Source organism: Pempheris klunzingeri, chromosome 6, assembly GCF_042242105.1.
Source record: "Pempheris klunzingeri isolate RE-2024b chromosome 6, fPemKlu1.hap1, whole genome shotgun sequence".
Lineage (NCBI taxonomy): Eukaryota > Metazoa > Chordata > Actinopteri > Acropomatiformes > Pempheridae > Pempheris > Pempheris klunzingeri.
In genome coordinates, this window is record NC_092017.1 from 12278277 (window position 1) to 12339224 (window position 60948).

The 60948-nt window shown below is 41.9% G+C and overlaps 5 protein-coding genes across 7 annotated transcripts; 2 read left to right on the forward strand and 3 right to left on the reverse strand.

Moving 5' to 3' along the window:
- The first annotated feature begins 17519 nt into the window (after window positions 1–17519).
- LOC139202383 (diencephalon/mesencephalon homeobox protein 1-B-like) lies at window positions 17520–19258 on the forward strand. Its single transcript, XM_070831842.1, has 4 exons — window positions 17520–17673; window positions 17874–18052; window positions 18262–18706; window positions 18840–19258. The coding sequence occupies exons 1-4, from the start codon at window positions 17520–17522 to the stop codon at window positions 19256–19258; spliced, it is 1197 nt and encodes a 398-aa protein (XP_070687943.1).
- Window positions 19259–27051: 7793 nt separating this feature from the next.
- faah (fatty acid amide hydrolase) lies at window positions 27052–32919 on the reverse strand. The gene is made up of 15 exons (XM_070831837.1): window positions 32633–32919; window positions 31775–31888; window positions 31505–31645; window positions 31251–31384; window positions 30842–31048; window positions 30712–30752; window positions 30485–30609; window positions 29629–29754; window positions 29415–29512; window positions 28994–29093; window positions 28840–28883; window positions 28693–28732; window positions 28502–28610; window positions 28152–28297; window positions 27052–27956 (listed from the first exon to the last, which is right to left on the reverse strand). Exons 1-15 carry the CDS (start codon window positions 32846–32848, stop codon window positions 27834–27836), a joined length of 1764 nt encoding a protein of 587 aa, XP_070687938.1. The 5' UTR covers window positions 32849–32919; the 3' UTR covers window positions 27052–27833.
- A 1147-nt stretch (window positions 32920–34066) lies between these two features.
- On the reverse strand, window positions 34067–37549 carry uqcrh (ubiquinol-cytochrome c reductase hinge protein). Of its 3 annotated transcripts, none has more exons than XM_070831857.1 (4): window positions 37408–37549; window positions 37068–37106; window positions 35003–35164; window positions 34067–34284 (listed from the first exon to the last, which is right to left on the reverse strand). In XM_070831857.1, the coding sequence occupies exons 1-4, from the start codon at window positions 37450–37452 to the stop codon at window positions 34252–34254; spliced, it is 279 nt and encodes a 92-aa protein (XP_070687958.1). In that variant the 5' UTR covers window positions 37453–37549; the 3' UTR covers window positions 34067–34251. The 3 variants fall into 3 exon arrangements, with proteins under 3 accessions (XP_070687958.1, XP_070687957.1, XP_070687956.1); XM_070831856.1 differs by having other exon boundaries at window positions 37068–37109; XM_070831855.1 differs by having other exon boundaries at window positions 37068–37112.
- Window positions 37550–39169: 1620 nt separating this feature from the next.
- Window positions 39170–43845, forward strand: LOC139202380 (cytochrome P450 2J2-like). The gene is made up of 9 exons (XM_070831840.1): window positions 39170–39431; window positions 39547–39709; window positions 40587–40736; window positions 40826–40986; window positions 41156–41332; window positions 41838–41979; window positions 42334–42521; window positions 42608–42749; window positions 43305–43845. The coding sequence occupies exons 1-9, from the start codon at window positions 39228–39230 to the stop codon at window positions 43478–43480; spliced, it is 1503 nt and encodes a 500-aa protein (XP_070687941.1). The 5' UTR covers window positions 39170–39227; the 3' UTR covers window positions 43481–43845.
- Window positions 43846–48781: 4936 nt separating this feature from the next.
- LOC139202642 (fibropellin-1) lies at window positions 48782–59641 on the reverse strand. Its single transcript, XM_070832184.1, has 21 exons — window positions 59540–59641; window positions 59360–59426; window positions 59109–59264; window positions 58493–58618; window positions 58198–58338; window positions 57675–57800; window positions 56575–56697; window positions 56262–56384; window positions 55984–56106; window positions 55181–55303; window positions 54738–54860; window positions 54005–54130; window positions 53416–53544; window positions 53186–53278; window positions 52791–52886; window positions 52273–52368; window positions 51960–52055; window positions 50972–51073; window positions 50456–50561; window positions 49757–49873; window positions 48782–49145 (listed from the first exon to the last, which is right to left on the reverse strand). The coding sequence occupies exons 1-21, from the start codon at window positions 59639–59641 to the stop codon at window positions 49067–49069; spliced, it is 2373 nt and encodes a 790-aa protein (XP_070688285.1). The 3' UTR covers window positions 48782–49066.
- Window positions 59642–60948: the final 1307 nt, after the last annotated feature.

The following is a 60948-nucleotide window of genomic DNA, read 5'->3' on the forward strand; positions in this document are numbered from 1 at the left end:
CATTATCACCTAGTTAATATGTTAATATGTTAATATGACCGACATTTTATGGGACATGTTGAATGTACATTCAGTTTTCACTCTCCTTTTCTGTTTTGGTCTCCACCAACTCCTGAATGTTACGGCTGGAATCTCACAAAAGAAAACGGACTCAAATGCTCGACACGAGGTGAACAGATGCTAGAAAGGTGCAGTTTATTGTTGAATATGGCAAATAGAGACAAGGTACCAAAAACTCCAATCCACAATCCAAACATCCACTGTTTAATATTTCAGTGTTTCTGTTAGATATCCACTCCTCCCGTTAGTGTGTCCACAACACCAAATACTTTACAACACTTTAACTTCTGGGCATTGATTGCTAATCTTGTCTGTTGGCTGTTTGGTGCTGGGCAGGTAAACAGTGGGTTTATCAGAACTTTTTTTTTCATAGCTGTTTGCTATAGATGGAAACAATGTTAATGAGTGCTGTGAGAGTGAACCAAAGCAGTACAGTTATGAACCATTAAACCAAAACTGTGGGCTGAAAGACGCTAAAACACTCATTTATCAATGTGACAACTACTTTCACATTACACACTGATACAAATAATGATCAGAAGTGCAACATCTGCGGAGAGAAACAGCTATTTCATTAGGTCTGCCTCAGCATTTGACCAGAAGAGGTACAATTCTTAGATGTATTGATTATGATATTCCTCTAAGGAGAAGTACTGTAATGAAACTCTGACTCCTGGCTTGTGCAGTCATGTCAGTCTTAAATATAACTCCCTCTCACTTGTGTAACACTTGGCCAAAGACCTGACAGAGCACACACGCGTGTGTGTGTGTGTGTGTGCGTGTGTGTGCGTGCGTGTGTGCGTGTGTGTGTGTGTGTGTGTGTGTGTGTGTGTGTGTGTGTAACCAACTACCTGAATACACGTCCCTCTGTTAGTCCTGTGTGAGCCTCGGTATGTGAACGCACAGAGGGACAAACCTCTATTACGTCTGGAGCAAAAAAAAATGGGTCAAATGGTTAAAACCAAGAATGAATTTACAGGTGGTGGTATCGAGTATTACAAAGGGTCACCAGGTTGTTCAGGCAGAGTGGCAAGGACGGGCGGTGTGGGTAAATGGAAACTGAGTTCTTAATTCAAAAAGGGGCCCTAATGAGTGGATTCCTTTGGGGGTAAGAGGGATCACAGTTTCTTCAATTGAAAAAGTGAGCCAAATGGATCATCCATTTATTCATCATCTGTGGAATCGTCTTAATTGGAATTCAATTTAGCTGTGTGCGTGTGTGTTTGTGTGTGTGTGTGTGTGTGTGTGTGTGTGTGTGAGAGATGATGTGTATGTGCACGCACAATCCCAGGGCCCGTTGGACCCTCTTTTAAATTTGCTGTGCCTGATGGGCTCTGAAATACATTTCTCTTGAGCCCCGAGCAGACTTAGATACACTTGTCACATAATCAAATGTGAAATACAAAGTACTGTATGGTGAAAGGGCCAGGACTTTATTCCAGGGGAAATAATTTACTTTTTTTTCTCCCCTCTCCAGCCGGTTGCTTTCATGTCATTTAGATGAGTGGTTAATAAGGCAGAGCGTTAAGAGGATTATGATCTGGTTGGGCCACGGTGGTGGTAGTGGACGGGGGGAGGGGGAGTCAGAGCATCTAAGGCAGCGAGATGTTGGGAGGTTGAGGGGGGATGCATATAGTTGGCTGGTACAATACTGGGCAGGAGGAGAGCATCCTCCTCACTGTCAAGATTCATTTAGTCAGAACTAAGCACTCCAGTAGGCCTGAGCTCTCCAATAGGCCATATCTTCTTCCTGTTCTTTCAGGCTGGGGGGGATTTTCTTTAAAGACTCTCTATCTCTTTCTGCGTTAATGAAGACCCTCAAAGTGGTCCAATGGGAGGGGTTGCAGGTATTGGTAAGCCGAGGAGGAGGTGAGAGCCTGACTCTTGAATGGGGTTTGGGGTTCAGATTGGCCTGTGAAGATTTTAGGGTCCTGTGTGCAGTGAATCCAGTGATAGAGCTTAAGGAAAAAGGCTTTTGAAAAACTTACACTTTTTGGCAGTCCAGAGTAGTTTCTCTGGAGTGGAAAGGAAGATATCTGGGTAAAGTCTCTTACAGGTAGAGCGGACTTCACCTGGGAATCATCCTCTTGATGTGATCTCAGGGGAACTCTGGGGATGGACAGGACTTGACGCAGTTCCTCTGAGGTGGTAAACGTAACAAGAGCCACCTCTTTACTGAGGAGTCTTACAGACACAGACACAGCTTCCCACCGCTGCCATTGGTTAGTGTCCTCTGGTGCCTTCTCCAAGTGAGGCACTTTGCGAGAGCCCATTTAAAGAAATCTCCATGGATCAGCCCCGCTCGCTCCACCGAGAAGACACAAGCCCCCCGCCCCTCACCACCACCACCACCCCCCCTCCCAACGCAACCTCCCACCCCACCCTACGACTCACAGCGCCCGGCACCAGGCTTCTTAAATGCATCTTTAATTCAGCAACTTTGAAGTGGCACTCCGGCAAATGCACTCAATCAATTATAAATGAAATAATCTCCTTATAATATTAGAGATTTTTAAAGTCTAAGAAATACTGGGAGATTAGGGAGCCCAAATCAGTTTTAGCGGTATCTAAAGTGACAGCAGGAGAATCATTGGAAGGAGCGGGTAGAAACTTAAAATGATTATGTAGATCTGTGTCACTGCCGAATGTTTCTGCAAATCCCTGCTGGATCTACCGCAACGAAGGAAACAGATTATTCTTGGCCTTATTTAAAGGGTTGGAGTTCTTAAGTGGCTTTTTAAAAGGAAACATTTATATATATTTACACATATATTTACAGCTACTCTCTCTCTCCCTCTCCAGAGCTACTTTGAAGCTTCTCGCCACCATCTTTTACCCTCTGGGTCAGCCTGTGTTGTCACATGTACATGAGCTTCCCTATTGTACAATGGATAAAGCTTTTGTTAAAATTTTAGCTTATAGCAACACTCATAACTGATTCATCAAAGCTAAGGATGAATGTAGATATACAGCCATTACAAACATTTTTAGCTAATGGTGTTTTTGCATTTTGTGATTTAATAAGTTTGGCTTTTCATAGTATGTCTCAGGTGAATTAAATGCTTTTCATGTTGACTTTAGTTTAAAGTGAGGTCTGTTAAAGTACCGCTTACATTCAAAACATTTTGTGGAGATCCAAAAGTAGAGTTTGTGTTCAAGTCTGCATATCTTATTTTATGCTTTTAACATAAACTTCTTATTCACCTCTCATGCTTTTATTTTGTATCATATTGCGCAAATGTAATAATAAAAAAAAGTTTATATCCACATCATGTTGGTGTCACACATGCACACCTCTGCTGGGCTGCACAAATCTTGTGTTTAGTTCTACTTATTTTCCACAGCGACGTGTTTATCCCGTCCTACCATTACTCACAGTGGTAGAAATTATGACCCAGTGCACATTTCTATCACGCTGGGGTTCATTCATCTTTGATTACACCTTTCAGATGATATAAATTAGGCCTATCCCACACTATTAGCTTGATGGATTACAGGGACCAATATGAAACACACTGATCAATATCATGGATTAGTTTCTGTGTTTCAAGGCTATGCGACTCTGTGAGAGCACGCCTGCTTTTACAAGCATACTCAGCGCTAATAAAAGACTCTGCCACATTTTAACTCTGCAGCTGCTTTCCACTGAGCTGCACTCGGATGTAACATCATAAGATTCTCATCTATGCAATGTGAATGTAAAGAGAAATTAAAGTCTACGCTCCTCAACCCTCTCAGTGGATCACTTACACTATCAGACCAGGGACATTTGGTTTAGTGTAGCTGGCACTTAAGCTGAGGAGGAAGCTGAAATCGATGGAGGGCTAACTGTTCCAGAGGGCAGAGGTCATGGAGGTCATACAAACAAGTTGCCAGCGGGCTTCACATCTCATTAGCTCCTGTAGAGCCTGAAAACAGTGTCAGCAACCTCCCTATTATTGTTCACTAAGGGCTTGGTGAATTGTTAAAAGACAACACTTATTTCACTACTCCCACATATCAATGTGATGCTCCTGACTCTGCAGCTCCCCTCAGCTCTGTGGTGTGTTTTAGTGTCTTTCAGCTCACTGTTTCGGTGTTGCAATCCACCACTCATTCTCATTCTCATGGCTCTTGTCAGCATCTTTCCTGGCCACAGGCATCTGTTTTCAGCAAAAAATCCAAAAATCTTCTGTGTTTACCCACTCAAAACCAAACTGCAGACAGAAAAAGTTACAGACTACCAACACAGTGAAGTATTTAGTATTTAGCAACTAAAAAGCCAGATATCTCCCTCAGGGGTTTGTTGAAGCCAAACCAGTGCTTCAACAGAGACTGAATATTAGACTTATATTTACAAGGCGTCCAGCAACACGACTCCAAATGAACACTTATAAGATGATGATGTGTTTACAGCTTGTTCTGCTGCCACAAAGCAGCAAAAAATCAGTAAATGGTGCTTTAAAGTGTCGTTCAGATATAGAGGTACAGTGGGTGTCCATTAAATGTTTCACAACGCCTTTTTTTCCAGAGATGGTAGGACTCTTACTGAAAGAGCTACTATGTGAGCACAAGGCCCCCCCTTTCTCTCATAGATCACATAATAAATGCTTTCATCAATTTAATCACTAAACAGAACATAAATTCTGTTGCCTGTTTTGTAATGACCAATGCATGTGTACATGATGAAACATTAGGTTGAGACTCTCATTTAATTCCCATTTGCTCACATTATGCGCAAATCATTGAGATTCACATCGAAAACATGCGTGTGTTTAATATATGGAAAGACGCGTGCAGGTGTAGGCAACACAGGCAGTGTTGAGCCATTTGGCTTCTTCAAGCAGACCTGCTGACAGTTTGACAGGAGGTGTGTTTGACCACCCCTTTTAGCAGACAGGGGTGAACGAAAAAGCCAACTGTGGGAATTTAGATTTATTTTTACAAAGAGGAAGGAGAGCATCTTACGAGAGCATCCAGAAACTTACTGAGGCATTTATCAAGCTTAATGAAAATGCTCCATATGGACAAGGTGCAGGTCAAATGAATAAGCTTTTAAAAATCAATTTCGCCAATTACTGTCTGAGTGAGTCACGCTTGGCTCGGCACACAATCAAAAGGGGCAGATGCAGGGAGAAGCTGAGGAGGGAGAGGAGTGACAACTTCATGTTTAGGTAATTATCACCACTTCTGGCATGAACTGAGGGGCCTCTTAACTGCCTCATTGTTGTTGTTAAACAGTTTGCTCTGCTGATTGATGATGAAAAGGGAACATGCACCCACACCTCTCCTGGGACTGTGACATAATGTGTTGTGCATCCCCTGTGACCCTGCCAGCTGGACAGGCTAAACACAACACACACAGGCGAGATTGTATGGACTACCACAGGGGGCTGACTATCAATACATTATTCATATCCATCTGACGGGACACACTCTGAGGCGAGGCGCACACACACACACACACACACACGTATATTCAAATTCAGCCACTTTATCATATCAGTGGCAGGGCTGAGAAGTCATACATCCCCATAGATGCTCTGGTCCTTTCCTGCACTGTCATCAGATTCCCCGGCTCTCCCCAGTGTGTTACCTCCTCATTCATATTCATGTAGAGTCAGATCTCTGCCAAAGGGCTCTTCTGCATGGTGGTGGGTGTGCGGCAGGACCCCGAGGCAAGGAAAACACACTAAAAACACACACACATAAACCGACGTAGTCAATCTCAGCATGAAGTATACTGTAATCTTTTCAGGGAAAACATGACAAAATTGTGTGATTTTGAGGAGCCGTGTTTTAAAACTTTAAAACTCATGTTTGCATGAAAAGAGGGACACACAATATTACAAATGAACTCTTTCATATCCTGCAGAATGAGGCTCATACATTAAGTATTTTTCTCCAGAATTTAGTTCCTCTCGTAGCCACGTTCCACCTCGGCGGGCAGCTAATCAGCGCTCATTAGGCACAGATAAATACATACAGATATCCATCAGCACTGGCTCTCTTTAACAGGCTCTCGCTGGCCCCCCTGCTGCTGCTGTGTGCTGGAGGGATTATCTGACGAGAAGACAGCAGCTCTCACTCCCAGGTCCCTCCAGCCAGCCGCCATCTGACAGGCAGGACGGCCCAACTCTTTACATGGCCAGTTGGGCCCAGCAAGACTCCTTTTTTTTTTTCTGAAGGCCCCTCTCTCTCACACACACAGTTTCCACCACCTCTCCCATTCTCCTTCCCGGTCTGTGATGATGAGGGAGGTGCTCATTTGTGGGTGTGAAAGTGATGTTTTTCATTTCAGTATTAAGAATGATACAAATTTTACATTAGCAAGCCAGACTGCTCACCTGAACTACGTCTTTTAGCCGAACATGGCAGTAAGTGCTCTTCATTCGTCCCTGATTGGTGGGATCTATGTGAGCAGGTATCCAGGTTAAGTGGCCAACCGCAGCGTCCCTGAAGAGAGCTCGATGCCTTCAGGCCATCTCACACAGTCATTTCTTAAGCACTTATTTCCACACTAGCTTGCATTCTCTGCAGAGGCTTCCACCACACTGTAATTAGAGCCAAATGGCCGGGAGCAGGCCTGCTGATCTGCAGGTATAACCCAGTAAAATATGATATTGTCTTTACTTCCTATAGTCTCACACTATAATTAAGAGAAGCATCATTTTTGAGTCACGCAAAGTGTTACACAGACTCAGACATCGGAAAATTCAGCATAAGAATAAGAGGAATGTATAGAGTTTCCAACGTTCCACCATAAATAATTAACAAAAATGAGTTTTGTTAGTATTAAACAACATTAAATTTTCTATACATTTTCTGTTTAAGCTAGAGCTAGGAGGGCTTTAGCTTGTCTTAACATAAAGACTGAAAGCAGGATGAAAGAGCTAGCCTAACAGCTAGCATTTAGCACCTCTAAAGCTCACTAAGGAACACATTATATAATTTAATCTGGGGGGGGGGGGTTATGTGCACCCCTATTTCTTGGTCAGATATTTCCCAATATGTGAAGATTTTGATGCAAAAATGCAGTTCTTGCTCTATTTATGGTTGTTTTATTATTTTAAATGTTCGTCAGTTGAATTACTTCTCATCAACAAGTCACGCTAATAGTTTTTGGCTCTTGTTTAAATGTTCATGTTGGGGCGATGTCAGTCAGTGGGTTAATGCTGGATGTGACTCTGCCCTGACCACCAGCCAAAGCCTTTTTAAAAAGGCTTTTTGAAGAACTAGACATAAATCCAGATTAGGAAACAACAATAAATCAACCCCTCATGCTCATTTCATAAAACACAGTATAATAGAGCTTACAGGGCAAGAGCTTGACTTAAAATGTCCTGTGAGCTGTGCTCTCGGTCAGATGTAGGCTTATGAGAGAAGAGATGATAGTGGATAGATGTAAGTTTTAGGAAGAATCTGTGTTTTTGTGCAGCTGTATGGTATATGTGCACACACTCAGGCTCAGACACTTAGATATTTGACAAAAAAGCAGCAGTTTCAGACGTGTTTGAAACAGAGGTTCAGTTCAGCAGCCTTTATTCTGATGAGAGACTTAAGAGGAGTGCAACTCAACAGTGACTTAAGCTCAACAGATGAGCCTCAATTCTCTAAGTGTTTGAATCCAGATGACCCACAGATGCTTTAAAGCAGATTTAGCAACAATAACCAGATGTTGGATGTTGAGAGGTAGTGAGCGGTTATCACACCGGAGTTTTTTCACCGTCTTTTTAATCGAGAAAAGACTTATAACTGTTTCTAAGTGCTTCCAAATCAGATAAAACAGACAGAGAAAACCAACTTCTCCGTGTAAGTGTGCGCTGCTTTGTGGGGCTGATATGGACCAGAGAGGATTACTCCTGGATGGGAGGCAGGCTTTGGAAGGACTATGAAGATGGGAATATAGACTTTCCTACTTTATAGGATCATGACAATCAAAAAGTGGATGGAAGCCATTCGTCTGTGCCATGCAAGATTCTTAAAGGGGAAAGGGGGAATACTGCTGAATTTCACACTTTAATACTTCTAATACTTCTTAACACTACATTTCTTAGACTATCGTTAGTTTCATGTGTTTTAGTAAATATTTCACACTGTTTTGTTTTTCTTTTCTTTTTTTTTGCTACTGTTTACCTCTTTCTCTATATACAACGTTGCCCATAAAGTTGGAATAAAATGTTTTTTACCTCTTCTCATGAAATGATTGTGACAATGTGATTTATTCTAGATAAATAAAGTGTATATCTCCTCAACTTTATTGATCAAACTCTTTCAAACATATCACAGTGAAACTTAAACCACAATTAACCTTTGCAAACGGTGTATTCAGGCTTTAACTAAATTGGGGGTATTGAACAATTATTCCAACTTTATGGGCAACAGTGTATATAGCCCAAATAATCAATTCCGAAATACCAAATGGCAATTGCATCAGTTTACAATTCTAATTCAGAAGTGAAGTTCAGAGCTTACTTGGTTTTTAAAGCTCAAATTTACATTGTATGAGTTTGTGTTGTAAGTGTAAGCTCCCATTCAGTAAATAAGAAATGCCTATGTAAAATATCTGGCCTCTGCTAAGTAAGGCTGACCTAAAATTTTATTTCTCATTAGCATTTAACACCACTTAGGAGTAAAAACATGCAAAATAAATTATTTGTGTATTGTTTTTTTTCAGAGTCAGGCCTTCTGTGTGACTCTGCTGTAGGTTACTGATAGTCCCAGTCCCAACCCTCTCCCTGGATGATAGTTAATTACCCCGGATAAATCCATTGGCAATTTGTCAGGCTGTTCTAGCATGCCCCCCCACCCCCACTGAAACCCAACCACTTCCCTCCTCTCTTATTCCTCATTCTAAGCTCATGTAATGAATCACTAATCACTCGGTCCCTGACGAGCATCCCCAGCCTATTATCTCTTAATTACCCCTTTCAGGGGGCATCCACAGGGGCCAGCAGGGGGCGTGCTGTCAAACATATATTCCAAAATATCATACTAATAAAATCTGTATATGCTACATGATGTATATTAAATTTCAAAAGCCTGAACTTTGTTGTGTGTGGAAGAGGACAGTGTATTTACTGTCAGGTAGTGAATTATGTATGTCACCGTGTTTCCGTTCATATACCTGAGAGGGCGAGCGAGACACTGAAAGCCCCCCGGCTGTGGTGGTTTATGTACATAGCCAGAACGAACTGGCTTGCTCTCAATCTCTGTTCGGCTCTCTGACTGCCCAGCTCCAAATGGTCCTCTTGTGGAGCATTTAGGCTGTGGCAGAAAATGGAGCCTCTAACTCACAGAGTCATTTGCAGATGCAACACTTGGGATTCGAAGCGAGTTGCCACAGAGCAAAGATAGAAATTGGAATTGGCGACAGACATGAAATGGGGTCAGGGGATTTTGTCCCTGACATACACACACACACACACACACACAGACACACAAACACAGAACATGTGAGTTACAGGGTCCTCCAATTTATAAGGGAGGTCTGTTCAAACAATGGTGCCAGACGAACTGTAGTTTAAAGAATCTCAGAAACAGATTTAGAATAAAAAGCCTCATTTGTCACTGTCATTCAGTGTCTTTTGAAAAATTCCCACAGATGAAATTGAACAGATTCTTGCTGACTTGGGTCTTCTTGAAAAGTAAATGTGATGTGGACACAGGTCGGGGTCACCCAGACGGTGTGATGGAGCAGATTGTCCACGCGGTGTGTGAGGCGAAAGGGAGAAATTCCCATAGTCCCTTTTCCCAGTCTGAGAAAAGAGCAAAGAATAGGTTCAAGATCACACAGTTGTCGCTTGTTTACATAAACCGAGTAAACCAAGAACATTTTTTTATAGCATCCAAAACTGACAGGTGCCCCCTGCCAAGTCCTCTTAATAGTTAAGGTTTTTGAATTTAATCTCACTAATTTCGACATATCCCTCTAAGGATCTTAAAGCTTAACTTTAGAAAAGAAAAAAGACCCTGTACGGCCCTTTTTGGAATCCTGGTGTCCGTTTTTTGTCAACCCTTTAGTGAAAGCCTGTCAAAAATGGTTAGCTTCTCCAGTGAAACTACGTCTTTGCATCTTAGCTCCCGGTCTTGCCCTGTGTCTGCACAATTTCTTTCTATCCTCTTGTTTCTCTCCTTTTGTTTAGATAAAGCGAGGGATTAGGAAAGATTTGCCCCCATAAAGTAGTGGTTTGATGGGCTTTTATCCCACCATGTTGCTAAAGCTGTGTAGCCCCTGGATTAGGCACTGACAATAGGAACCCTTGTGCTGGGCCGCAGCCTGAGGGGCACAACCAAAGACCGGCTCTGAGAAAGAGGGAGGAAACAAACCTGCCAACCTCGATATGTCAAGTCTGCCAGAGAAACCGTTCAGAGGAGCAGCCCTGGCTGCAGCATGGTCCTCTGTGTCTACAGGAGCACACAAGGATAAACAATAGTGAAAGTGAACAACTTGTGGCCAGCCTCACATATAGCAAATGACTGTGTCTGTTTCCTGATTATTATATTCTTTGAACACCTACTTTTACCAAAGTGCTAAATTTGAAAAGTTTTAAAGAGGAATGACACCGACCGTATACATCAAAGTCTGTTTGGACATCTTGGGGAGTACTCCTGCATAAGTAGAAAAAAGTTGCATAAAACATTTTGTGTCTCCAGAAGCAGCTGCGTGAAGTCTGATAAATATCCTCAAGTGATGTCACTTGAGTCGATGTCGGTTGAGGCTGAAGACAACAAGTTTGCAAATGAAAACAAGTTAGAAAGAAGTGAGCTTACCAGACTTCTGCAGCGCACTCCTCATCTCTGATCGAGGTCTCCAGGCTTCATCAGCCATTGTGGGTAAAGTAATTACCAGGTTTTGACAAGGAGGAAGAATGTTTGGAATAAAAACAAATGTTATTTCTGGTTCTGCTGCATCAAGCTCAATGCTGAATCTGTGGGGTACTCTTTTAAAGCTGCAATAATCAATATATTCATACCAATAAATTTGATTACTATGCGTATAATTGGAAAAGGGCTGACTGTAATGACAAGAGAATTTTCACCTGACTTTGAAGTTCCCCCAACTACGCAGACTGTTAGAGCATCTTTCAGCTCGTCGTTTTGGTTTTCCTTCCTGCAGCTTATCTGATCTGGTTCACTCTCACTGGAACATAATGGAGCATTTAGAGCCATGTGTTTACCGTAGATGTTGGTGGAGACCAAACCAGAGCAAAAAGGAGAGCAAATATTGGACTTGTGTTTGCAAGGTGGCCAGACTCAAAATAAATGCTAATGTTGTTTCAAGTCTGCTGGATGTGTAAATTGGCAAGTGTTTGCTATCATGTTCAACGTTAACAACTTCATAATGTCAGTTTTGTGTTTACAGTTAGTTCTGTTATACTGTAGTTATATTGTTGCTCCCATTAGACCAAAAAATAGTTAATGCCTCTTTAATAATGCTACTCATTTGTTATAATGTTTTATTGATTGAATTTTGTCTGAATTTTAGCGGTTTTAATGACTTAAAGGTGTAACTTTACATTGGTTTCTTGACTTATTGGATCTCCATAACTTAAAAGTCTGTTGTGTATCCATTAAAGGTCCGTCGTGATAGTAAATCGACTTCCTTTGGTTACAGAGAATACTTGTAACTTTGGTGATAATGGATTAAAAAAGATGTCGACCATAAGAATGTGAGATTGAGAGAGGGGTGCACAATTAGTGCATAAGAGACTGTGTGATCTTGTCCTTTGACACGATGGTTACTCATATCTGAGTACAGGAAGTAGAGGCCGTGGAGATGTGTCCATTTAAATCAGGTTTCCAACACATATGGGGAAAGTCTTAAAGGTGAATGTGCTGCTAATACACAGCCGGAGGACTGCTAATGGCAAGTTGCTTTGTTACTCCAGTCACACAAGTCCCAAGGAAGCAGTCAATTCTACACCATACATCAAAATGATTAATTTCACCCAAATGAGCACAAGCTAACCTTGAATAAGAGCATGTGCAGGCCACAGCAGCTGGATTGCAACCTAATATATTCATGAAGTTAAAGAAACCCTAATGATAAAAGTTAATGGGCTCTGAAGGCTGAAGGCATCAACTTTCTCCTCGATTTGATGTACAATGCCACTTGGAAATACAGGGAGCCATTCGAGGGGTAAAATTACAAACGTTCATGCGTTATAAACCTGATTAAAAACCGAACATGATTTATAAATCGCTGCAGCTTCGTCGGCTGAGCTTTGATTCAAGCTGCCAAAGTCCTGATGCAGGGATAAAGTTTTGATACTCAGAAAGCAGGCGGAAGGATGATTGAGAGCAAAGACGATAACTCAGATCTGAGGAGAGGCTTTAACATGATAAAGCTTGAATGCAGCCAAAGTGCAGAGAACAATGAGTGCGCCGATGAAATCCATGGAAATCTGAGATGAATTAGGGGTTTAGAAAGTTAGCCTGGAGCGAACGGTGCCGAGATCCTTAAGGTGATCAGTTTTAGAGGAGTGTGAAAACGATAAATAAAGAGATGGGTAAACTATTAGGCCTCAAAACCACCAACCCTGCTCTGCAAACTACAACATCAGGAACTGCTGTTTAAGTCTTTTAAAGTCAAAAGAACTGCAACAATTAGTTGATTAATTGATTGACAGAAAATTCACAAGATACTATATTGATAATATGCAAAAATATGATCATTGCAGCTGCATAAATGTGATGATTTGCTGCCTTTCTCTGTTTTACATCATTTCAAATTGATTATCTTTGGGGTTTGGACTGTTGGTCTGACATAAAAAGACATTTGTTCACATCACCTTGAGCTTCAGGAAATTTTGGTGGATAATTTCCTACAGACCAAATCATTAATAGAGAAGATATTAGGCAGCTTACATACTTATGGAAGTGTTAGCTGCTGCCTAATCAAAATTTAGATGTAATACTCCAACACAATGCAGAATCCAATCATAGTTCAAACTTTTGTCCAGATAAATGAAACACGTGATTTTTCCTTCTTTACTGTTTTGGTCTTCAGAAAAATATGTCATTATTTTTCCTAATATTAATTTGTAGTGTCTCATACAGCAGAGGTGTAGATTTAGAAGGTGACTTTGCAGAACATGACTTTATCAACATGTGAGATGATAAAATGGGCAGTCTCAACCAATAATTCAGAATACTTTTAGAAAACTGCAGACTTTTCATTATAACTCTAAGGATCCTCCTGATGCATGTGAGTTCAGTAAGTCGTAGTTCTGAAAATCTATATGTAAATACGCCCACTGTTATAAATGAATAAAGCTGTGTAAAATGATTCAGTGTGAGTTTACTGTCCTCTCCATCCCTGCATGCTCAGGAGGGGCTGCTGCTCCACCGGCCTAATGTCACTCTAATAGCGGGCCCTCTTGACACTTGCATTAAAGCCCTCAGCCATGCTGGACATTAGCCCACATTAAGGCCCGTAAAAAAGCTGATTTGAGGAAGAGCAGCTGAGAGGAATTCCTTCTCGCTTTAATTGCTTTAGAAACGGTTCCCACAAAGAGACACTGGCCAGATTTACCTCCAGTTTAAGTTCTTATTTCCATCGGTTCACAAGTTAATCCGATTTTTTTCTCTCCTCTAGGCCCAAATGCTCTTCAGCTACACTGACAAAAAAAAAAAAGAAAACATAAGGTCGTCATTAAAATCAAATATTTTAAAAAATATTATCATCATCATCACCGTTAATATAGATGGTTATAATTCGCTAAAACCATCTATTTTACGCACTGATAGCCACTTGTTGCATGAACACGTCCACGAAACTCATTCGTTTAATTTTGTTCTATTGTTTGTATTTTCTCAATTGTAAAAGAAAATGAAAAAACAATTTAAAAAGAAGAGTGAGTGCAATACTTGGACGCTGTAAAGTGAAGGTTGTGTGATGAACCTGCAGGAGTGTCACATTTTCTTCTCACGCGGGCTGTTGTCAGGAGGCTAAAGTTCTGCAAATGAATGTGGCCAAAGATCAAATTGAGTTTAGGATTTTAAACCCACCCCTCCTCCCCTCACCCACCCACCCACCCAGCCAGCACCCCAACTTCCTCTTTCTCTCTCACTCTCTCGGAGAAAATTCAACAAAATATGCAAGCTTTACATTAAAAGGCTACTTTTCGCTGCCCTTAATTCCAGCCTAAACGGTTTTTCTTCGGGAGAAGAAATCTTTTCTAAAAACCTTGAAGAAGAGAGGGGCATTATTGTTTTAATCCTCTTACCAGCAGTCATTTTAAGACATTTTTTTGGAGGGTGAAATGGCGTCTTGTCTACCCAATCCTAACCTAAATCCCTCGGGGCCGGGGAGCTGCTGGAGGCAGCAGTGGAGCCCAGCCTGCATCTCTCCATCTCAGCTGCATTCCCACCAAACATGCAGTCACACCGAGGCAGGAGGAAAATAAATTTAAAGCACGGTATTAACCTGTAAGTCACCGTGCACAAGTCACTGCAAAAGAGCCGCACAGGCCACTGCTCATTATTTGCATATCATTTAATTAAGACCTGTGTTATAGACCCTTTTTTTTTTTTTTTTGCTGAATTTAAGCATTTAATGAGCTGGAGTCTCCTTTTAAAAAGCTCATAATTATTGAAGACACTATGATTTCTTCAGGCACATACTCACTTTGAGGAGAACTCTTCAGATTTATGTTTGACATGGTTGTTTGGGCCGAAAAGCAAACCAAAAAGACAATACAAGCCTTAACCTAACCTACAGCCATTTAATAATACTGTGAATGAGGGAAAAGAGCAATGTTCAATTCTACGTATAGATATGTACTAATATAATAAGTATAAATCAATCTCTCTCTCTCTCTGATGCATTAAAGTATCAATATAAATATCAAATATCAACTATAATTGAAACTAGTACTTAATTAGAATACGTTAAAATGCATGGCAGTCATGTTTTAAAGTATTAGGAGAATTTGCTTTGTAGGTGCTTTGAACGCACACACACACACACACATATATATATATATATATATATTCTTCTTTTTTTCCCCTTGCAAAACAACAACTGTGGCAGCAGACAGAAAAGTGGGCATCTCGGCTGCATAAAAGTCATGCATGAAGCGAGGGAGGGGGGGGGCTGAGGAGGAGAGCGACGTGATTGGCGCAGAGAAGGAGCGTGTGAGCGGCCCGGTGCCCCCTCCCGGAGCGCTTTAAAGGCCGATAGATGGCAGCTCAGCATCCTCCCACATCCACAGAGGGGCGAGCCGGAGGACGGAGCGGAGTCGCTGGGATATTCTCAGGATATCAACGTGAATGAGTTAAAAAAAAAAAAAAAAAAAGAAAGAAAAGAAAAGTACGTGAGAAAATGAGCAGCCGCCTGCGGATTTTAGAGGAGATTTAAAAGGAAAATATTCGGCTGATCGTGGAGATATTTCGCCTCAGACACACAGAAGAGAAGAGAGGTAAGTTGGAGACGAAGCTGGACTGTTTGTGATGATCGCAGTCCGAAGTTGTGTTATTTCATAGCTGTAAATCTCCTTCATGAGAGTTTTACTTGCATTTTTTGTTTGTTTGTTATCGCGGAGTTTTGTTGTCGTCAAACCACCCGGAGGTCCCCAACAAACCAGAGATACAGCAGCTGGTCTGTTTGTCGAAGTTAATCGATTAAAAGTGATGTGTATTTTCCATCAGTTTCAATAACAGTGACAGTTATAAGGCTGTAAATTACATAGTTTGGTGATAAACCCTTATTCTTATTTGGGAACACTTGAACGCCGTTTAATAAGATTTTAAGGAGGTTGTTGATGTTAAACATTACAGGTTGTTAATTGACTGTAGATTAATTATCCCCGTGTGTCACTGAATAGACGCCATGCGCGCAGAGCTCCGGCCCCGAGGCAACCTTTAGTAAAAGCTGTATAACTCACAAATCCACGGCAATTAGCATAATTAGGCTTAAATCAGAGCCCGAGGCTACGTGACATTGTCCTGAAAGAAGAGCGTTATGTTGAATTTTTAAGCTGTAGATTAAAAAAAATCGAACAGATTACATGAATCCAGCCAGAGGCTGATTTAGTAAAATAATGCCATGAAATAGTCACATTAAAAATGTTATTGCATTAGTCACACGTTGTGATCACACACACACACTGGCCCCTGTTCCATGTGTCAGGCCTGATGATAAATTAATAGCTTTGTATAGTTGGAACCTATTTGCACCCACATTAGACAGGAGCCCAACTGGGGATCCTGTGCTGGAGGCCTGTCACACATCCCGTCAGCCTCCGGGCGTCTGAAACTGACCTGGGACCCGCCACAGATTGAAATAAACGGCCCCCCCACTGGAGCCAAACTCTCAGGGAGCAAAGTAAATATTTTTCTGGCACCTGCTGTCAGTCCGTTTCTCAAAAGAAACGTTTCCAATTAAAAACTCTGAACTGACAGAAAAATGGGGTTTTATTGGAGAAGGTGAACTGAGACAGAAAAAAGTCTGAATATATTTCACTGGTTTGTTTCGCTTTGTGTGGACGGGATGAATATCAGCACCTTTTTTTTAAAACCTTCATTATTATTATTATTATTATTATTATTAACAATAATAATAATAGTAGTAGTGTATTTAGTATTATACAGGTAGAAACTTTTTGTTCTTCACAGTAGTGGACCACTATGACCAAAGAGTTTTATTAGCACAGGTTTCATGTTTTTAATATGGGAATGTTAAAAAAAAAAAAAAAGGGAAAAAAACGGTCTACAATAAATTGCCATAATACAAAAAAGTAGGTATAATAGAAAAATATGAGATGAATTATTATAAAATATTCTTTATTCTATCTGTTGTGGTAGACCTATGCTACATTTTATTTGAGTGCATAAAGTGCAAAATATATAGATGTTTTTCTTGGAACTGACAAATTATTTGAATCAGCTGCATTTTCTGTTCGCCTCTGGTCTTAATCATTAAACAAAATCTGCTGAAAAACTATTCAGGGTTCCGCCGCAGATTCATAAAACATATAATTTGTAACTATAAAGTTAAATGGCAACTACAACGCGTGCTGTAGCTCACATTAAACATGTCAGACAATGATCTTTTTTTTTTTTTTCAAAAACAATTTTATTTTCTAAGCGGTTTGAATGCCGATGCTATGGGTAAGGTCTCCGAGGGAAGAAACAATGTCCTTAAGAAAATCAGTTTCGTTTTTCTTAAATATTATCTTACTGGATCCAACAACACACACACACCCTGTCCGCTAAATTTATTTGAAATAATTATGTCTCTCTTTATTATCTACTTAGTTATTCTCAGATAAAAATGAAGGACTCGTTTCTCCTGAGCAGCGCAGTCTTACAAGCTTGCATTTCACCTGTTGCCATTTCAATTAGTAAGGCTACATAAAGGCTATAATAAAAAGCAGTGAAGTTTTTAATGGAGTGAAAACAGACTGATGTGTTTAGTGAGGAGGCCCGACGCTCACAGCAGCCTGTCCTCCTCTCTGCAGATAAACTCGTCAGCCATGCAGCACTACGGGGTGAACGGCTACTCTCTGCACGCCATGAATTCACTGAGCGCCATGTACAACCTCCACCAGCAGGCGGCGCAACAGGCCCAGCACGCACCTGACTACAGGCCCTCAGTGCATGCCCTCACTCTGGCAGAGAGACTGGCTGGTAAGAAGCAGTTGCTCATTTTTCACCTTCATCCAGCGTCATTCCAGATCTCCATCATTTACCAACTAGAATTTATCATTTCAGCTGCACATCAGCACAAACTCAATGTGTATTGATCTCTGGGTGCTTCAAGGCCCTTTGACTCATCTTTCAATTAAACTGGTCCTGTTCATTGTTTCTCAACGGCTGCACATTTCAAGACATTATCCTTGAGGCCCGGTATGGCTCCCAGCACCGAAAGCAGCGCCGCAGCAGGACAGCGTTCACCGCCCAGCAGCTGGAGGCCCTGGAGAAAACTTTCCAGAAGACCCACTACCCCGATGTGGTAATGCGTGAACGTCTGGCCATGTGCACCAACCTGCCTGAGGCACGCGTCCAGGTAAAAAAAAAACCCAGAATGCACTCGTTCTCCAGCTGCAATTAAGAGATGCTCGTCTTAAGGGCTCAACAGTGATGTTACAGTCAGTCTTGTGCCCTTAAAAGTGATGATGGGCAGGCAGCCATGTGCTGTGGCTTAGATTTGTCAACTGTTAAGTTACATTTAGTCCCTGACCCAATCACTGATTTGTGTATCCATCCACCTTCCAGGTCTGGTTCAAGAACCGTCGGGCCAAGTTTCGTAAGAAGCAGCGCAGCCTACAGAAGGAGCAGCTCCAGAAACAGAAGGAGGCGTCCGGAGCTGCGGAGGGCTCCTCAGAGGACTCCAAGACTGAGCTCAGCACCACCAGCACCGCTACCACCCTGCTTCCTGAGGCCCGCACTCCTCCCCCTCCCTCCTCCTCTTCCTCCTGTCACTCAGAGACAGAGAGGCTGGCAGCCGCACAGCCCCAGCCTGGAGAGATGAGCGTGGAAGTCAACGTCACCTCCCCTGAGCCATCGGACAGCGAGTCAGCAGCAGAAGATAATGCTGACAGAGAGGACGAAGAAATGAGAGGGGAGACGAGGGTGAAGATCAGGGAGGAGACGCAAGGGGAGGGGGGAGCGCCGCTGGGGAGCAGCTCCCCATCCTGCAAACAGCTGAGCCCCACATCAGGTAAAAATATCACTGTCTGATGAGTGCAGCTCCTTCTTTTATATTCCTCTTACTGTATGTTACATTTAAGAATAGAAAAGATCGGTCAGTGTGTGGAAACATGCTTAAGTCCTTCTCTCCTCCTGTCTCTCAGACTCTCCCCTCAGCTCCCCCGCCTTGCCGTCCTCCAGCAGTGCGACCAGCGGTTTGGCACAAAGCAACTCCTACGCTTCGTCTCCTCTCAGCCTCTTCCGGCTGCAGGAGCAGTTCCGGCAGCACATGGCCGCCACCAACAACATGGTGCACTACCCATCCTTTGACATGAGCTCACCGTCCTCTCTGCCCTACTTGGGCATGAACGTCAACATGCCGTCCCCGCTGAGCTCGCTGCCCTGCCAGTCCTACTACCAGACCCTGTCGCAGGCCCAGCAGGTGTGGAACAGCCCGCTGCTGCAAGCAGCGCCAGGCAGCCTCCCCGGAAGCCTCAACAGCAAGACCACCAGCATTGAGAACCTCCGTCTGAGGGCCAAGCAGCATGCAGCCTCTCTGGGATTGGACACGCTCCCCAACTGAAGCTCGGGCTGCTCAAGTTGCGCGTTCGACCTCTAGTCACGGCTGTACCGATGAATTATGGACCCTGTATACAGGAGGTGACTCTGGGCCCCCCCCTGCACTTTCCTCTTGACCTCTCATCACTGTCAGCTACTACGTACATCAAACTCGTTAGAAATATCTCAGATTTAAATATAAGCTTTTTTGGCTCCCACCCAGTTCCAAAAGTGCGCTCATTTCCTGAAATTTAACTGAACAACTGGTGAGAATGTTTTGTTTGCAGTTTTCTAGATTACAAATGACTTCAAAACCAGAGCCAACAGTAGAAAATACTCAATTTTAAGGCACACATGAAGCGGACAAAATGTGTTTTAAAGCGGGGCACTTCAGACGCCCTCTCTCCCCTCTTTGGTGCCCTGGGTTGCCAACACATCTGCTCCCCTTCGCCTCATCGCCATCTCATGGGCATGCGGCTCACCACGGGGAGCACACCAGAACATGAAGAGCATCTCTGCTGGACAGACTTAACAGAAAATAAGATTATAACAAGAATTCAGTGGACTTAATGAAAAAGAATCCCACCTGGACTGCAGTTGTGACCGAGCAGTGCTTTTTGCCTGTGGATCTTTGCGTGTATTCATCTCTTCCTGGTCAACAGCATAAGCCAACTCTACTAAAGCCCGCTGCTCACTCTGATTTCAGCCTCCTCTGTGAAGTCAGGGCAGAAAGCCTCATTCCAGGACAGATATAAGATATTGAATAATTCCATAATTCAACCCCCTGAATGTGAACTATGCATGCATGCACCCCCGTGAAGCATGGCTTACAGCCGCAAAACACAGAATGAAGTCACATCAGATCCGATATCAGAAATAAAGCTCAGATCACTCAATATTATCCACCATTCAACTGTATTTTTTTTATTTTTTGTAGATGAAACATGACTGTCCTTGATTAAAGCTACAGCACTCAGCTCAGTCTGCAAGAATCCAGTGAGCGTTGTAAATATCCCTCAGTGTTCGCCTGGCTGCAGAGTGACTCCGTGTCTCCTTTTTTGTGAAGGATTTGAGAGGAAACGTTCAATTTATTTTTTTCAATTTAAGCAAAGGACCTACAGCAGAGATGAAATAAGGGGAGGATCTGCGGAGGAGGCACAGTGAAAAACAAATACAAACCCAGCCAACATTTTTGTTCACGCGGGTGCCCGACTTAACTCAATCGAGTCACAGGCTTCAGCAGAAAGATGCACAGGCCCATTCTCTATGTATTATATCACTGTAGATTCAAGACATGTATTTCTCAATTGTTTAAAATGTGAGTAATTTATCTGTTTATTGCAAGGGAATAAATCACACATAAGAATGACTCATGTTGTCAGTGTCGTCGGTTGGAAATATATTGACTCACATTGTCTCATTTACTCAAAGCAAAGAGGGAGCTAAGATAAGACCGAGCACGAGGCAGCCTTTCTTGTATAAAATTCCTAAATTTAGCTATTTGTGGTTCAATTGAGGAAATAGAGACATTCATAGAAATAAAAAAAATCTTAATGGCAAGTTTTTGTATTTTCAGCTTTTTTTTTTTTGTGGGTTTCTGAATGTGTGCCTCTGGGTCTTGAACCAGGAATTATCACATAGGAGGACATCATGCAACATACACACAAACACACATTTTTTCGAAGTTTCTCAAGTGAGAGGAAGTTGGCAACAGGAGGGATTAGTTTAGGGTGTGCCGAATCCAGCTCCTCTCCCGACAGGCTGACAGAAAACTGAATCTTAGTTTTGATTTCAGCGCACATTACCTTCAACCCTTTCTAGTAAAAAATTAAGTTTGTTTAATATGCTCCCCTGGAGACACCTTGATGAACCGTAAATAATTTAGACACAGGGGGTCTACTATCCACCATGGTGGGGTTTACACACCACACACAGGAGAACCTGCCACTTGTTCACCCAGTGCAGGATAACTAATCCTAAATGAAATGACTGAAGCACAGTGTCAGGCTCTAAAGAGTCTCCAATCCACCACCCACCCACCTACCCTTCACTCTCTTTCCCTCTCTCTCAGCTCCCCTCTTCCCCCACCCTGTCAGCCGGGGTTTGGCTGCACCGAAACAGAATGCTTTGCCATAAGAAGATTACCTTTGGTTGGGATATCGATGGATTAAGTAAGAATAGAATGAGATAAAATAGGACTGAAAGGGTTCCTGGAGTCAGCAAAGTTCAGACACCTGTTTTTGCCTGGTCTTTTCCCGCTTCCTCGCTCAATGACTGTAAAGATTATATCACTGTCTAAGTGGAGAAAGGGAGGTGAGAGGGCTGGGTGGTTTAGGATGGGGCAGGTTACACTGCATAGATATAATGTGCGATCTGCAAAGACAATTCTTACAAACGACCATGGGCTTCTTTTGAGGGATACTCTTTGAATATGTGGTCAATTTGTCATGAATGTCTCGGTTTTGTGTGTTTGTGAAGATCATATGGGCGTAAGTTAATGGGAATATTGTGTTTGTGTGTGTGTGTGTGTGTGTGTGTGTGTGTGTGTGAGTGTGTCTATGGCAGCTAAGCCGCTGAAGGTTTCCAGGAGCTCTTTGATGTGTATCTGGGCAATGCGCTATTAGAGGGATTTTCCTAGTTGACAGCTCAGAGAATGTGTGGAGGAATTGCGATGCCAGCGGGCTAAAAGAATGCTGGAAACAGGATTAGGATCATATTCTGGCAGCTCCTGTCACTTCATCAATGGGCTAAGGTTTCCTCAGTGACAGCCCTCCTTCTCTGCCCGGCTAAAACCTTTAGTGGGACCATAAAAGGGGTGAGAGAGGGGAAAAAACAATGATTGAATGGTGTGCTATGATTTCTGTGCCGGGTTTGCTGCGAGGGCTTTGTGTTGGGAGGTCTGAGGGGGACGGCATTGATTTGGAGGGAGGGGTAGGTTGTGGGGATGAGAAAAAAGGGGGCTTTTGGGGGGTAGGAGGGGAGGGGTTGACTGTGGTCTTTCTTAGAAGTTTTACACCCAAATCCCCATAGCAGTGCATGTGGAGTGGTTTTACACTGATGGTAGTGGACAGGGACAGCAGCTTGGTGTCCCCTGGGGGACGACAGCAGCAGGAGCAGCAGGTAGGGAGGGAAAACAATGTTTCCTGAATGTTCAGGATCCAGGTGTTGACTGGGCACGCCCGGCCTGTCTTTCACCTTGAGATGGTAGATGCTTGTAGGTTAATGTGAGGATTTAATGGTGGCTATCCATTGTGATGAGTTCCTTTTAGTTCAATAGAAGGATTTTGGGGATATTTTATATTTTTTCATTGTCAACAAATCCCATTAAAAGACCAAAACAATAATGAATTGATACTGATGACAAGAATTGTGTGTGTAGCCAAAGCCTGCTGTAGCTTATTCCAGTACATTGTTGTCCAAAAACCATTCAAACAAAACACATCAATTATCCAAACCACTGCAGTGGATGGCACGGTCTTTGATTATGATGAACATGAGCACTGTAGTTTATTTTGAGTCAATCGCATAATACAGTACAGCACCCTGCAGCTGTGAATACTCACTAAAGCACCAAATGTGTATTCACCTGGGGCTGAAAATAGTTCAAACAAATGCAACATTTCCTCCTGTTAGAGCAGCATTTACTAAAAATGTAGTGCCCAGCTGTTTTAGGAAATTGCTATGCCTTTTTTGTTTATAAATCAAACGATATATTTCTGATCTGTTTTAAAGTTTTATGTCTTCAATGGAACAAATGGTCTTGGGAGCCAGTGTTACAGATGGACTAATACAGACTAATATATTGCTGGTTTTTGTATTTTCACAGGGTTTGTTGACAATATCAAATGTCTATAATGTTCCCAGCCTTGTACTTTAAACAAAATTCATCATCTCAAGCAAAAAAGATGCTTTGTACCACATTTAGCAGCAAGCTATTTTCCACGGCTCTAAGCAGTAAATACAACAACTACCTCACAAAAATACAGCATTTCACAACGTCACATGAGCGCGTGTGCACTTCAGAAATGACAAATGTTGAATGAAAGACAAACAAGCCACAAGACATACAAGCACACGTGGTTGTCAGACACAGTGCATATGAAATATGATATTCAATACGTTAAAACATTTGTGTTTTCGAACATGCGATAAGTACTAAATGCAATTAGTAATGCAATCAAGATGCGACTTTAATCACCATCTGTATGGTAAAGCAGACGTGATCTTTCTCTCCACAGCTGCAGCCTCTTTCTACATATCACTCGCATGTTCAGGTGAGTCATTTATGCTCTAAGCTGAATATTTTGAGAAGATTTGCACCTTCTCTTGTTGGGCCTGAGGTTGTGTTGCAGAATAGTTCTTGACTGGGCTTATAGGGTGGTCTCTCCCATGCATCTGGGACCAGCTGCCTCTGTGCTGCCACCAAAACCCCTTCCCCCAAGAGTGAAACTCCACACTTTGCTCACACATGTGAAACAATACTTTCACAATACCACAGGAGTTTGATTGTTGGCGACAAGTTATATAATGCCAGGAATTACAGACTAGCATGCAAATGCTAAATCCTCCTCTCTTTCTCCTGAGAAGTGGATGAGACGGACTATATCTGCAGGCTTCACTCTGGCTCCCCAGCTTTGTGCTGCAGAGACGCTCTCCTTTCTCCCCCTGACTTGGGTGATAATCCTGACACGCACTGTCTGCATTTTTTACTGTACGTGTTTAAGCGCATTTGCAGAGCATTTATCTCTCCAATGTAAACCAATTTGGCTATAAGGGCCTTGGGCCAAGCAAGGCGCTGGAGGGAAGAAAGGAAAACTCAAACCTAGCAGATGTGCAGAGAGGGGAGGATGGAGGAGCTGGCGAGGACGCGGGGGTTGATGAACAACTGAATGCAGCAAAAAAAGGGAAAGCGGAACCGTATGGGAGAAAGAGTGTTCCTTGTCCGAAGGGTAAGCTTTTGAAACTTGGGATAGGGGCCTTTAAAGCCGATAGAACGTGGATCACTGAATTGTTGAGTCACAGAATCTGAGAAAATCATACGGAGCTCCCAGTTAATCCTGTCATAGTGAAATCGGTGGGCATACTTGGGATCCCAGCCCCTTCTGAAGAAATTTGGAGCCTGCTGTATTGACAGAGCTGCTGTTTGATACCGCCTATACACCTGTATCAGCTGTCTGTTAATCTGCCTTCCCCTCCTCCCACTAGTCCTCCACAGCACGTCGCCTCTGCTGGTAGTAATGGCTGATGAAATGGACCAAAGACCTAAAAGCTGCCAATCTTGCAGCCTCTTGATGTCTCCTGTAAGTGGCTGTGGTTGCAGGCTGAACTTGTCACTTTGATCATCTGAAAGGCAGGAGCCCTGCTGTGTCAGACATTACTACCTGCAATTCTGTGGAGCCATAAAGACTATGGGCTCCTTGGTCCCTGAAATGGGACATTAAGACAGAATCATCCTAGTTTAGTTGGGGCGATATCAAGGTGTTTTATTTGCTGGCACACAGGCAGGGTCTGAATGTGTTTGGATGGCTTTTAAAGTACCCGATCTTATAGCCTAAGGTTCCTGTAAATGAGGTGTTTGCTGCTCTTATCAATGAGACGTTACATGAGAAGTGTGCCTTGGCCTGCCAGGGATGTTCGCTGGTTCTGCTCTATGATTACAACAGGCTGAGCCCTCCACATCTAACTTCTTGAACTCTTTCATCATACTGTCTCACTTTTCTGCACTTTTTTAATGTTCCACCCTGGAGCAACAATTATTGATAGCATCGTGACAACACGTTTTCTTGTAGACACTGATTAAACTGATAAGGTTTTATATCACTCAATAGTCAACAAACTTATTCTTAAATTATGCAGCGTGGCACTTGTTGCCAGCTGATTTGGGGTTCAGTGAGAACCATTAGAGTCAAGCATATCGGCTTCCATTTGGATCGACGGCATTAGTGACATTTTTACGTTTCATGGACATTTTTTACGTTACATGGACATGGATTTGATGTTGAAATGGAATTATAAACACTTAAGTTTACTTCAGCACTGTCATGAATTAAGAAGAGTTTGATGCGACTATAACAAGTATGGAGAGCTTTTTCCTGTAGTTTAAATGTTGTAACTTGCTAAATGTACAGTCTACAAATATGTACAAATCCAACACTTTCTGTTTCGTCTTTATTACCTCTGAATGAGCCTTTATTAATATGTAAACATGGCTTACTGTCCTCTTGTCGTGAATGTGTTCATCGTGTTGTTTGTTTAATAGAGATACTAAAAACATCAGCGATGGCTGCGTTCTATTCAAGTGCCTCCCAGCAACTCAGAACAGTGTGACAGTGAGCCAGCATGCACATAACCAGGACCCTAAAACAGTAGCAGCTAAATGGAATTCAGCCCTTATTAATTTTAGTATTTACACTTTACCTTCTGTGATTCATCCAAATCTATGCTGCAAAAAGGCCTATATGAACACTGTGTTTAATAATGAAGAGAGATCTCATTTCTTTAGATCATGAGCTGCCTTGCTTATTAGTTATCTTCTTTATTAGAGACTTTACATAAATTAACACTTATTTACATGTAAATTCTTTTTGTTGAAACTAATGTTCACCTGTAGTCCCTTGCCAGACAATTGTCCATAACAGTAAAATTAAGAGTCTCACATTTTCATTACAGTCTGACACATCACATCTTTGTGTAAATAAAATAAATAATGTGAGGATTAAATTAAGTTTAGATAGACGCCATTTTTATTTTACATATAGGTATTTTGTTTGTTCTGCAAAATGATAAATATTCTTTTGCACTATATCTCTGTGGCTTTGATCAACTGTGATGTTTTTTTAGAGCTACAGTATATAAATAATGTTAAAATTAATTTTAATATGTATAATAAAATATGCATAATTGCCAAATTGTAACAGGTAATGGGCCAATCTGAAGATTGACTTGCATGCATGTGTGTGTGTATTTGTCATTGCCTCTGTCTCAGATCCTGAGGGATTTATGAACAATGTCAAGTTCCCTCTGAAGACCTGAGTCTCTTCACTGCCTCTTAAGGCTTAATGCTCCCTGACTGAGTGGCACAGCGAGAGCCACACACTCTCTCTCTATGTGCCACAGATAATGCTAAGAACAACCTCTCAATTCCAGCTCTCCTCCTCGCCTCCTTCCTCTGCAGCACGCACACGGCCATTTCCATTCAATGAGACAGCAGTGCAAACGATGGTGATTGTAATGGAAAAGACTAACATTGTCCCTAATGGTTTCCCATCCCAGGAGAGTTTTAAAACATATGTAAATTTATGTAAACCCAACAGAAACACATATTTACAATAGCACGGGGTAATCACAATATGACGACATGGTGCGCTGGCCTTGTAGACGCGGGCGCCATGTATCATTAGTCTCCTTTATCTCTTTTCTGTTTCCTGCTATGGCTTCGGTGCGACACTCACTCACAGTAAGAATGAAAATGATCTGCGCTCATCTGTGGTATAGTGATGGAGAGGTGGAGGATGAAGACCAAGAAAACGAAAGAGGTTTTGTGCCCTCACAGCTGCCTTGAAGGTGCACCGCACTTTATAAACTGAATGTGTTCATGTGATAAGTTTGTTAAATATTGAACAACAGACACATTTTTGCTGTACAGGTTTTAAAAGTTGCCAAGTCAAAAACGGTACATTAGAAAATATGTAACAACTGGTGACACAGATGAGCAGAGGAAGGAACAAAGGATCGCGGTGAGTTATGGCTGACTTGAACCTTTCCAACATCTGAAAAACAAATTTCTATTGTAAAAAAAAATAATAATAACAGCAGCAGTTGTGAGAAATCAGTTACTTTATTTTTTCTTAGTCTTGATATCACAGAAAGCTGTCCGTTCATACAAAGATAGCATTTTCCATTATTCATTAAAAATCCTAGTTATTAAGTGCACCTCTTGGTGATGTAAATTCACTTTCTTCTAAAGCATGTAACCCCTCTTCGAGTTATTTTGCATTAAATATTATAAAAATGCCAGAAATGGAAAAAACAGAACAAAAACTCATTTCACACCTACTGGTGTCCAAACAGGATGCTGAATTTGGCAAAAAGAAAATGAAAAAAATCCCAACATAAATATAATTTTAACATGCCTGTCAGTGTTTTGAATTTAATTGTTTAATACAAGCAACAAATGTTTATTTGTTAGGAGTGCTATACAATAAAATCTTGAAGATTGCAGGAGTGCAAAAGTACTTAAGGATGTGAATCTTTTCAAGTAGAAATAACAACAACCTATTCAGCTTAACTGTTAACATTTATTACATCTTTATGATTAAGCCTAAGAGCAAATCATATCCGAGTGCCTGAATACCTGAGAAAAATTCAAACTACTCAAACTCCCTTTTGTAAAGCACAATTAATTATGCTACCTCATATTTCATTTTGTTTTAATGTGGTTAACAAGTGTTTTTTATCATTCACGATAAAGGGGCTCAGTCTCTGTGTTTAGTCTATAATCTATATAGTCTACAATGTTATCACATTATTACTGGCTGTATTCAAGCCAAATTTAACCTGAAGCTTCTGAAGTGCGCAGGCCCACCTGTGGCCTCCAGGCTTTACTCTCTGCTCTGTTTGACCAGTTGTTCTACTTCCTTCATGAAGCGCAGGCAGAGCTCATCCTGCCACGGCAGAGCGATACACTGCACCGCCACGGGCAGACCCTCGCCTCCAGACACAGCCTGAACACACACACACACACAAACACACACACACACACACAGGATCCAGTCAGTCAGATCCACCACAGTCCTCTGCCTCCATCTACTGAGCAGCTGTGGAACTACTACTGTCGCACCACAATCTAATCAAAATCACAACCACAATCAAAAAAATAACCTAAAATCAGTCATCTCTCACTGGCATGTGTTTTTCACCTCTTTGAACATCCTGTCCCAGCGGTCCTGATAAATGCCTTTATAGTGCCTGAGCTCCTCTTCATCCTCTGTCGTCACCGTGGAAACAGGAACAACACCAGCAGGAAAGTTGAGGAGATTGTAGGTCATCGTGTAGCTGAGAACCTCTGGAAGGACAGTAAACAGAAACAGGTTTTTCACTGTGTTACACTGGGTTTTATAGTAGTATTATTGATGTTCAGTACACCATCATGAGTATGATGATGTGCGTTGCTGTGATAGTGCTCAATGCTATCATATCTCATACCTCTCTCTACTCATTCACAATGCCATTAGGTATTATATGCAAATAAGTGTTCAGGGTAGCGTACGGGTAACCTTGCCGCAGTAAAAAAAGTTGTAGGCCGGTCCGATAATAGGGCAAAGCAGCACGTCTATGTTGCATCTTCTCCATTCTGCTACTGTTTCACTGATGTAGTCCTGATGAAAACACAAGAAAATGTACTTGCACCTGTATGCATTCATACATGCTCAAGCATCATTAGCTGACAGCTAACAGTACCTCAACAGCAGCATGCTGCTTCCACAGATTTGAAATGGATCTAAAAACAGAAAGAATCGGTATGTTTTGGTATTTTGCCCATTACATGCAATGTGTGAGTAACAAAACGCCAAGCACCAAATGTCAGCTTCAAAATAAGTTTCTCACCCAATTCCAGCGGTAGCATCGAATATGGCAGAGCCTCGAGGAGACTAAACGGGACAAGCACAATAGAAAACTCACTTTAAGCACTAAGTGTTCAAACCAGTGTCACACTCATTTCCTTCAGATTGCATGTCTGTCACAGAAGGAGAAAACTCACCAGGGGCTTGAGCAGGAATGAGAGGACTTTCTTGAACCAGTTAGGAATATAGTAAGGGTAGACCTGTGCAGTCAGGCAGGGGTCCACAGGCCCCCCCTCCCTTTGCCAGAAACAAGAATAATGATAATAATGACTTTATTTATATAGCACTTTTCTTAACAATGTTACAAAGTGCTTTACAAAACAAAGTAATATCAAAAATGAGGATATAGTTTTGTAGGGGGGCGCAATCGAGCCCCTTTGCCACACCTAAGCCTAAGACCCATAACAGATAACAATTGTTGCCTCGTCTGACACTTATGCCAAATTTCCTGTGTTTTCGAGCATCCCCAGCCCCTAACAAAATGTGTGCGAGTGAAAAAAAATTAGGTTATCAACAATGACTACACTGATAACTAAGGGAACTTCACTTCAAACTCACAGTTTTTGCAGCAGGTTGGTAGCTCCATCTGCTAAGACACCCTTTACCAACAGTTCAGTGACAATTTCATTGATCCTCAGAGGAGTATAGGGCACCAACTACCAGTGCACATGACAGAGAGGGAAAAAAGTGACTGCATTAAGAGCATATAGCTCCTATCACATATCACAGAGTGGCCGTAGATCGTATTATGTGCAAGTGGTGTGGGTCTTACAGTGTGCCCTGCTTGCTCCAGCAGAGCTTTGACCTCTCTCACGCCTCGGGCCATGCTCGGAGACGGTTGGGTGTAGCCATCGTTTTCTAGGTAGCCAATCCTCAGAGGTTTGGAGCTCTGGTATATCTGAGGACGAGACATTGTCATCCTGTCAGTATAATAAGGAGAGAGGTGACTGGAAAAGCACATAAATAGTACATAAATAATAAATATTTGTGGATAGGAGGCGGAAGCTGTGTTGTTTCTTAAGGCTTTAATTTGGTTTACTTTAAATTAAGGCAGAGTAAAGGAGTGAGCGGACTCTACGGAGAAATGAAGTGTAAGTTTAATTTGTAGGTTTAAACATGCCTGAGCTGATGTGGTCACAGTCCTATTAAATCCTCCTTGACAGAAACTTTTGACAAATTCAGTGTATCAGATGGCCACAGGATTTTGATCAGAATCATCATGATAAATCAATAAAAACATTGATAATAATGTGCCTTTGTGGTTCTGCCACACCTTATACAGGTAAACTCAACTCATTATTGTCACAGCAGAGCACATTCCCCCAGAGTGAATATTTATGGAGCAAACAACCGGCAGCAAACCTCAGGGGGGGTTTCATCATCATCATCATCATCATCATTCCCCATTTACAAAAGGAGGCAATATTCTTAACTGCACTTAAACAAACATCTCTGGTAGCTATAGAGGAAACTGTAATTTGAAACCTCTGACGATAACTTTTTGTTTCTGACAGAAAACTGGCACAAGATTATTCCAGATTTCACAACCAGAACCTGCTGCCAGGCCACCAGCGGGATGTTACTGGTCCCAGCCCAGAAAAAATATGGCACATGTTTTTTTGACGTACCTCAGTATCAAAAGGCATGGGTGGAACAGTGGGGTCCAGGGAAAACATGTGGTTGCAGAGCAGAGCCTTCATACACAGAGCCAGACTGTCCACATCCCTCGCCATTGGTCCGGAGGATGACAGCACTAATGTAATAAGAAACATATGAAGAGGTAACCTTTTTTTTTTTTTTCAGACAACACATGCAGCATGTTGGCAATGATGAGATGAGATGAGCTGTAACTTACCAGACTTTTGCCCTCGATAAATGGGCTTTATATCCTGTGAACTGACGAAGACACAAAAGCAATAAAAACCATCTAAACAAAAAGAGGCAAAGTGTACAATGATTATCAACTCCACTCCAGAGACACTCACCTTGTTCGACCTGATGTTGGCTTAAAGCCACAGATTCCACAGAATGAAGCAGGAATACGGATGCTACCACCTATATCACTGCCTATGCCAAGCACGGAGCCTCCTCCCCCGATGAGAGCACCCTCCCCACCGGACGAACCTCCAGAGGTCTTCTGGTGGTTGTGAGGGTTCAGGGTCTGCCCATAGATGGGGTTACTGCAGTCATAACTGGAGATGAGGCGATGAAGAAAGAATGAACAGCATGTAAAAATATATAAAGGTTTGTGCTACAATTTTCTCAAAATACGTTTCCCACTAAAGAACTCAATATTATCGTGGTACTACATTAAAACAAAACAAAAAGAAGTTGGACAGGTATAATTACACGAGTGCATACTGTATTATCAGTGAGCCGTGAGCAATCATTTACTTTAACAGGCCTTGGGGCAGATTGGTTTTCACAAAGGGAATAGCTCCTTGTCTCTTCAGAACTTCAACAACGACGCTGTCCTTCTGGGCGGGCTTGTCCAAATTAATGACCACACCACAAGAAGAGTCATGATTCTTTTGTTGTAAAAAAAAAAAAAAAGGAGGCAAAAAGAGCAGTAGATCAATATAGTGGTACAATAAAGTGCAGTTTTACAGTCTGTTAACCATCCTGTAATATTGCAGGTGATACATTACCTTGTAGTGAATGTTTTCTTTGATGCTGACTGGAACACCATACAACAGACCTTCCTTGTTGGAGGCAACAGTTTTGAGCTGTTCGAAACTCTCCAGTAAGATCTCTGTGCAGCAGTTGAGCTGTTTGTTTACATCCAGAGTCTGTTGGCAAAAAGGGGGGTGGGGGGAACAGCACAGACAAGCATGAAATCGACTTGAAGTACATTAGTACAAGACAACAGTACAACCAGTTAGTCGTGAGGAACGTGTTGGTGCATAAGATTGTTGAACCTTTTCCATGTAAGAGTAGAACACTTCCTCGGGGCTCAGCGATCCCTCCTGCAGCTGCTGTGTCAACTCGGACAGGGACAGCGTCAAGATGAGAGCAGAGTTGGTCACTGGATGCTAGAGGACACACACACACACACACACACACACACACACACACAAAAGTTCAACTGCTCTGGTTAGACCTTAATTGGTGCCTAGTGTGCTTTGACATCAACATCAAACATCAAACTTTTAGTCCAGGATTTATGATTAATCAAAGCTCAGGAGTAAATATTAACATTTAAATGTACCGGTGAGTCATGTCCAGGGATTTAAAACAAGAAAACATTTTGAATCGTAAAAGTTGTCAAGGACAAGTTGTCCTGATTCTTGCTTATCTTTGAGTCTCTATAAATAAAAAAGACCTGAATTGGAATGCAGCCACCATTCATTGTAATAATTACACCTGTGCAAGTAGTTAAAGAGTCTATAACATGTCCACGAGTAAACGTGTACAATACATTGAATTAAATATCATATGAATTTAAAACTGCTCTGGTCTATCACATAGAGCTTTCTCTCTTGGATTTTATCACTTGTCAAATACAATGTTACTGGTCCAGTATCATTAATAGACCCTGGCCCTGTATGGTGGAGTAGAGAGCTCGGTGACATAAATTGAACAGGGCATTATCTGTCTATCATGTCTGCAATGAGGCCGTTAAAGATAACATATGGTAGGATGGATGCTAACTTTTTCCAAAGCTCCAATAAACGTGCTGACACCAACTTCTGCCATTTACTTATTTGTCATCCATGTTGAAAAAAACTTGGTCGTGAAAGCGGGTGAGCACTAAAACTTTCTCCACCGACACTCACCGACTGCTTGTACCGGAGCACAGCCTGTTCCGCCCGCTGCAGGCTCTCAGCCCTCCGGTCTCTGGCTCTCTGGATCTTCGCCGTCGCCTCTCGGCTGCTGCGGAGCCTCCTCAGCAGCACCAGCAGAGCTCCCACCCCGCAGGCCGCCGCCGTGAGCAGCGCAGCGCTCCAGTTTTGGAGCTCCTCCGCCTGGAGAAGCTGCTTCAGGTTCTCCATGTTTCGACCCGTTTGTCCTCTCGTTCCGAGCACAAGGTGGGTCGTCTGCTAAGCGAAGCTAACGGGGAGGGACACGCTAATGTTTATACGGTGACAACTTGTTGGACGAGTGGGCGTGATCGACGCGTCAGGTTACACATTTGATGTGGAGCTCCTCCATCAACTGCACCCCAGGTAACTTCAACACCTGCAGAGGAAAAAGACCTCAAAGTAGCTTATAGGCCGCCGTATCCGGATATCATGCTTCTGAGGATGAAGACAATTTAATAGATAGGGGGCGCCAGAGCTGGGTCACTGTATTTGAATGGCCCATTCAAATCCTAGTAAATATCCACCACACCGGCTACTATTGTGTTTTATTTCACAGCGTCACTGAATGCTCGATTCTGATTGGTCAATAACGGCATTCTATGTTCCGCTATTTCCGCATTGTAGGCCGTTGCCATGGACGCCATTCTGATAGCGGAAGCAATTAAATAATTTTCAAATCAACAATATAGTTTTAAAATTAATATTTGCTGTCAAATCGTTGATTTCTTTTGTACAAATGGGTGTAATTAGCGGGTTCGTTTTGCAATAATGACCGGTTTACTATATATTATCCCCTACGTATATTTTGTAATTCTTTTTTTTTTTATTCGATTAGTATTGAATTCAGTTTAGTTTCTTCAATGGGTTTGCTAGTTTCACCATAGTTGTTTTATTTATAATTAAATTATTTATTTATTTAATTTCTCAATTTATTTTTTTATCATCCAAGTTAGTACTAGTATTAGTACTAGACAAGAGTACATCCACAGTTATTCATGAGGAACGTGTTGGTGCATTAAAGTTGTTCAACCTTTTCCATGTAAGAGTCGAACATGTCCTCCTTTCTGTGGCTGCTTAGTCAGTTCAGACAGGGCCAGCATCAAGATGAGAGCAGAGGTGCTCACTGATTGAGGAAATGTGTATATAGGCTACATTCAGTGTGTACATACGGTACATCAAAGTTAAGTTTCAGATGTTGCTGGAGGTTATTCAAGTCAGGCTACAAAGTTCGTTTTGCCAACCGATAGCGGCTCTTTGATCGGTTTTGTTCATTTTTTATAGTCTTATTGTTTCTTCCTATAACAGCAGCTAACGAGTTTTAACTACTTGCAAGAAAACTACAGAGCAAGCATTTTTATTTTACTGGCAACTTACAGGATTATAGTTATGAAATAACCCTGTGACACAAGGTTTTCAAGCCATCCACTTTAATGAAATGTTGAATTTGTCACGTGAGCAGATACAGTTTAGTATACACTTTAAGTTACAACATACAGCACATCCACATATGGATGTATTTAAAACCATGTTCTCCTCATAAAACAATATTTGAAGAATGTCATCAGCCAGTGGTGCAATAAGCGGGGTAGACTTCATTTGACGGAGTGGAACAGTTTGTGTGACACCTGTGGGGGACAAGAGAGGAAATTCATTGATGCAAACATACTACATACAGTGCAAGGCCAGGAAAACGAAAGAGCCTCGAAACCTCAGTCGCAAGGTAATTTTAATTTCACAGAAGTTCATGCATGTAACATACAGGTTCATATATATTTGGTCATTTTAAGCTTAAGTGCCCTTAATGTTACTGAACTGCTGGATTGTTCATATGTGAATCCCATGCAAAACCAAAGTTATATTCATGAAACTGCCGATTGCACAGTATAGATCTTTTCTAGATTTACTAACAAATAAAAGGGATAGTGGAAATGGATGAAGTAGTCCAATGGAATACAACCTTGTATGTATAAAATGCACGTCCACCTTTGGAAGGAGGTGCAGAGCACAGCTGTGGAAACAACCCCAACTGTAGCTGGAATACATGCAACTTTGTGTGCAACATTTGCATTTAGTTACTTTTATGAACAGTCCTCATGTTGAAATGTGAATCACATTCTGTTTGAAAATGACACATTAAAGTAGCATCATGTTCAGGTGGCTGGCACAGAGCTCCCCTCTCAAATTACAGCATGTACTTGTGCCACTGATAATGCAGTTTGCTGTCCGCCGTTTGGCAAAATCAGTGTTGACCAACCTGTTACATGACTAACAAAAAGACTACTGTTGAACCTTTGGTGATTTGTCTTTTTTAATCTTTCTGCTTGGTACAAATGTCAGACTCACACAGTGGTCCCGGGCATGCAGGAAGTCAAACAGCTCCTCGGTACAATCCTCGGCCGTCAAAGACCGAGAGCCAACTCTGGTCTCACACTGCTCCAGGCGTTCCCGAGTGTGAACGCAGTGCTCTGCCTCTTCACACTTCTGTCGCATCGTTTCAAGAGGATCCTGAAACAGAACACGCAGCGTTCAGAATATGTACCTTGACAAGTACCCACAAGAGACTAACATTCAGTAGATGACCCATCGGTACCACGCAGGATAAACTAAATACTGGAAATATCTACACAACACCACAAACTACAGCCTCCAAAGTGGCCTTTAAAATGAGTGCGCAGGGGGATTCGGAGAGCAAAACCTCCTGTAGAGGTAAAAAGAGGTTAAAAACACACTCACAGAAATGTCCAACCTTCCTTTCTGCAAGGTTTAATATACAGTTGCACCTACAATTATTCAACCCTGATAGCAAATTAGGTGTATTTTCAAAATTTACAAACTTTCAGCTGTGTTCTATGAACAACTCAACAAGAACAGTTGAAATAGCTCAACACAACTAATTTTACAGGTGGTTTCTCCAAATTCAACACAAAAGGCCACTTTTAATGACTACTGCAATCTCAAAATTATTCAATCCCCAAATAGACTCACTCATGTCTCAAGCACATCTGATGCAACTAATCAAGGGCCTCATCATGTGTGCTTGAGATTAAACACATCAAATACCCAGACTGGCTCAGGGTTTGTCCACAGTGATGTTTGGTTACATGTTAGAAATATGGGTAAGTCAAGAGAATTGTTCAAAAAGTTAAGAGAGGAGATCATTGCTTTGTAGAAACAAGGACATGGACACAAAAAGATAGCAAAGGCACTGAATGTTCCTAGAGATGCTGTTAGGCAAAACAAGGCAATTTCATTTATATAGCACTATTCAGATGCACGGTAATTCAAAGTGCTTTACAGGGACATAAAAACAAACAAGACAAAACATTAAAATTGCAAATTGAAATTGCAGGTAAAAGATGTGCTTTTATCATCTTTTACATGCAAATGCCATGTTTCCGTGTCTTGTTTTTATCGTTTTATGTCCCTGTAAAGCACTTTGAGTTACCTTGTGTCTGAATGGTGCTATATAAATGAAATTGCTTTGTTTTGCCTAACAGCATCTCTAGGAACATTCAGTGCCTTTGCTATCATTTTGTAGCCTTTTCTTTGTACAAGGCAATGATCTCCACATAACTTTTTGAACAGTTCTCTTGACTTGCTTATATTTCTAACATGTAACCAAACATCACTGTGAACAAACCCCGAGCCAGTCTGGGTATTTGATGTGTTTTAGCTCAAGCACATATGATGTAACTAATGATGCCTTTGATTAGTTGCATCAGATTTGCTTGAGACAAGACCTGATCTGCAAATGAGTGCTCTTATGAGGGAGTCCATTTAGGGGTTGAATAATTTTGAGACTGCAGTAGTCATTAAAAGTGGCCTTTTGTGTTGAATTTGGAGAAACCACCTGTAATATTAGTTGTGTTGAGCTACATCAATTGTTCTTGTTTAAGTTGTTCACTGAACACAGCAGAAAGTTTATAAAAAGTTTGCCAAAACACTGAATTTACAGTGGGGGATGAGTAATTTTAAGTGCAACTGTATCAAAACAGTGTGGGATTTGGAGTCGATCATTGAAAAGGGGTTTACAATGGCAGGTTTAGGGGATTCTCATACACTGAGAGTGAAAATGCCTCGTGTATTTATAGATCAACATTCACAGGGGGGGGGGGGCCTGGAGAGGACCTGAAGTGACCCCCATGCCTGGTTATTAGTGGTTAAGTAGAGGGGGAAATAGGTGGTCAAAGTAAAGTCCACAGCATTTCTTAACACACCCTCATGTCCCTCATGCTTGTCAGTTCAACACTGATATTTCTTAAAACTTCTTCAACATAAAACCTCGTTTCCTCACTTCACACTTTAATATGGAAAATAAAAGTGAAATCAGACTAATGCGTAATCTCTCAATAATGTGGTGGGAGAGTAAAAATAATTAGATTCTGATCTGTGTCTCCAATAAACCTACCACCATGTCTTCTTCTTCCTCCTCCTCCTCCTCTTCTTCCTCCTCCTGAAAAAGACATAAAGGACAATAATATCAACCACATCACTCACTTCCAGTTGTCATACAGTTGGTAATCTTCGTGACTGTGTAAATTCACGCACACTCATTGTGTGTCATTTAAGATTTGCAACATTAACGAGCTTCAACATGTTTCTTAGGGACGACCGGAGTGTTAGCGTCGGCTAATGCTAAGCTAGGTGATGGTGTAGCTAAGTTAGCCGCGCTGTGTTAGCTTCCTAGCTAAAATACCCGGCCGTAATCGACATCGCGGAGCTGTCTTAAATCAGTAAAAGCTACTAACATCATCGGGCTCTCCGTTCATGATCATTTTCTCCTCGAAAACCATGATGTGATTGAGGTGCTCCTGTCCCCAGATGACCGTCTGTCAGATCTCAAATGCTGTAGGACACAGCAGGTCACAGGAGAAGCTAATGACACACAAAACAGACCGCACAGTTTCCGGTTATCAGACTTTCATAATAAACCTCCCGATCACCAACTCTGTCCTCAGGCGACTCTGTTGGGTTAAAATAAAGACATAAACATTGAAAAGGTTGATGAGGATAGTGTATATTTCCAGATTATTTTTGAGCCAGGCCTTTCCTCTAATGGCAGTTCTCCCTCAATTGTAAGGTGTTTATAATTAACCCCACCACCCCATATTATAATAAAAGATAAAACTAATACTGAAACTAATAGAAACTGAACTAACTAAAAAAAATTAAACGTTAATAACCAAGCTAAAATGAATAAACACACTCTGAAAACGAAGTAAAACAAAAAACGAATTAAATTTCTATACTACAATAATTTAGTATCAGTTTTTCACATCAAAGGTTGTTTTCTATGGTGTTTTACTTTGAAGTCAGAATTGTAGATCATGTACTTCCACTTCACTTAACACACTCTGTGCTGTCATCATGTGTTGAAAAGTTGTACTACATCAAGTCGGATTAAAAAAACTATATGGCCAAACACCAGTGCCTATACAGGCCTGCTTTTAGTCACATTTGATCTGGCGCTGTTTGGACTAGTCCCCTAAGGGAAATCTTATTAATATTTATATTCCTTAACTTTGTGGCAGCAGTTGGGGTTTCCTCATTGTGCTCTGCTTGTATTTTAACATGGACCTACACAGAACCCTGATTTCAACCCAAGTAATTGATTTAGGGTAACTGATTAACAGTATTTGACATCCACTTTCCATTTATAATGAGATCAGAGTCCGATACCACCAGTTGACCTTTGCTGTGTTGCCAAGAACGAGAAACGTCAAGCTTCTCCCTCACAGGAGAGAGAAGAGTGATAAAGCCGGCAACACAACACTATCAATTAGATTAGATTAAACTTTATTGTCATTACACTTGTACAGTACAAGGCAATGAAATGCAGTTTGGCATCTAACCAGAAGTGCAATTAGTAGCAAGTGCAAAAATATATAAAGAGTATGTACAGAATATACAGAGTAAGGATGATTACAGATGCTATATACAGATTAGTGCTATGAACATGTGTGCTAGTAGACATAATATATGGTAATATGGATGAATGAATGAATATACATTGTATACACCAGGGGTGCCCACACTTCTTCGGCTCACAAGCTACTTTTAAAATGACCAGGTCAAAATGATCTACCTACATTAAAAATGCTAAACATATATTCATTTCTATATATACTGAGTATACTTCATATATACAATATATGTTGGCATACACTGCATAACTGAGGCTAATGTAACCCCTGGTATTACACATACAAACTGACAGCAGTAATGCACATAGGTGACAAACAGTGATGGAACCATCAACATTGCACACAAGTGACAAGAGTAACTGGAACACTCAATACATTTATGGTCACTACCTTACTCTGATGACTTGCGCCGAATGGAGTCAAATATCCCTTCCTATCCTGTTCCCCATCCCAAAGTATCCCGGGACCGTAGCAGAGAGGAGCTCACAGACTGGCCGCCCTGTACGTCAATCAAGTCGCGTCAATGTCAGCCACTACCTCCAGTTGCGGTTTCCTCATTGTAATGGGCACTCCTGCGACACACTGACAGGAGAAGCAAGGGAAACTCAGGCTACAGTTAGACAGTCTTGAGCCTTGTCAGCAGAATGGTTTCAATCTTTTCTGCCATCGGATCCTATGCGGACTGGGATTTCAAAGGTCTGCTGCTCTTCATGGTGGTTTTCATCCTCACTGCAGATTATATTAAGAACCGTCGGCCGGTCAGCTTCCCTCCAGGACCCTGGGCGTTTCCTATTGTGGGCAACATATTCACTGTGGACCACAACAGGACCCACGAGAGTATGACACAGGTAGATCAACAGATCCACCATTAAAAGTGGAGCAGGTCATCTGGTGGGACTCATCTTTCTATTATCTGTTATATGAAGCATCATGCTCTTCCTCCTCTGTCAAATCCACTCACAGTTAGCAGAGAAATATGGAAATGTGTACAGCCTGCGAATGGGCCAGATGTGGATGGTGGTGTTGAACGGGTTTGAGACTCTGAAAGAAGCTCTGGTGAATCAAGGAGACAGCGTGGCAGACCGCCCAGACCTCGCTCTGACGCAGGACATAGCCCATGGACTTGGTGAGAGGACATAACACACACACACACACGCATACACACAGATCCAAAGCCTGTGTATTCACAGTTCTCTACTCACTGCTATTGTGACTCCAGTGATACTCAGGAAGGAAGGAATGGTTGAGTGAAAAAACTGCCTGTAGGGATGCTTTTCTGTGAATGTAGCAATGAAGAGAGGAGTCCAAGATTCATTCAAGAAGTTTATGCAGGTGTACGAGCTCGGAGGCCAACATAGTTATAGTGATATCTCAGTCATCACTATTACAACTCAGAAGCATGGCTAGTGATTAATTCATGGCGCTCATATTGAAACAGACTTCACAAAGTGCTTCACTATTCAGGATCAATTGAAAAGATCATCAGGGAAATAATGGATCCACTATAAATAAAAGGATAAACGTCACAACTCCTAAATAATTCATATTATAAATAATAACACAGAAGCTCAAACACAGTTTTACTGTTCTTAGGTGAGAGTCTGTCTGTCACCAGATATTTTGCATCCATCATTTCACCCACAGCTGTCTGATGCATTAAATCCGGATGCTGGTGTGAAGTCTGCATGCGCCCATTCTCACCACACATCCTTCTTTAATAAATATCAGTTTGTGTGTAAACATCTGTGCACTGGAGGACAGGATCAAACACCAGCGACATTTACTAACTGCTGGTGTTCGTACATTACTTAGAAAAAGTGTTTCTGGCATAATTATATGGTTTATGCTATATTTTGAACAGATCTTCACTGTGTGACAACCAGAAATGAAAATGCTCTGTCATACAAACATTTCAATTAGTGTAAGACATATATGTCCTCAGAGTATTAAGAAAGTCTGAATCTACTTCACTTTTTATCTTCTTTTAATTCGTGTCACTTTAGGTGTAGTTTTCAGTAGTGGCAATGTATGGAAGCAGCAGAGGCGTTTTGCACTTTCAACCCTCAGATACTTTGGATTTGGCAAGAAGTCACTTGAACCTATCATTCTGGATGAATTTACTTATTGTGCAACAGTCTTCAACAGCTATAAAGGTAAATAGTGAACGCACAGTGACACATTTCAATTGATACACAATCCCATAATGCACAATTTACATCTACTTGTTTGTTAAATTGTGGAGGTAAGCCTTTCAATCCACACCTCATCATGAACAACGTTGTCTCCAACGTCATCTGCTCCCTGGTTTTCGGACATCGCTTTGAGTACAATGATGAGAAGTTCCTTAAACTGATGAAGTGGTTTGACAAAGCTTTCCAGATTGAAGGCTCCATTTGGGCACAGGTAAAGTCACTGGTGAAATCTTAATGCTTAGTTACACCCACGGCTCAAGATGCAGAATTTCTAAAATGCATGAGAAACCATTTGTAAATGAGATTTCAACTGGAATTAATTGTCAGACTATTTTTTGCTGAAAAGCTGTATCAATATTTCAATCTGCTTTACTCTGCAGCTTTACAACTCATTCCCTCAGCTGATGAGACGTTTGCCAGGGCCACATCAGACATTCTGCAACATCTGGAAACATGCAATAGACTTCATAAGAGTAGAGCTCAAGGAGCACAAACAAAACTGGGATCCTGCAGACCAAAGAGACTATATCGACTGCTACCTGAATGAGATTCAGATGGTGACTGCAGATATATTTTTTTGTTGCTTAAACTGTGCTTGTTGTGCATCAACATCAGAATTATCAACTGTTATTGTGTTGTACTGACATGAACTTTCATTGTGGCACAGCAGTGAAAAGTCCAAAGACCAATTGCAATTTTTCTGTGGCCTCTGCCTTACAGCACTATCTTTTAAGGCCTTATCAACAACAGCATGCACACCTTTATGTAACAAAGAAAAACCTTTGTTTTTCCAGGAACATTTTTAATAAATTAAAAGCAAGTAAACAAAACATACACAGAAAATTTGGAGAGTGCACAACAGATATGTCAAGTTTACAGAGCAGATCATAGAGCAGCACATCTTGAAATCTTATCCCAATCTCCCCTTGCCCCTACAAGCCCCATCTATAAGCCGAAATTCCTACTAAAAGATCCTAGCTTTGGCTGTTTTAGTCCTAACACGCACCTGTTCTTTATTATTTTTCAGCACGTTTTAACACATGTATTTGTATATATTCTCAGAATAAGGGCCAGGCTGACAATACTTTTGATGAGGAAAACCTGGTTATATGTGTGTTGGACCTGTTTGCAGCCGGCTCTGAGACCACATCCACCACCCTGCGCTGGGCCTTCCTCTACATGGCCAAGTACCCTGAGATCCAGGGTAAGAGCACTGACCGAGCCGATGAAGCACTTAGTTAAGTCGGACATGGGTGAAACCAAAACAAATGTGTTGGTGGTAATTTTGTAGACATAAAAATCAACACCAATGTCGACCTAGATATGACGTAGCTACTTTTACTGACACCAGTGTCTTTCACACATATGACTAACTCTGTGCCACACACAGTGACCTACTGTTTATGAATAGTGAAATACTGTTTATCCTCTTATGACAGGTTATTCACCAGCAGTGCTACATTTTGCCTCATGTCTCCATGAGTCTCTCCGATGTACTGGTGCAGCCTGCTGATGAAATATTATTTGAACTTCTGTTTGTCCCCGTCCTGCTGCACAGCAAAGGTCCAGGCTGAGATAGAACAAATGATTGGACGGTCCAGACAGCCGTCCATGGAAGATCGTACAAGCCTGCCCTACACTGACGCTGTCATCCACGAGGTCCAGAGGATGGGAAACATCGTCCCGCTCAGTCTGCCTCATGTTACCAACAGGGACATCCAGCTGGGAGGCTACACAGTCCCAAAGGTCAGTTCTCTTATACATGCAATTATCATGCCACGTAACTATTATATTGCATCTTTATCAAACCCAATAATGGTTCCAATCATTAGGGAGTTACGGTAATTCCCAATTTGGCCTCGGTGCTGTTCGACAAGAAGGAGTGGGAGACGCCCTTCACCTTCAACCCAGGACACTTTCTGAACGAGGAGGGCAAGTTTATGAAGCGAGCTGCTTTTGTGCCTTTCTCTGCCGGTGAGGAGCTTATTACAGGAATGTCTTTACCTGTTCATACAGGAATACCTTTTGTGTATGAATGATTATGAATTTGTTACCAGAGTAACATTACCTCTCCTACTTGTTGGATTTACAGTGCTGATTCCCACAGGTCAACACAGCGACACTCACAATGAGTCACTACTTGCCATGCAACCAGTAGCTCTCCAAACATTAGTTGTCATTCATAACCTGACATACGCTTGTTAGGGGAGCTGCAGTTTGATGCAGTAACCAGTTGTATTATACAGCAGGCTATAGATAAAATATAGACTCTAGATGATTAAAATATAATGCCTGTGTTAAACGGCACATTTAGGGGTCACACATAATGCTGCTGCTGCCGTTGGTCTGCTGGTCGCACTTTGAACATCACTGGTCTACTCCTAAAATTAGGAAAAATGTAATTTAATTAACTAATATAGACACATTTACAATTATCTGTTGTACTTTCTGTAAATGCTATATAAAAATGACTGCTAGTGTTGTCTTAAATTAAAATCAGACTTAGTTTGACCTGTTCCCCTGTCCCAGGTAAGCGAGTGTGTCTCGGGGAGACCTTGGCCAGGATGGAGCTTTTTCTTTTATTCACCTCCTTCATGCAGCACTTCACCTTCTCCATACCTGCTGGGGTGAAGCCTGTGATGGATTACCGCCCTGGTATCACTCTGGCCCCACATGAATATGAGATCTGTGCAACCTCCCACTAAGACTGTGACATAATAAATACTTTCTGTTGCTGTTTCTGTTGTTACAGCTTACAATTGTGTCATTGTTCTAGGGTTTGGATATATCAAACCGATATTTGGCTTTACATAAATAAGATTCAATATGGTTATAAACGCCAATGGGATTGTATTTGTCAACCTTGGCTAATGCTAACGTTAGCTAGGTAATGATGCACCTATGACACAGCTAACGTGTTGTGTTAGCTTGCTAGCTTTCATGCTCACATGTACTTACATAAGAATATATATAACAGAGCTGTATGTAGTTTGTAGCTCTACAAACAACAAACAAACAAAACATATTTAGCACCAATAAACAACAACATAAATAAACGTGTGAAAATCAAGTGTCTGTCTAAGTTGTAAAAAACACATATTGTGCAAATTAAAATAAATGTTGAATGAATAAACACTTTTAGATTGGATTAACTGATTAAACACATCTCTTTGAACAGTGTTATTCAACCCTCGTCTAGGGGACGCTGTCGTCCTTTTTACTGACTGCAATGTGTTTTGTTTTACACCAGGGGAGCCAAATATGTGGTAGTGCCGGTAGATCACTTGACATTAAAAAATAAAATATAAAAAAAGTCGCGCTTGCGACTTGATTGACATACAACATAAACAGTCTGTGAGCTCTTCTCTGCTACGGGTCCCGGGCAGGGACATGCGCGGTCAAACGCACTAGCTACTAACTAGCCTTCCTATTTATATCTACTAAAGAAGGGATACTTTGGGATGGGGAACAGGATAGGAAGGGATATTTGACTCCATTCGGCGCAAGTCATCAGAGTAAGGTAGTGACCATAAATGTATTGAGTGTTCCAGTTACTCTTGTCACTTGTGTGCAATGTTGATGGTTCCATCACTGTTTGTCACCTATGTGCATTACTGCTGTCAGTTTGTATGTGTAATACCAGGGGTTACATTAGCCTCAGTTATGCAGTGTATGCCAACATATATTGTATATATGAAGTATACTCAGTATATATAGAAATGAATATATGTTTAGCATTTTTAATGTAGGCAGATCATTTTGACCTGGTCATTTTAAAAGTAGCTTGTGAGCCGAAAAAGTGTGGGCACCCCTGTTTTAGACCATCCTTCTTCCTTCACCTGATTCCTTGATTCCCAAGCCAACCGGATCACGGCCAAGGAAATACGTCCAATGAGGCAGTACAGGAAGCTTGTAACCTTTTAACTTACTAAGGCCAACAAAGTGTTGTCTAATATATAGAGTCCTTGTTGTGAAAAAGTTTACTGTCTGGGCTCCACCCATTTGCCTTATATGAGTTCTTTTAACCTTTCCCTTAAGGTAGGCCTACTTGTTACTACTGAGCTTAGATGAGGTGTAAAACCCATTTTTGGCTGCATTCACAAGCACCCCAACAAGAAAATTGGACCCTAGTGTGATCGGGGTTGGTCCCAGCCTAACTCCTACAGGCTGAGCCTCGATCAGGAGGGCCACCAAGCAAGATCAGGCAGTTGGCCTTCCATACACGACATTTCTCACATCTGACTGTTGGATGGGGATTTGGTGTTGGGCCGACGGAGGGAATGAGCACCAGTCAACAGAACGAAGGAGAAAGAAGCAGATTTGAATCATGGTGCTGTGAGGCACCACCATGCTGCCCCACTGGTTGTTGTTGTCCTTTTTCTGGCCGCCACAGCGGATGACCCGCTTGTAGATTTTGGCGTTAGTTTTTTACACCGGATGCCCTTCCTGACGCAACCCTCGCCCATTTTTGGTAGCCGGGACTGGGAGGGAGTCGAACCCGGGTTCCCCAGGCCGATGGCATGCGCAATTATCCACTGCGCTACCGGCCGGGTATGCTGCCCCACTGGTACAGATCATAATTCATGTAGAGACAGATTAATGCCAATATTGGCAATTTTAATGTTAGAGTCAAGAGGCTTGCATTGTATCTAATTGAAGGCCTATATGTACCACTGTACTTAATTTTCTCTTTTTGCAGCCACTGTTATCTCCTATTCAGTTATTCTCATGACTTAGTAATGTATAAAACCTAACTCAGGATTTATTTGATGTGTAGACAGCCACACAGCAACTCTTTGGCATGGTACAGAATGCTTGCCCCTCACAATGTGCCAATAAGGCCATTGGCAGTCATCAAGTCATTTCTGTGTATCCATCCATTTTCAACCGCTTATCCGGGGTCGGGTCGCGGGGGCAGCAGTTTTAGCAGAGATGCCTCCTGCCGGGGCCTCCTTCCGGTGGGACATACCCGGAAAACCTCCCCAGGGAGGCGTCCAGGAGGCATCCGAAACAGATGCCCGAGCCACCTCAGCTGGCTCCTCTCGATGTGGAGGAGCAGTGGCTCTACTCCGAGCCCCTCCCGGATGGTCGAACTCCTCACCCTATCTCTAAGGGTGAGTCCAGCCACCCTGCGGAGGAAACTCATTTCGGCCGCTTGTATCCGAGATCTCGTTCTTTCGGTCATGACCCAAAGTTCATGACCATAGGTGAGGGTAGGAACGTAGCTCAACCGGTAAATCGAGAGCTTTGCCTTTTGGCTCAGTTCCCTCTTCACCACGACGGACCGATACAGACCGATACATTACTGCAGATGCTGCCCCGATCTGCCTGTGACTTACTTTATGTATTGAGTAGACTATCACATTATTAGATTGATGGATTTTGTAGCTTCTCAAAGTGGAGCTAATTTTATAGGAGGCTAACTATTGTTTAGGGGACTGGGAACCAAAGACTTACATGATCAATCTGGTGTTTATGAGATAAAGGCGGAGGATAATTAATGGTGTGGTAAAAAGGAAAAACAGTATTGCTACACTCCGTAATTTAAGATTTTTCTTTCCTTTTAGTCTATCTTGAGTCTGGAGCCTCTAGAGTGGCATACAGTGTTTGGTATGGTATGTTCAATTATATGAATGAAATGAAAATAAGATTCATTTTGAGGATCCAGATGTATTTCAGTTCCTTGAGATAGTTGAATCCAAAAATGACACGAAGAGAAAACCATATATAATTTCAAAAATCAGAACGGGCCCTGACCTTATGAAGTGGATGTTATTGTTTAGGCCAGCACCATATTATAGACTTAGTGTGTTGTGTTCTGTTTTTCAGAGCTATTAATGGAAGCGGCCTGCCTTTTGTGGTTCTTGTACAATTCATGCAGCTGAATACAATTTTATCTTTATCTTGATGTTTTGATGTCACAGAAACTGTCCTTTGTTTCCTCAATGATACTGATGACTGCACACCGCATTTCCAGTGCTTATGAGACGTGTGCCGGGGCCATGCTGCAGTGTTCAGAAAGTTTATTGTGAAACAATGGACTCCAGGAAGACTGGGACGCTTCTGAGCCCAGAGACTGGATGGACCGCCACCTGTATGAGGTACAGAAGGTGGATGGAAAAACTATGCTCATCTGTAAAACTCTGAATGACGCATGTCTGCCAACATAGCAAACATGTTGGCCAAAAAAAATAAAAAACAGTCACGTAGAGGTGTTTTGTCTGCTTACACATTTAACAGGAATGCAGTTTAAACAAGCTAAACAAGTAGTTCTCAGTAATAGAAATATAACACAGTCACGCACTGTTGGAGATGTTCCAGTTCTGTGTGTTTGTGTGACACTTCATCTTTTTAGAGATTTTATTTGGATGTCTTTGCGTAGGAGTTTACTCTGTCAGCTGTTATTATCAGACTGACCAGAGTTCACATACTGTAAAAGATGTTGACATCATTTTGTAAAATTTTTTAAAATGTAACATTTAATAACTTTGAGCTGCCATACAAACATGACAAATGATGAATCCATTGTACATTTTGCATAGTAAAGAATATTTCCCATGTAAATGTAAACAGCACATGATCGCATACAAAACTGATTTAAAGATAACTGCCAACACACTGTTTGTCACAGATCAAATAAACAGCCTCTATGTTACAGTCATGTCCCATTTTCCAGTTCCGAACGAGACGTGTCCTGGGGCCATATTGCAGTCTTCAGAAAGTTTATTGTAAAACAATGGACTCCAGGAAGACTGGGACGCCTCTGAGCCCAGAGACACGACTGACTGCTACCTGTATGAGGTACAGAAGGTGGATGGAAAAACTACAAGCAAAGCCAATAAGCAACTGTCAATAATTAACTGTTAATATACTGATAATCCATTCATTGTTTTGAGGACACTGTCTATCAAAAATTATCACACAACCCTTCAGCTTCTCTGGGAAATTGTGATTTGATTTAATCAAACAATCAATATAATATATATTATATTATCACTTATATATATATAATTTCTCACAGAGCTCCTTACAAGAGAAAGGATGTTTGTATTATATCCTGCCTCTAGCAGAGTTTGAATACTGACTTTGATAGTTTATTATTTGAAATCATATCAACAAATAAACATTAATTTGAAGTTGTGTGCTTCCCCACTGAAAACAGTGAGTTCAAGACACAGTCTCTCGTTTTTGGTCTCCACCACCTCCTGATAAACCATGTGGATCTTCAGCTAAGTCCACCATGTCTTTAGAGTCAAGCAGGTTAAACATTGAGCTAAATCAGGCTGAAACAATGCACAGAGGTGAAGAGTTAAGTTATAATTCATTGCTGGTTGTCACTGTGAGTTTCAAATATCGCTGCCGTGTGATTCATTAATGATGTAAAAAAAATAGTGGAGCTTTAAAGTAATAAAAAGAAGATTTGCCTATCATATTATCACAGAGATAACTAGAGGCTGATTTGTCTGTATGTACATATGGTCCATCCATTACTACTACAAGTGTTTTCCACTTAAACATTAACGTAGCTGTAAATAAGAATATGCTCATCTGTAAAACTGAAAGAGACATGTTTGCCAACATGTCTGGTACTGAATCAAAATAGTCATGTAGAGGCCTTTTTACCTACCTATCTCATAAATCTCTGAGTGATAAAGAGGGCAGAGATCAGTAGTTCTCAGTGATAAAAATATAACACAGTCACGTACTGCTGTTCTGGAAAAACCAGAACTCAAGGCAAAGAGCTGCTATTGTGAGCCATGCAGTGAGCTGTAAGCTTTGTTGGAGATGTTCCAGTTCTGCGTGTTTGTGTGATACTTCATCTTTTTAGAGATTTTATTTGGAAGTCTTTGCGTAGGAGTTATTATTAGACTGACCCGAGTTCACAGACTGTAAAAGATGTTGACACCATTTTGTAAAAAATGTAACATTTAATAACTTTGAGCTGCCATACAAACATGACAAATGATGAATCCACTGTACATTTTGCATAGTAAAGAATATTTCCCATGTAAATGTAAACAGCACATGATCGCATACAAAACTGATTTAAAGATAACTGCCAACACACTGTTTGTCACAGATCAAATAAACAGCCTCTATGTTACAGTCATGTCCCATTTTCATGTCAACATAGACGCCTGGTTTAAAGGCAAGACTGCCCTCAGAGAAACCACAGCATGCTTTACTAACCCAGCTACATTTTATTTTACAGTTTTCAGCTCATCTCACTTCAGCTCTTGTGTGTTGTTTCAGATGTTGTGTGCTGGGTGATGTTCCCTCATGATCGTCATTCACCTGCCGTTCCTCTCTGGACACTGTATTTTATAGCCCACCCTGTAGGCCTGCAGGTACACACGCGCCTGGTTTATCCTGAAAGCAGACACAGATTTGTCATACAGTACCACTATACTCTGATCTCACTTAGCCTTTATATATACAGTATATATATGTATCAAAATTATGGTCCACAAATGTTACTGTAACAAACCCCACATACATGTGCTTATGCCATGGTGTTTTATCATAAACTTGCATAACTACTTGCCAATACTTGCATGGCATGTTTAATCTATTTAAGTATCTATTCAAGTAAGAACACATATAAGTAGAGGAGATGATAAAATGATAGTTCTTTTTAAGTAAATCTATTTTTCTGTGATCTAAATAGTTTTTCTCCTGTGTTTTCATTTAAGAACAGGTGATTATTTAGAGTATCGCAATAACACAGGATTTCACAGGTGAAAAAAATAAGATTATCCTGGCAACACCATTTTTAACAACCTGTTCTAAAGTCACAAACACGGGAGAGAAACCTGTAAAAATCAGACTTATAAAATCTTCAGATTTTTTTTCTTTCTTGCCTTGAATGGGGCCTCACAGTTCTGTGAGGAAACTCCATCCATCTGCCACTCTAAACAGATACAGCAGCTTCATGACCTTCTTAATACAGAGCAAAAGGATGTAATAAGAAAGCAGGTAACCTGTATTTAGTGCAAAGTTGAACTCCAAGGGGTCCACAGCGATCGACGTAACTCTCCCTAAACGCCTTCCTTACGGCTCGAGCCATACTGACCACCGTGGTGACCACAGGGCATGTCCTAGGGTGCACACACACACACACACACACATCCATCAAAATAAGGTATAGATTAATTACATGGCAACTTTATTTCTGAAGATTGATTAAGTTAAATTACATTACAGTTAAATTACAGTGATTTTTCTCTTTGAAGTGGTTTTTGCCCAAACCTACACACACTTCATCATCTGATCAGAAATTTGAAAGAAATCTCACTCTCAAGAAAAAAACAGAAATGGCCTAGCAGTATCATTAGTGCCATTAACTGCAACTATTAGTCTGACTAGGGGGCTTTCAGATTGGCACTATGTGGAAAACAATGGGTGTGCTCCCATGTATTTTAACAAGACTTGATCCATGATAGCACTCAGAACTCAACACGATGTCCATCAGGAAAGTTCAGGCCCTGTAAGATGTACCAGAGATGTTGTGATGTTGCTGCAGCTGCCACGTCACATATAGAGCATGATGAAAGATGTTAATGACATAAAAGGTCTTTAAATAGGACCCAGGCCAGTAATGAGCAGCAGACTAATTGCAGATTAAAAGAAAGGCTGGTTTTATCTATGAGTGTGTTGTTGTTGATGTAGTTCATACTCACAGTCTCTCACAGCGGAGGCCTGCAGTGCCCTCTGGACATGTACAGGTGTTGTGGGGGCTACAGGTGGCGCCATGTTGGCAGGGCGGCACACAGGGGGTGGTCACCGCTGCAGACACAGCACAGTCTTAATGCAAAATGAAGACAAGCAAAGGTCTCTCACACATCACACACACATACAATATGTTTTGCTATATTTGTGGGGACTTCCCATAGATACAATATATACTGTAACTAAAAAGCACTAACCTATCCCTGACCCACACTGACCCTAACCTTAACCATCTCCAAACAGATATTTTTACTTTAAAATTTGCTATTTAAATTTATAATTTTAGTTTTGTCAATAACAACAACATAGTTTATATGTTAGACCCAGTGGTGTCCATCCAAATGGCCCCACGAAACACTGTGGGCCCCATACTGTGGGTGTTCTCCCAGTTTTTTGGCCCCATTAAGTGTGCAATACAAGGGCGCGCGCGCACACACACACACACACACACACACGCATACACTCACCCGTTTCGCAGAGACTTCCAGTAAATCCTTTGGCACAGCGGCATCTGTTGAGGCCCACACACACTCCACTGTTCTTACAAGGTTTCTGACACTGAACAGGCTCTGAAGGCGACAGAAGAGACAAAGCAAAAATGGACTCAACAACCATCCAAGTCAGTACGTCTCATCTGTAGAAGAGACTTCTCACTCAGCGAGAAAAATTGGTTGGATCTCATTTGAATTCTAGGTTCCCATTTTAAGGTTCAAACTTAAATTAAAATTTAAAACCTCTGGAAAAAAATGTGTATGAGAAAAATACATTACTGGAATTACTGTCCAAAGATATGATAGATACATGTATATACAGTACTGTTGTATTTTCCATGTGATTTGGGATCCATAAAGCTACTTTTATGTCAACCTTTGATGTTTTCTCTCCACAAGGGTCAACCTGGCTTATGAACATCAGTCACTAATAACACATACAGATAGAAGTACACAGAGTAATGCAAACATCACTGTTGTCATTATCACTTGTTACCGTCTACAGAGAGCAGTGAGGAGAAGATGAAGCAACAGACCTGAGAAAAGCCTGCCTACAGCTGGCAGCAACCTAAGTCACATTTTGTTTGTAAGGTCTAATCGCCAGTGGGCCTCATTTCAGTTAGTGCCTCTTATAGGAGGTAAAACGTCTGTCCTGATGGAAGCAAACCAGACTCACTGTGTAAAGGGCAAACCAAGAACAAATTCAGCACCTCATCAGAGTAAAAGAAAGTGTCTTAGGGTCTTATTTATTCATTATTATTTTCTATTTTGCATAAATTAGCACAAGAAGTGCAATTCTGATGATTTTTACTATGATTTGTTGTTGATCACTAATGTGGCTTTATAGGTGTCACTTTATTGAAAAACAGCTTAAACAGTGATCCTGTATGGAAAATACATGCTGACTGTAATATTTCAGTTATATATCAATGGATAGATACAGATACAGCAAGTGTAATCTCACCTATCTGGCAACGAGCTCCTTGCCATCCATCGACACATGTGCATTTGTTGACATCCACACATCTTCCCCCGTTCTGACAGGCAGGAGTGCACAGGGCTGCACATAAAGAGAGATGAAAAAAAATCTAAAAATCACCTTAGATTACGGTTTCTTTTTTGTTCATTATCGTATAACTCTATCTTATAACTTATATTTTACCAGTACTGCTAGCAAGCACGGAGGCAGAAAACATCTAACCCCCCCCCCTCCCCGAGAAGTACCTGCATGCCTGGTGTTAACTGTTTCCAGATGTGTTGGTTGATTTGTTACTCACGCAAGAGGCACTGACGTCCGGTGTAGTCAGAGGGACACTGGCAGGTATCGGGCCCCACACAGCGACCACCGTTAGCACAGGGCAACTCACACACCGCTGAGACAAACGCAGGGAGAGTGACATGAAGAAATGTCAAAGGAGATGAAAATGGAAAAAGATAAAAGGAAATTCAACTGTTACCATGTAAGAAAAGTTTGGTGTTTCAAACAAGGTTTGTTGTAAAACCACAGGAGGGTGGCACATTATGAAGGCAGTAAACTTAAACTGAAAAATGAATAGCACAAGAGCAGCGAAAAGCACAAAGCACCTCAGCACATACTCATGTAGAGGTATGAGTTGGTGACCACAAAATAGGACTAACCTAAGCAGAGTGCTTATGCAGCAGTGATTTTTAGCACAGGCTACTCTTTACTCAACATAACACATATCCCCCTGTGTTTATAGACACTGTATCCACAGTGCTTGCTTGTACAGAAGTGGGGCGGTCCTCATTGACGTCCATGTCAGAGGTGATGTACCTGTGTGACAGCCTGCTCCGGTCCAGCCAGGAGGACACAGACACTTGTTCCAGCGCATACAGGTACCCCCATGGGCGCAGGGTGGAGAGCACATGGCTGAAATACAGAACCAGCACGGATTTCATTTACATTTACATACATTTTTTGCTGCAAATTCCACCGTTGTACTGACTCTCAGTCAGTGCTCTTTTATAAGCAAATACAATCACAGGACACATCTCAGTCACTGGAAACTCTCTCCTTAACCTTTTGCAACCAAATATTCTTTGTTGAGAGTTTTGCTTCCAGAATTGTTTGATTTAGTTGTTCAAGTATCCGCTTAATGGCAAATAACCGTGATATTAACAATCACACTATTATTCATATAGTTATTATTCAACAGTCCAGGTTTGTACCTGAGCAGCCCAGTCCGGGGTAACCTGGAGGACAGTCACAGCTGTTTGGGGCCACACACACTCCATAGTTGTGACAGGGAGGTTCACACACAGCTGGAAAAACAGAGAACTTGCATTATTTACTATTTCTAACCCCTTACAAAAACAAAATGAAGGAGTTGTTTTTGCCAATACTGTTGTCTGCAAGATACATCATGATCAACGTATGAGATGTTTGATGTTTGACTCACGCTGGCACTTGGTGAGGTCATCAGTTCGTACTTTATATCCTTCCCTGCAAGTGCAGTTGAAGCCCCCAGGATGGTTCACACAGAGCTGCTCGCAGCCTCCATTTGTGAAGTCCAGGCACTCATTCACATCTTGTGACAAAAGACAATCAGACTGACGGACATTTCAAAACAGAAAGACAATCTATAGGACAGTCTGTTCATTTTCTTTAGGGCTGAGCAACCAGAGAAAACAAACTTAGCGTCCAAGAAAACTTGGCCACAGCTTAACTGTTGGGAGTCATCAACAGCCAATCAGCTTTCCTTTTTCCAGAGCTGATGTGATTTCTTTTTACGAACACCCTCAGCCTGGAAAGCCATTTCACTCTTTACAGCTCTTTACTGTTTTGGTCTGCAAGATTACAGCAATAAATGTTTACAAAGTGACGCTTGGGGAATATTTGTGTGGTTATTTCAACAGATGGTGACGTCTGAAGGAATTCAAGTTTTTTTCACATGATAAGTACTTAAAATCAAACAACCCTATAAGCCAGCTTAATTTTCACTTCAAAACTTTGTCAGACTGAAGCGAAAGGTGGGGGCAGTGTCTCACCCACGCAGATCCTCTGGTCCTCGCCCAACGTCCAGCCTGCTCGACAGCCACACTGGACCTGACCCTCGGCCCTCACAGTACATGTGTGGTCGCAACCGCCATTTCTCAGCTTGCAAGATGTAACATCTGTTCAGGTGAAAACATATGTATATATTAACACTAAATATTTACAGATTATGCTAATTATGCTTTAGGCAGAGCTGAAAATATTGATTAATCTGTCATTTTAAAGCAAAAATGCCGAAAACGACCTAATTCCATCTTCTACATTGTGAAATCTCTTTCTCTTTTTGATAGTAAATGGAACATCTTTAATGCTTCGGACTTTTGGATAGGCAAAACACAGGCGTCACAATAGGTGGAGGAAAATCATGAAGAGATTAATGAAAAGAATCATTAATAGCCAAAATTTTGAGCATCTTAACTATCAAAATATTGAGAACAAAGTTTTTAAAACCATATAATAAAAACTATTCAAAACATATCATTGCTTTATAAGCAACTAACTACTATTTAGTATTATCTGATAATAACAGAGATGGTATAGAAGTTATAACCAGTGGCAAGTCCTAAAGTATAAGAGATTGTTAGAATGTCTATTCTGTGTTAAAAGAGTGCTGTGTGAGGACCATCTTTAAAACTGTGATATCTGAGTTACATTTAGACTCGACGTTTTTAAAATTCTTAATTGGTGGTAATCAATGGTAGTAATCAATAAAAACATAAAACGTACTGCTGCAGGTGAGGTTGTCTGTGTCCAGCAGCAGAGGAGGAGGGCAGTGGCAAGTGCGTCCTCCTGGAGAGTTGCTGCAGGTGTGAGAGCAGCCACCATTCTGGAGTTTACACTCATCAATGTCTGAGCACATGCAGACACACAAAGACAAGGTAAACATAATTTTTGGATCTTATCTTGGCCATATCTCTGCTGTGCAATAAATTCCTAACTGAGTCTGGCTTTCTCATCCCACTAATCTCCAGAACATGCCCTTAGGACAAGCACTGGTGTCACAGGGGGGAAAAGATGTGCACACACACACACACACACACACACACACACACACACACACACACACACACACACACACACACACAGATGACATATTCATGACTGCTTAAATGACTGAATTGAGTAGGTAAACAGCAGTGATACGTGAAAGAGTGCGGGGGGTCACTGACCTACACAGGTGTGGCCATCAATGTGCAGCTGGTAGCCGGGCCTGCAGGAGCACTGGAAGGATCCCCGCATGTTGACGCAAATGTGCTCACAGGTCCCATTCAGTGCCAAGCACTCATCCACATCTGGGGGATCAGAGATATTTAGTTAACTCTTTTGTAATGGCGTGTAAGGGGCTCATTCAGATTTACAATTCGTTTTAGTGCTTGTTTCAACAAGCTTTGAGGGTCAGGTGAGTGAGGTTTGCAACACAGGAAAAAGCAGTTTGTTCAGATCAAAGGACCAAAAGCGGCATTGGCCTTTTGAGGAGGAGGATTTACTGATCCAGGGAGAGATGATACCTTTGATGCCCTCTATTGATTAGCCACAGGATGACTTGGAACTCCCCTCAACTTTGGTGTAAACTTTTACGGATTTACACAGTTTCACGAGCTGCAAAAGTACTTTTAATTGGTGACAGAGATTTTCAACTACTGGGCTTTAACAGAGTGAATTTAGGTGGAATCGCCCTTCTGCCGCCTCCAGATTCCAGTCAGTCTGCTACGCGAAGCTAACCGTCTCAGTCTTAGCTTCATATTTAGCGTATAGACATGACAGTTCATGTCTAACTCACTCCAAGGAAGCTAAAAAGCATATTTCTCAAAATGTTAAACTATTCCCATCATCACATGAGCATGCTACACGCGGTGGTCCTAAATTACTTCGTAGTTAAAACCCATCAAGTTATGTAGCAGGGACCCAGGAGAAACACGTGCTTGCAGTTGGTCTGAAGATATCAGCAACCTTGTCCCACGCTGTGTTTTACCTGTGCAGTTGTGCCCATCCTTGTCCAGCTGGTAGCCTGCGGCGCACCGGCAACTGTACCCTCCCAGTTCGTTGGAGCAGTTGTGTTCACAGTGGCCGTTGTTCACAGCACACTCATCAATGTCTGTAAACAAGGACAATCCTGAAGCACTGCTGTCTGGTGAGTGCCGTGTGCCCAAGTGCTGCTGGCACACGCAAGTATTGTTTGCAAGTAACACTGGTGGACACTTAGTGATACTGAGATGTGACATGTGGAAAACACGCACAATGCTTACACACCGAAACAAGAGCGCCCATCTCCATTGAAGCCCTGGTAGCACTGGCAGAAATACGAGCCGATGATGTTGCCGCAGCGAGCGTTGGCATCACAACCATGAACACCTGACGCACACTCATTCTCATCTGGAAGTAGAGAGCACACACAAGGTCCAAAACTCAGTTCATTTCCATTCAGTAAACAATATTGTGCCACTTGGGATAATTTTAATAGAAGGCATAAAAGCGAGCATTAAAACACGCACACACAAGGAAGCTGATCCCGTCTACAGGAAACAGAGTTTTCCACGGAGGGACATCAGCACTAATTGCTTACCTTCACAGTGTGTGCCGTTTCCCCGGTAACCTGGTCGACAAACACACTTGTAGCTCCCAAGCGTGTTCTCACACACACCGTGACCATCACACACTGCAGGACTCTCCGCACATTCATCCACATCTGGGACAGAGATGAGGGACAGAGAAAGAGAATGATTCATCCACATAGTATATGACTCACTCACTGCTTAATATTAAATTGACTTCCAGCAACAGAGTTACTAAATCATTCTCCTGTTGCCCAACCTCAATCTAGTCCTTATTAAGCACAGGTCATTTAAAGTGATGTCCCTGCAACACTATGTATTCATTTAAGACAATTTATTTTCCCCCAGATCTTCACTTTCTCTATGTCCAACTCATTTATACATTTACTTTCCCTTGGCAGTTTTTAAAGAAATGGCAACTTATGAACTAGTGGTAAAATATGAGTAAAAAAATAGTAATGATATTTTACATCAAACTTCTATCAAGGCGTTTTTTAACTTCTCACAACTTTGCTCATGAGGGTGTTGTTACCTTGACAATTTAAACAGATAAAAAGCAAGCAGCACGTGTTAAGCCTGGAAAGGACATCATACCTTGACAAACGGTGTAGTCTGGACACACAGGACCTGAGACCAGACATGCAGAAGAGTCGCAGAGAACACAGGAAGGGGAAGTGAAAAATCAGAATCAGAATTACTTTAATAATCCCCAGGGGGAAATAGCTTTTTGTTACACACAGCTCCAAAAGAATAAGAATAAACTTCAAACACAAAGTAAAATATAAATATATAAAAGTATGAAAAAAAAGAGAGTGAATAGAGCATTGGGAATATTTTTAGACACGGGAGGAAATTAGTTATTAAAGGAGAGGTGAAAGAGGGGAGAGTGAGTGGGGCAGAGGAAGATAAACAAAGCGTAACAAAGCAGGCAAGCAGCAAAGCAGCAGATTAAAGGCCTCTACTCCGGCAAAGCCTTTCTTCCTGTCAAGCAGAAATGATTGAGTCTGGGGCCACTCAAGCGAAATATGAGAAACTTACAACACCGGATCGCCATGTGGACATCAGCTGGACAGTGTTGTCCAGCTGTGGTGAAGCTTAACGACAGACTTACCCACACAGGCGGGGGCCTCAGCCCTGAAGCCAGGCTGGCACTGGCACACAAAGCTGCCAGGAGTGTTCACACACACATTTCCCAGCTCACGGCGACACTGCTCCTCGAAGCTGCACTCATCCACATCTAAAAAGAGGAGAAACCAAGGGCTTTAAATAGGGAGGTTTCACTCCCTCAGCTTTGTAGGGATTATACAGTATGACAACGTAACCTCTTGTGACCTTTTGGAGTAAGTCAAGGTTAATTTGAGGTGTCTCAGCCTGTGCTTTGCCACACCTATGATGTTTTGTACTCTATTGTATGCTATTTTACATTTTGCTAGTTGTCTAGTTAATGTCTTGTATGTATATAGGGTTTGCATGTTGTCTCAAAGATTAACAACAGCCATACATCCTGCCAGAGTCCTTGGTGAAGACATTTTGCCCCTCACTGCTACTTCAGTGTAGGCGCTCTGGGTATACAGCGAATGCTTCAGAACAGACATCCCACAGTCACACACACCAAATGTCAACACCAGCCTCACCCACACAACTCTGTCCATTTAGAGCCATTACATATCCCAAAGGGCACGAGCAGGTGAAGGAGCCAGGGGTGTTTCTACATTCGGCATCGCCCTGACACGCCTGCAGGCCCGTCACTGCAGCCAGAGCACACTCGTCTACATCTGTAAAAGCAGAAAGGCACACATGCATCATGACCACACTACATGGACTGAATGGTACCTGTGATCATTCATGAAACTCTCCTTCCAACGTGCTCTCACACACATACACCACACCCGCTCTGCTTCTCATACACACAAACAGATGCTGACGAACCCTGGCACCCTCCAGCACCCATCAGGTAACCACGGAGACAGCTACACGAATAAGAGCCAGGGGTATTAGTGCAGCTGGCACGGAGACCACATGGTCCTGGCACCTCTCCTTCACACTCATCAACATCTGTTGAGCAGAGAAAAGATAATAGGCTCCATCTAACTGATACTGTCTACAAATAAGCATATTAAGTGGTTCTTCAGCAACATGTGGTGAATTGATGGATAAGATTTAGGATAGCACTGAAATATCAAAGGCATAATCATCGTAAATACAGTAGGTTTTATTTGAGACACGTGGTAGCCTTTTCTAAAGAAAAAAGGTCCTGCTACTTTCTATACATGAGGACCGCATTTCCCATGAATGTCCTGACATCAAAGAAAATGTTCTGTTTTACTGTAGAGGATAAACAATTTCTTCTTTACTCATGTGCTTATTGCACCATCTCTCATAGGGAGAAACTCTGAATACATTGTTTTTTGTTCAGTTGTGTATTGTTGAATTCCGACAAAAAGTGTCTGTAAATAGTTTAAAATGCAAAGTAGTTACACCTATTTCCCAAATCAATGTTCCAAAGTTACACACAGCTTCTCTTGCTAATTCTGCCCCTTCTCACCTTGACACCCTGCGGCTCCCCCCAGAGAGAAGCCCACGGGGCAGGTACAGTTGTTCCCATCCCTCACCATGCCAGACGGACAGCCACAGCCTCTGCTGTTCTCCAGCATCACCTGGTTTCCCGGACAGCGGATGGCAGGGCTGGAGCTCAGGGAAACTGTTGTAGGCGAGGGCACTGCTGATGTAAAAGACAAACTTTTTTTTTTAGGAGAAACTGAAGCCAAACCAGAACGAGAAAAAAAAAACACTCACGTGTGCTTGGTGTGTGGCTCGCTGTAGTTTCGCTGAGATTTCCAATGCTATTCTCAGTCACCTGATTCTAAAAAGAGGAGAAATCGACAAATTGAGTGATTGATTTTTCAGTTTCTATGTCACGGAAAACTGAAGAGTACAAGCTCTGTAACAGCATGGAGGGTCTCCCTGATCACTGGCCTGGCTCTTGAAGAGCTCCACCTCAGTGTCTTTCAGCACTTCATTTTCCTCCGGGCTGTTCAGATGTTCAGCCACAGACAAAACCAGCAGCAGGGCTGACATGAGAGTCCAGAGGTGAGTCATCACCTGAGTGTGTGTGTGGAGAGGAGGAGGAGGTGAGTTTACTGAGGCATCAGCAGACTGAAGCAAAAACTCTAAGAGAGTTTAATAATCCCTAAAACGACTGCGTGAGGGAATTACTGTAAAGGTGAACAAATTTATGGTGAAATTACACTCTAATAAGAACTGTGTGCAGCAGAGTCACACCAGCCATACAGAGCATGTCCTGGCAGGCAAAACAACAGAGGGGTGAGAGCCCCCTGTTATTAACATCAGCCCCCTGGGCTGTCTGCACAGAACAAAAGAAACTTACAGCAGCTGCACGACAGCTACATGTTTTAGATCAAATGCGCTCAATTCTGTTTAAAGTTAATCGATGAAAAGCAGATTTCTTATGACAAACTTTTGCGACAAGGAACTGTGTTAACCCATAAACCCTGTCGCGGGGCTAATTTATGTGATAACGCGATACACAAGCTGAGTAAAAGTGCAACAAGCCCGTTTCTTACCCGGTTCGATCAAGCACTTACGAGCGAGGTTGTGTCAGCAGGAGACAGACGGAGACAGAGAGTTATCCAGATGCCAGGATGGGCTTCCTATCTTCTCCAGATGCGGACTCATGCAGCCCCAAGCCAGCTCTGTGTGTCGGCATGGGGGGGGGGGGGCTGCACGCTACAGCACTGACTCCACATCCTGTCCAGGAACTCTGCACTTCCCATTCCTCAAATCCCAAACCTCCGCGAAACAGCAACAGCAGACGGGCCCTGCAGGCTGTTCCCAGATACCCCTGCCCTGAACCCACATGGGGGTTATAAAGCAGTCAGGAGGCCCGGTCTGCACAGCCAGGGGGCATGGGAGGTCAGAGGGGTCCTCAAGGGGTCATTAGAGGGGAAAAATAGGCAATGCTACCCCTGTCAAAATGTCATTAAAGAAGACTGGTACATGATGGAGGCAGGGGACTCAAAAAAAATAGAAAAATAAATGATATATATATATCATTTATTTTTCTATTTATATATATATATATATATGCAAGGGATATGGAAGCATGTAAATGTTGTACTAATACTAAAACCCAGTGGTTTTATGAGGATTGTTGCTAGAGGTACAAAACCAGAAAACATGAGCATGATCAACCATGATATCTACTGGCTCCACATTCGATCCAGCAGCATAGCTGAGTGCCAGTTTGTTTGGACCTCTGTTTGGGAGTGATAATAGAAAGCAAATCAAGTTTTTCCAACAGAACTCTCTGGTGGCTGGTGGAGGACGACTGTGTTTCCCAGGCCTTCAGCCACATGGCTCAATGT

What these genes read in the sequence shown, in the direction of transcription:
- uqcrh (XM_070831855.1), bottom strand. Translation starts at nt 37,452, where the DNA reads ATGGTTTTCGAGGAGAAAATGATCATGAACGGAGAGCCCGATGAT. An exon ending in TGAACGGAGAGCCCGATGAT is followed by an intron (nt 37,113 to 37,407) that starts GTTAGTAGCTTT and finishes TGTCTTTTTCAG; the next exon opens with GAGGAGGAAGAAGAGGAGGA. An exon ending in AGGAAGAAGAAGACATGGTG is followed by an intron (nt 35,165 to 37,067) that starts GTAGGTTTATTG and finishes GTTCTGTTTCAG; the next exon opens with GATCCTCTTGAAACGATGCG.
- LOC139202383 (XM_070831842.1), top strand. Translation starts at nt 17,520, where the DNA reads ATGCAGCACTACGGGGTGAACGGCTACTCTCTGCACGCCATGAATTCA. An exon ending in TCTGGCAGAGAGACTGGCTG is followed by an intron (nt 17,674 to 17,873) that starts GTAAGAAGCAGT and finishes GCACATTTCAAG; the next exon opens with ACATTATCCTTGAGGCCCGG. An exon ending in TGCCTGAGGCACGCGTCCAG is followed by an intron (nt 18,053 to 18,261) that starts GTAAAAAAAAAA and finishes TCCACCTTCCAG; the next exon opens with GTCTGGTTCAAGAACCGTCG.
- LOC139202642 (XM_070832184.1), bottom strand. Translation starts at nt 59,641, where the DNA reads ATGTCAGCCCTGCTGCTGGTTTTGTCTGTGGCTGAACATCTGAACAGC. An exon ending in TGATGGCCACACCTGTGTAG is followed by an intron (nt 54,861 to 55,180) that starts GTCAGTGACCCC and finishes GCATGTGCTCAG; the next exon opens with ACATTGATGAGTGTAAACTC. An exon ending in AGGAGCTCGTTGCCAGATAG is followed by an intron (nt 51,074 to 51,959) that starts GTGAGATTACAC and finishes TGTCGCCTTCAG; the next exon opens with AGCCTGTTCAGTGTCAGAAA.
- LOC139202380 (XM_070831840.1), top strand. Translation starts at nt 39,228, where the DNA reads ATGGTTTCAATCTTTTCTGCCATCGGATCCTATGCGGACTGGGATTTC. An exon ending in AAGGCTCCATTTGGGCACAG is followed by an intron (nt 40,987 to 41,155) that starts GTAAAGTCACTG and finishes TTTACTCTGCAG; the next exon opens with CTTTACAACTCATTCCCTCA. An exon ending in CAAGTACCCTGAGATCCAGG is followed by an intron (nt 41,980 to 42,333) that starts GTAAGAGCACTG and finishes CCTGCTGCACAG; the next exon opens with CAAAGGTCCAGGCTGAGATA.
- faah (XM_070831837.1), bottom strand. Translation starts at nt 32,848, where the DNA reads ATGGAGAACCTGAAGCAGCTTCTCCAGGCGGAGGAGCTCCAAAACTGG. An exon ending in CCAACATCAGGTCGAACAAG is followed by an intron (nt 30,753 to 30,841) that starts GTGAGTGTCTCT and finishes TGTCTTCGTCAG; the next exon opens with TTCACAGGATATAAAGCCCA. An exon ending in TTACTGCGGCAAGGTTACCC is followed by an intron (nt 28,298 to 28,501) that starts GTACGCTACCCT and finishes CTGTCCTTCCAG; the next exon opens with AGGTTCTCAGCTACACGATG.